This window comes from Betta splendens, chromosome 6, assembly GCF_900634795.4.
Source record: "Betta splendens chromosome 6, fBetSpl5.4, whole genome shotgun sequence".
In the NCBI taxonomy this organism is placed as follows: domain Eukaryota; kingdom Metazoa; phylum Chordata; class Actinopteri; order Anabantiformes; family Osphronemidae; genus Betta; species Betta splendens.
This window is the reverse complement of record NC_040886.2, coordinates 19657659-19728842: the sequence shown is the minus strand read 5'-3', so window position 1 is coordinate 19728842 and position 71184 is coordinate 19657659. Positions and strand designations below refer to the sequence as shown.

The window sequence follows — 71184 nt, the reverse complement described above, 5'->3', positions numbered from 1 at the left end:
TGACAAATTCATATTTAAAAAACTGGAGACAGGACAAACTCCTGTTCGACCACACAGTGACAAAGTACTACATGTCAGTGGTTTTACTTTACTGAAACACATTTTTGAAATAATTGCTCATTACCTCACTGCAGGATGTCCCAATGGAGTGCTGAGGATTGCAGTCACAGGTCTGACAGCCGTGACCACTCGCCATGTTCCAGGTGTCAGGTGCACAGTGGTCGCAGTGTTGACCAATCACGTTGGGGAGGCAGCGACACTGGCCATTGGTGCGATTACAGTGACAGTCTCCAGATGTTGGACAGGTGGACGACTCACTGCCCAGAGGGTTGCACACACATTCTGGACAGTTAACAAACTTCAGTTAGTGTTTAAATCAAAAATGTCCAAGGCATTCAATTATTTAAAACCTGAAACTTATTTATCAACTGACTCAACCAATTAAAATCGTTTTCCCACCTTTGATAAAAACTATTTCATTGTTTTCATTGCACTGATCATCCGGTGGCTGACCAATAAACTACTCACTCTTGCAGTCCTGGAGCAGAGCATTGCCGTAGTAACCCAGCTTGCAGTTCTGGCAGGTAAGGCCCTCGCTGTGGTACAGGCAGCGCAGGCACTCGCCTGATCGAGCATCACAAGACTCTGGGTCCAGCACATCAATGTTGTTGTTGCACTGACACGGTTGGCACTGCCCCCCAGCCTCCCTGGGGCTTCCATAGTAACCAGATGAGCACTCGTCACAGCGAGCTCCTAGACCGGTAACAACAAGTTACTGCAGCAGACACGCCAACCCTAGCACATCAATATTTACTACGTGAAACTGCTCTTACAGTTTCAAGCTGTCGTTTGCTCAAGTCATAGTTTGCTAGTGTGGGTTTCAAATATTTCAAACAGTTGAAAAATATTTATTTTAAATATAAAATAAAAAAACAAAATCTTAATTCTAAACTGGTCTTTCTGGAACTTTAGCCTGAGAAATGCAGTTAGTTAGTTAGTTAGTTAGTTAGTACATAGATAGATGAAATAAGGTTTTTGATGGGAGACTCCATCAGCAGCTGGTTCCTGCTCTAATGACAGACCTCCTCAGCTAAATCACACAGCTGCTGTTCTTTTAATCACACACTTCTCGCCTTTGCAGGTGTTTGTTTCATTTACAGAGAACCTGAGGCTAAACTTACAACACATAAACTCTGCCTCTGACACTGCAATTAAAATTAAGTTCCTACCTTTGTATCCTGTCTTGCAGACACACGTGACCTGGTGAGAGGCGTCATTGTAACAACTTGCTGCAAACTGCCGCAGACTACCAGGACCATCAGGACACCTGCACGGTCGACAGTGATCGCCTGACCCCAGGACTGGGTCACCATAATATCCCTCCAAACACCTGAGCACGAGTTGAAGATGTGAAAAAACAAATTGGGCCTACTAACAAAGTTACTCAGACCAAGTACTCTACCTCTCACAGGAATGTCCTGTGCTGTGGTCTCTGCAGGCAATGCAGCGTCCGCTGTGGGGGTCACACTCTTCTGCATGTCCATTGCAGGAACAGGGTCGACAGGTGGGGAAGCCCCAGTGGCCCGGCAAACATTGTTCACATTGACGGCCAAATGCTCCAGACACACAGACACAGTGGCCACTCAGCTGATCACAGAATGGGTTGTTGGAACCCTGAAGGTCGCAGTCACATGCTGCACAAACAGTTTATAAAAAGGAGATGGTTGGTTTCTCCTGCATCTAATCACTAATTAGTATTCATTTCTACGTAATGCATGTATGTATGTATAATTAGGTTGGGTCCTAACCTTTGCAGCCTGTGGGTCCAAATTGAAACGTACCAGGAGCACATCTGTCACAATTTCTGCCAACCACATTGGGGCGACACTGACACTGACCACCACTGGGGTCACAAACTGTGCTGAGCGAGCCCTGAGGATCACACTGGCATTCTGAGAAATAAAGTCCAAGACCGGAACAAGATCAGCAGCAACATTTAAAAGATTCCTATCTAACAGTCCTATCTGTTCTTTAAATGAACAAGACTACTAATTTTTTTTACTAACTAATGGCAGAGTTTGCTACTGAAACCCTGCCATTACCCAGACTCTGGGACCAAGAGGAGCACACTGAGGCCCTCCTATGTTTCAGGACAGGCTCCAGATCTTCTGGGGGAAGTTACTCTGCAGATATAAATACCATTTCTACAATGTGATCTTATTAATCCCTGTGTTCTGGTTTACCTTTAGCCCCCTGATGCAACATGGCAGAGATGCTGAAGATGAAGTTCCTGCAAATGTCAGTCACTGGTGTCTTGACAACACTCTGGCTGCTCTCCAGACAACGATAACGCAGAAACGCTTCCCAGCCGCTGTTCCTGCTGGAGTCTCCTCCTTCTGAGGCTGTAAAGATCTCCAGGTTCTTACAGTGAGGCATTAAGACAATCTGAGGAGGAAACAGACGTGTCAAGATTATTACATCACTCTACTTAACAAAATCATAGAGCTACACTGTAAAGACATAAATAACGTCACTCTCCAGCCTCAGAGTAATGTTGAAAAATCTCTGCTGACATAAAGCATTTAAGGTTATCATATTTCATTTTCACTGTTTCCTCACCGAGTCAATCAGCGTGTATGGAGATTGGACATCACTGAGGGCTGAGTACAGAGGCAGACTCAACCGCACGGTGTAGTTCAGACCCAATTCAAAACAAACTGGCCTGGGAAGTACCACATACCTGGGGAGACAGAGTCCACTCAGTTGTAATTTCTTATTTACGTCTAGTCATTTACATTAATTTACAGAAATGATATTGTCAGAGAATTGATATTTTAAAGTAATTACAGTTAAACTTAGGGTTTCAGTGGCTAAAGCTTGGATGTTAGCAGCTAGCTGTTGCCATGACAGCCATTCCATTACATGAAGTCTTGGTATTCCAGTAAGAGGGAACACTGCACAGCTTGGTAGACAGAGCTGTAGATTCTGTTGTTAACATCACGGGTTTTTCTATTAATGGAGTTGGCAGTGACATTCATTGTGTTGGGCAGGAAGAGAGCATCATCAAACCACACACAAACACACACACACAAAAACACGATGTTGACATGATCAGTGTGTAAATTAAAACTAGCCAAATATGAACTTTTGACAGAGTTACCTTGAGCCTGGGTGAAGTGAAATCATTTGGTTGTCATCGTCAGGTACCGTGTTAACACAACGGCTGTCTGCTCTGATTGGTCCAGATCTCATCACAGTCATCAGAACCTCCTCCCATTGGTCAGGGAGCTGCAAGATGACCAAACAGACTAAATTATTCTCTTCTTCTGTTGAGGATATTATACGTCGGTTGAACCAACCATCATAGTTATAATTACCATTAGACCCCTGTATTGAATAATTTTCAACATTCCTTTTGTTTAGAAACTTTATTCTTCTGCTGTGACCAATAGACAAAAGTTTAATGTTTTGATGTAATGAGGACCATGGAAGCCCCTCTAGTACTGCATCAGATGAACATGACTCTCCAATCAATCACATTACGTCAAAGAGATCGATTGAATATTTTTTTTACATGTCAGTTTATAATTCATGGTTTCTCTTCTGGCTAATAATTATTAGTTATGCAAATGGTTTAAAATTCGGCTCATTTAGTTTCCAATACATATATACCATTTGGCTGCATCATGGCCACTTTTTGTCACTTAAATGAATGAAATATATATTTTCCTAATTATTTTCTTTCGTAACAATGTTACATCTATGTAGACTACAGTACCTGAGGCTCATAGCGGATGAGGATATCATACTCCATAGAATAAGGGAGATTATCCACAGAGAACTCCAGGAAGGCCCCCTCTGGCACATTGACCAGGCCAATACCAGTCCAGGTGGGAGTACGGTCTTGAGGGTGGGGACGTGGGACTACTGTCACTCCCTGAAAGAAATGGTCGTGAACCATGTGTAGAAAGGAGAAACCAAATCATCCAGTTATAGTCTGTCAAACCATTTTCAGGTTCTCTTTACTCACTGGTCCAAACTTAGCATCTTCTGCCTCATACGTGTAGTGATCCAGAGCAATGAAGTAGAAACCAGATTCGACCTGGTCACAACGACGACCAAACATGTGATCTCTGCAGACACACTGACCACTCAGCTGATCACATCTGCACAACCACAGAAAATGAAAGACGTTCAGAGAAAAAGCAACAAACACATGAAAGACTGCAAACAGTAAAATATAAACTATAATATAAAACAAAACTGTCCCCTGTTAAAGAAAAAAATGTAAATGTGGTCCACTAAATATCTGATCCATCTGTGAATGACTTCATCAGTGATCATTAGATTTAGTCTCAGTAAACCTGGCTGCAGAAGGACACATATGTTAGATTGAACATGTCGACTCCACCAAATCACATCAACTATAATGTTTGTAGAAGCTCAGGTCAAGGAGGAGAAGCAGCATCTATAACTCAGGCCTATAAATTACTCCTAGACAGAAACAGTGAGTCTTTCTCTCAGTCACTGGAAAACTAACCCTGCTTCTGGAGGGTCAGCATAGACCCACAGGTCTAGTTCTGCAGCGACAGCAGAGTAAGACTGAAAAGCTCTATTCAGCTTAATGGACACATCTCTTTAAATCAGCATGTAGCATGAAATCAGGATTTCATTTTCTTCTCTAGGAGTTACTTTTATTTTTAAAAAGAAACTTAAAGCCTATAACCTTGCTGAGGTCTCAGCTGGATGTGAACCTACCGGTTGTGGATGGCGCCTCCGTGGTCACAATCACAGGGCCGACAGCCATCCATGTCGTTACTGAGCCCCCAGTGTTCAGGCTGCAACACACCAAAAAATGGTTTGGCTTTTTGGATTCACAGTTACTGTATTTACCTGGTTTTATTTAAAACAGCGCCAAGCGGGATGCAATCCGTTATTACTGCACAAACACTGCATTACCGACTGCACACAGGAAGCCGTAGTAGCCTCTGCTGTTTATGACTTGGCCGCTCTTGCTACTTCTCTGTTTGTACCTCCATCAACTGCTGTTAACACCAGTACAACATCGTATGGTCCAGTCTGACCAGAGACTAATACCCTCTTCACAAGTGCTTGATCTACTGCTGTACACATTTGTGTCTAAAACGTTAAACATACCATGCACTGGTCACAGTCTCGACCTGTCGCCAAACGTTTACAAAAGCAACTTCCTGTTTCACTGTCACAGGGATTTCCTCCAGGAAGGGTACCAACGGGGCTGCAGCTACATGCTGCAACAACCCAGGAAAAAGAAACAAACAAAAAAAAAAACAAAACACAGGAACAGAGTTATAAATTTCACACACACACACAAAAAGTGGAACTCTCACTTAAAACACTTTCCCCCTTTGTAGAAGTTTTGCATCTTCTGCTTAGACATGCAATGTTTTGCTGCAGGTGTTGTGGATGTTGTGTAGCATTTTGTACCTTTGCATCCTTCCGGCTCATCACTTAGTCCATAATGTGCTGGCTTGCAGCGCTCACAGCGTTCCCCCTCTACATTGATTTTGCAGCGACACTGTCCAGCAATTAGACCGAGTTGGATGTTGGTTGTCCCATCACAGATTCCTCCATTCAGGGAACCCAGTGGATCACAGTTACAGGCTGCATTGGAAATTCAATTTAATTTTATTTATATAGCGCCAAATCACAACGTTATCGCAAGGCACTTTACAAGGTTAGATTTGCCTTGACCGGTTGGGGTGATGGGATAGACAAAGAAAGAGATAAGACTTTATTAATCCCACAATCTGAAAATTCTTTTGTTTTCAGCAGCAGGGAAACATAGAAGACATCAGACAAACTAGAATGAAATAGGACAGACAGCAGTATTGACTGTACAAAAAAAATATATAAATCATGTAATTTAAATAAACACAAGTAAACTTTACACAAAAAAGCAGGCAGGATGGTTGGACCAGAGGATGGACACAGGTAAGATGGTTGGACCAGGGACCAGTGTGTCAGCTTCTCAAACCTGAACAGGGGGCTGGTTTCACAGGAGGAGCTTGGTAGCAAACAGCTCTGTCTCCCATTCTACATTTAAAGACTATGGAAACCACAAGTAGTCGAGCGCTCTGAGAACAAAGCATTCTCAAATTGACTGAGTTGAGTTTTAAATTAAAGATTGTAGCAATCAGTGTGAGGTGAACCAAAGGAACAACCATAAAACCCTCATCAGGCCATTTTCCAACAAATCTACATATTTTCTGTCGAAACAACCAAGAGCAAGACCACTACTGCTGCAGTGAGAGTCTAGTACAAAGTAATTAATATGACCTAGGTGAAGATTAATGAGTTAAAAAGATGATTTAAATAGTTTAGAAACTGTATGTTTCTAGTTAATTACTGTGCTGCTTAACTTTTCCTCCCAATGAATACACCAACATATTAACATACTATTACTTTACTTAAGTCTCTTCATGGTTTCTGCCTTCCTACTGACAGAACTCTAGGTTCACATCAAACTAACTGTACCATTTTCAGAAAAAACATCTCTCTTTAGTGTCTGATTTAGAGTAGATGCATTTTTTTAATCACTATATAAGGCAGATGATGGAGGCAGATGGCTGCCCATCCAAGCGTGGTTCTCCTGGAGTTTGGTTTTGTTTCCTCAGTTTCTTAGTCCTGGAATTTGCTGGGTTTTCTATAAGATTCAGATTTGTATTTTATAAAACCAGTACCAATTAAAATGAAATGAACCGGACAGATCTAATTAGTTTGGACAAAGAGATCTCAGTTGAAGACTCACGTTGGCAGATGTTGGGGTCCCTGATGTCTTTCTCTGGATGCTGATAAAAAAATGGTTTACACTGCTCACAGTTGTTTCCGCCAGTGTTGTGTAGGCAGCTCTCACAAACTCCTCCACTGACATTTCCGGAGGCCACAAACAAGGCCATGTCAAAGTGACACGAGTCCGAGTGATGGTTACAGTTACACTCTGCAGACACCACAGAAGAATTCGAGAATATGATCAAACAAAGAATTAAAGTAGTGAAGTAAAATTCTTCAGGTTTTTGCAGCTGTAGCAGCTCAAAATAACTACTGATCAAAAATTTACAAATAAGACAAGTTCATCCTGCCTGGATTTGTATTTTACTATAGACACCTCTACACAACTAGACCAGCTCAGACCAGTGTGACCATACTCTTGCAGGCATTGGTGTTTCGTCCTTCAGCAGGTCTCCAAGGAAGGTCATGGTGGAAATCCTGACACTGCTCACAGTTCAGACCCTTGGTGTTATGGTTACACATGCAATGACCATGGACCTAAGGACACAACATTGAGTTCCTTATACAGCTGCATCTCTGACTTGTGTAAGGTCTAATACAGACGTGTACGGAACTGGAGCTAAAAAAGTAACTGAAGTGAATTTCATTAGACATGTAGTGACCCAAATCAACGTTGTGAAAACTTCTGAAAAGCTGATGACAAACCAAACGAGCAAAAACCTGGTGATTTGATATACCAATCTACCCCTTCAGGACTTACCATGCCCTCCATGGTCTGGCCAGTTCCCTGGACAGGGGCACACTCTGAGGCATGTCCATAGCAGAAGCAGTTTCCACGGACCACCATGTCATAGATGGAATAGTAGTACTTCTCTTTGATCTCGACACGAGAGTCAAGAAGGTTGTCACCAAGTGTATGCAGTTTAGTGAACTTAATCCGCAGGTTGGTGATCTTCAGCAAATCTGTCCATGAAAAGAATTGATAAAGAATGAAAGACGTTAAACAGGAATGGGCCAAACAAAATGTACAGTTAAAAACATACTTTGAATTCTGGGGCTGTAAGGGTCTTCAATCCTGAACGCTGGATCCAGAACTCTGAAAATCACCTAAAGCAAGAAATAGAATTGTAAAAACAGCTTACATACTGATGACATCACAGTGATAGTCAAGTAGAGTTTCATGTTGGTGATGGATAAAGGAAGGATGTGTTCAGTGAACACACACACACACACACACACACACACACACACACACACACACACACACACACACACACACACACACACACACACACACACACACACACACACACACACACACACACACACACACACACACACACACACCTAGCTAAACAGCAGTAAGTCAGAGTGCTGCAGGAAGAACCAGTTGCCACAGTACCTCTCCCTCTGTGGACGGCTCGATGTCGGAGTAACGCGAGTCACAAATAACATCATCAACCTTCTGCATTGGACCCTGAGAGACAAGGGGAAAAGACGTTTCGCAGTCGTACGCAAAGTACCGATAAACCTGCCATGTTTTCCCAAAGTCAGCCGATCGCTCGATCACCATGGCAGCAGGACGAAAAGTCTGAGGAAGGAAAAAACCTTGTGTCAACAATCTGCTCACGCCTCAGAGCATCAACACACAGGTAAGCAGGTAACTCACCTTAAAGGTCATTATGAGATGTGTGAAGTGGAACTCAGCCTCCAGGTTGAGCTCAACAGTGACATTCTCCAGACCTGGAATTGCCCCAAAAGAAAGTTTTAGCCATAGTAAATCTGTAGATCCTTGTGAATGTGTTAAACCTACTGTACAGAGAAAGAAAATAGCAATTACTCAACAACCAGCAGGGTACATAATCCTGGTTGTTCCACCTGACTTTGATGTGTGCCATTAGGGCCACCTGAGCTCTACCTGGGCTGTCAAGAAAAAAACTTCTTCTTTGGGAGGCCACTTAGGTTCATTGCCAAAAAACTAAGTCACAACGAAACGTAATCACGTAATTCCTACATCTTTAACTACATCAACACAAAATCGTTCTTTTCATCTGAACCTTTCACACCATGTCTCACCATTTTCAGACTGCCACCATGTCTTTAGTCTATTAGGAGCGAAGGTGGTGACCACGTTTTCAATACGATGGCTGCTCGTCTGATTGGCCAGTTCGTTGTATGGAGCCACAGAGTCACACACAAAACATTTCTTCTCCTCCTGGTTTATTGAGAGAGGGGAGAGACACAGGAATAGGTGGAAAGGGTTAATGGGGTCTAAATTCTTCAGATTCTTTTCTGCTGCCAAAAACTGTCACTTCCTGTTTAAAAGTAAAAGTTTTTTTACTGTGCTCAGTCTCACAGTTCTCACAGTTCATTTCATTTAATTCTTGATAATGCAGTTCTGGATTGAGTAGTTTTTAAAAACACGTGATTCTTTCCTTAATAACTGCAAAAACATTACAGAAAACCAAAACGGAGTGTGTCATGTCCTGCTCTGATTGAGGCTACTTCATTTAATTTCTATTAAGTGACCACACATCTGCACTGTCTACTAGGTGTGGGTGGATCAATCCTAAAAATCGATAATGTCGATACCAAAGCTAGTATTGATATCGATCGAAACCCCGACAAAAATATAAATTCTTTGGTTAAATTTTTACTCCTCCGCACTGCTGCTGTTGTTTTCAAAGATGGGACCTAACTATCTTGTCTGTTTGCATCTTTAAGTGCCTGTGTGTAAGCGGCATGCCTGCGTCTGCATGCCAGAGCAAAGCAGACACACACCAGCCCCCCACCTCTTGCTTTGAGATCTCACGTGACTCAGCGTCTCAGGCCAGCAAGGAAACAAGCAGGAGGACACAGACGAAGAAGAAGGATGGAAGCAGGAAAAAGTAGCAGGGTGTGGTTATATTTTCAAGCCGAAAATGAAACAACGGCAACCTGTACAAACTACAAAAAGGCCGTTAAATACAGTGGCAACACCACCAATGTATATTATATATTTATTTTAACTGTTAAACCTTGTCAATTTAAAACAAAAACACCTGAAAGTCATGAAAATGTATTTATATTTAATAATGCATTAATTGTCAAAAAGTATCAGTATCGATCTTGGCAATACTGGTCCAGTATTTACTTGGTATCGGATCAACTCCAGTATCGTTGCAGTATCGCCCAACCCTACTGTTTACACACAGAACAAATTGATTGCTCTGAAAAGAACCAGCTTCAGAACTGAGCTTGTCCAGACTAAATGCTGAATGAAGTATGCTGAGGAACATCTGGACCGTGTTCTTATAAGGAATAGATGCTGCTACAGGTACTGGGACCAATATCTTGGTCTGCATGAAATAATTTCAGCATACGCCTGAAGGTTACGTGTTTTACATTTTTCTATTGTCATTCATTGGCATTTACCTGCAGGTGACTGACTATGCAGAAGGGTTCTGGCCATTTCTGACCACAGGTGGAGGTGGATGACAGCTGATGGGCACGGCCAATTAGAAGATCTCCTGTTGCAGGGTAACAGCTGCCCTCAGTGCAGACGTCATTGAGCTCAGGGAGACTGAGGTGGTTCGTGGGCCCATCCAAAGAGTCCTGAGCATAGCTAAACACCTGTAGGGCTGAAAACGGGGGCTTTATTGTAAAGATTGAAACTAATGTTTTTATTCAGAAATCAAAAAGGACAAGTTTGTCCCACCCACAGTTTTAATTGAAAAGTGGTTGATGCTTGAATTGAACTCATCATCACATACAGTAGGCAATAATCGACTAGTTTTAACATTTGCTCAGAGACGAGATAAAAGTTGCGATGGACGAGCTTAAAAACCGATAACTGTTTTATGCTGCATTTTAGACCAAGCTACAAACTACACTTTATAAAAATATTTCAATAATCACTTTGACTCCGAGTCGAATTTGGAGTTAAATCTAACAGGTCCAGAACGGTTTGTTCCATTTTTGTCCAGATGCCTTAAAACCTGAATTCAATCTGCAAAAAGTCGCGTTCACACAAAGCTTGCAAATTTGCGCTTTGACCCAGACTGGTAAGTTCTGATTAGATCCACCTGGTTTAGTTAAACTTGATTGAAACAAACAAACGTGATCTTAGACTCACCGAACAGAACCGCGAGCTGCAACATGCTGCTGATCCGGTTCACAGTCCTCCAACAACTGGCAATCCAAGCAGATCCGAACTGAATACTAGGAACCTCGCAGGCCGTCTGAGCTCGCAGACTAGCGGAACGTTTAAGATCCCACACCGTCAGACCTGGTCGCTCACCGGCGACCTCACCTCAACACGAACCATCCGCCCGTACTTTCGAAATAAAACGGTTTCTCATACTTGGGCGAACTTCCGTTATTTCAACGGAAATAACAAAAAACCTTTACGTACTTTTGTGTAACTTTTAAATGTCGACTAAAACGTCAAATTTCATTTATTAACGTGTTCGTCTGGCAATCATGTCTATTATTTTTTAGCCTGTCAAGAAATGTTTTTTGACTTTGTGTCCCACAAAAATACAAACTAACAAATTTCCATTTCATTTTTACTGCCAATTAGAAAGTATTAAACATTTGTAAATGTAAAAATGTAAATACAATATTATTTAAAAGTAAAACAAAAAAAAAATGCACCTTTAGGCTGGTGCCTTTATTTTGAAAGGAGAACTGTCTGACTTGCTTTTTTTTTCTTGCTTTTTTGTCTTTGTCTCTTTCATCTTCCTCAAGTTAACCCCATGTAAACAGATCTCCACAGTTCAGTGGTTAACGGAACTAAAAGATTTAAATGCTATCTTAAATGTTACTCTGTGTAAGTGGGTTGCTTCTTTTGGGTCCACAGGGTTTCCTTTTTCAACACAATGTAAAGGATATTAACACAATCCTCTTACTTAAAGCTGAGCAGGAATGAGCAGCAGATCGTTATTGATTGGCTGGTTACTACTTTTATTTGTTTGACATTAATAGTGTTTTTTGTGCAAACATTTAAAATGTTTCGCCTGTTCAGCTGACCCCCCTCCCCCCAGGGTTCACAAACAAAGACATTCCTAAGACCCCCAGCCCCCACAGCTAAACCTCACCTGCAACAACAGAGGATGTGTGTGTGTGTGTGTGTGTGTGTGTGTGTGTGTGTGTGTGTGTGTGTGTGTGTGTGTGTGTGTGTGTGTGTGTGTGTGTGTGTCCTATTGAGGGTGTTGGAGATACCGACCCCCCCACCTGAACATCTAAAAGACTCAGTGTGTGGGCTGTGGACGTGTGGGGGCCTGCGGAAAAAAGTTCTCAGCAGATCACAGTGTTATTTGTCAGAGTGAGGACAAACATTAAGAAGTGATGGGAACAAACGCTGGCCTTTTATCTGCAGCTGTTTGTCCAGATGGTTTTAATCTCGATTCAGTCTGTCCTGAAAATAAAATTTGCTTTCCAGAGACTGTGATTTGTGGGAGTAATCCAACTTCCTGATCCACTGGGAGAAAATAAAATAAATCCCATGTGTGTGACACATATGTTTCACACAACATTCCTCAGTAGAAGGCTTGGTGCATCAAACCAGAGCAACACAACGAAACAGATGATACTTCACAATAAAGACTTTGTTTCCCACTGTGGAATTTGTTTTTGTTCTTTTTTTTTTACACTCTTTTAACCTGAGTGGATCAATTAGAAAAACACTCTGCAGCCAGCCAAACAGAAGATCAGATAAACTTTATTCATCCCGCAGTGGGGAAATTCAGTTGCCAAACCAACTACAAAAAAACAGCAAGATGCATAAACATTATAAAACGTGGACAATTGAGCTGAGGAGATTCTTCCAAATAAATCAATTGGATCTCAGAAAGTTTATATTCAAAACCTGTATGTATTTTATTAATAGCAGACAATCGATGGATTAATTAAATGAGATGTGAAACTATATATATATATATATATATATATATATATATATATATATATATATATATATATATATATATAGCCTGGATCGACTACAAGAAAGCCTATGACTCAATGCCACACACATGGATCACTGAATGCTTGGAGCTGTACAACATCAACAGAACTCTAAGGGCCTTCATTGCAAACTCGATGAGGCTGTGGAAAACCACCCTTGAAGCCAATGGGAAGCCACTTGCCCAAGTATCCATCAAATGTGGCATATACCAAGGAGATGCACTGTCCCCACTGCTGTTCTGCATAGGTCTGAACCCCCTCAGCCAAATAATAAACAAGACTGGCTATGGATACCGACTCCGGAACGGGGCCACCATAAGTCACCTCCTCTACATGGATGACATCAAGCTGTACGCCAAGAGTGAGCGAGACATTGACTCACTGATCCACACCACCAGGATCTACAGCTCGGACATCGGGATGTCATTCGGGCTCGAGAAATGTGGGAGGATGGTGACAAAGAGAGGCAAGGTAATCCACACAGAAGGGGTCTCACTCCCAGAAGGAACAATAGCAGACATTGAGGACAATTACAAGTACCTTGGAATACCACAGGCAAACGGCAACCTTGAACAGGCAACAAGGAATGCGGCAACAGCCAAATACCTCCAACGAGTAAGGCAAGTCCTAAGAAGCCAGCTCAATGGCAAGAACAAATCCCGGGCAATAAACAGCTACGCTCTGCCAGTGATCAGATACCCTGCGGGAAGATTAAGGTGGCCAAAGGAAGAGATACAGACCACAGATGTTAAGACACGAAAGCTCCTCACCATGCATGGAGGGTTCCACCCCAAATCCAGCACCCTGAGACTGTACGCTAGCCGCAAGGAAGGAGGCCGAGGACTAGTGAGCGTGAGAGCCACTATCCAGGATGAAACATCCAAGATCTATAAGTACATCAAGGATAAGGCCCCGACAGATGACGTGCTGAGTGAATGTCTCAGGCAGTGGAGAACAGAGGATGAGATGCTGGAAGAGGGACCATCATGGGAGGACAAGCCCTTGCACGGGATGTACCACCGGAACATAACTGAAGTGGCTGATCTCAACAAATCCTACCAATGGCTTGAAAGGGCTGGGCTGAAGGACAGCACAGAGGCACTCATCCTGGCCGCACAGGAGCAGGCCCTGAGCACCAGAGCCATAGAGGCCCAGATCTACCACACCAGACAAGACCCAAGGTGTAGACTGTGCAAAGAGGCCCCAGAGACGGTCCAGCACATAACTGCAGGGTGTAAGATGCTGGCAGGGAAAGCATACATGGAACGCCATAACCAAGTGGCTGGCATAGTATACAGGAACATCTGCGCGGAGTATGGACTGGAAACCCCAAGGTCAAAGTGGGAAACACCTCCCAAGGTGGTAGAGAACGAGCGAGCCAAAATCCTGTGGGACTTCCAGATCCAGACTGACAGAATGGTAATGGCGAACCAACCAGACATTGTGGTGGTGGATAAAGAGCAGAGGAAAGCCGTAGTGGTGGATGTGGCAATACCAAGCGATGGCAACATCAGGAAAAAGGAACATGAGAAACTAGAGAAATACCAAGGGCTCAGAGAAGAACTGGAGAAGGCTTGGAAGGTGAAGACCACAGTGGTGCCTGTGGTGATCGGAGCACTAGGGGCTGTGACCCCCAAACTGGAGGAGTGGCTACGACAGATCCCTGAAAAAACATCCGAAATCTCAGTCCAGAAAAGTGCAATCCTAGGAACAGCAAGGATACTGCGCAGAACCCTCAAGCTCCCTGGCCTCTGGTAGAGGACCCGAGCTTGGAAAGGGGATGAGACCACCCGCGGAGGGTGAGAATAGAGTGTATATATATATATATATATATATATATATATATATATATATATATATATATATATTTAAGAAAGAAAATATAAGAACCCACAGCCTTCAATTTGAATTTATATAAAGAGATAATATAATCCAAAAATAAGAGAACAGCCAGAGAAACACATGAACCCTTCAGTTTTTCCTGTGATATTTTATATCAAGCACTTTAATTTTTGAAATTTAAAAACAAAACCCAACATACATATCAGCATATCATATTTGCATACAGCTGTGTCGCCTTTGGAGTCCCCAGTGTCTATGAAGCACAGTTGGCGTACACTTTAGCTCGTCTGGAGATTTCTTGATGAAGTGAATCAGCGATGCCCAACAAAGAAAAAACTTCAGCCGATTTATGTTGTTTTATCATGATGAGCTGAAGGATCCTCTGCTCCAGGCCTGAGAAGACAAAAACACACATGCACATTTAGCTGTAATAAAAAAATGAGCAGATCAAATATTTCTGATTACACTATTGGGCATACCCAGTATCTGCCTGAGGTTATCATCCACCTGCTTTGTCATGTTCTCCACCTCATTCACAATGTTCTTCAGTCGTTCTACAGTGTCAGTCTGAAATGTTTGGTTCCAACTTTTCTGTTTCAGAACCTGAAACTGCTTCATTACATCTTCCAGGAGCTGTTAGACACCCATCACATCACCGCCATTAATATTTTCATCATCATATGTGGTACTGTATATGCAATAAAAACCTCTATGCTTCATCTAACTCACAGCATCAGTGTCAGTAGCTGTGGCTAGAGCTGACTCTGAGTTTTTTTTAGCATATCTTGCAGTTTCTCTGTTTTGTTCTGTTTTCTTCATCAGAACTTCGGTGTGCTTCTGCAGATCTTCAGGTTGATTCATCATCAACTTTGTATCCATTTTGTCTAACATGTCTTTAATCTGGAAAATCACAGAAAATGTGACACTGAGCAAATTGAGACAGGGAACAAAGAAAACTACGTAGGCCGTTGTCATTTACCTTGTGGACTTGGTTTCTATTGGTCTCTCTATCGCGGCTTACTGGCTTTAGATCAATGAGAGCTTTAGCCAGTTCTTCCTTTGATTCTTTAATGTCTCTGCCTACCTTTGTCATCTCAGCATTTATTGTCCATTTCCTTAACAAACAGAGGTGAGAGCATTATTAAGAAAAGACACCAAACATAATCAGTTGTCGTTTATTTGACATCTCTGTAGTCATGAGGTTTGGGCAAGTTAGACAATTGCCAACACCAGTGAGTTATAGGTGGATCTGAAACTCATAATATGTAAAAAGGGAAATATTAAAATGAAAACCGTGAAACTGCCATATAACAAATGTGTTTGTACATATTAATAATAAGATGTTGCTTGTTTTGGTTCTGTGCTCTCTTAAACAACCCTGACCTGTTAACACCAAAGTTTTATCCTGAATTTGCAAATGACCAACGGAATATGTTGCTTAGCCTCCCTACTCTGTGACAACTCAGAGTGGAGCCCAGGACACAGTCATATATGCGTCTCTGCATGTTCTCTACAGCCGTCACCCCCTCTTAGTCTTAGTTATCACATAGAGACTGTGTCTGCTCCCCGACCACCTAACCTATACTGTACAAGTCACAATCAAATTAAAGAGGAGTGACTTACGAGAATTTAATAAACATCAAAATGGGTCCTCTTACAAAACAAAGTAATAATAATTTAATAAAGTGTGGTTTATTAAATATCAGATCTATTCAATTTAATCAGATCTCTCTCATCTAAATCCTTGTTTTTAAGTGACTTGACCATCATATTGATCAGTTCTGTCTCACTGAAACCTGGCTGCAGCAGGATGAATATGTTAGTTTAAATGAGAGAAGAATCAACTATCATATCCCTAGAAGTACAGGTAGAGGTGGAGGTGTAGCAGCAATTTATAACTCAGACTTAGTAATTACTGATAAACCTAAACATAGTTCTCATTTGAGAGTCTCACTCTGAGCCTTTCTCACCAAGACTCTAAGACTCAGAAGCCAGTTGTGTTTTGTATAGTTTTGTACTAAATTCTCTGAATTCTTATCTAACGTTATATTACAGAGACTAGAACATAGAATCAGAATTAAAGGAACAGCATTAGGATAGTACCATAGGGTTCTGTGCTTGGTCCAATTCTGTTTAGCCTATACTGTACGTGTCTCCTGTAGGTGAGATTAATAGGAAGCATTCTATTAATTTTTTATTATCATGCAGATGATACTCAGCTATATATGTCCTTGGAACCAAATGAAACAGATCAACTAGTCAAAATTCAAAGTTGTTTAAAAGACATCAAATTCTGGATGTTCCCAAACTTCCTTCAAATAAATTCATATAAAACTAAAATTCTTATTGTTGGGCCCTGGATGGCATAACATTAGCTTCAGATTCTACTGTGAGGAATCTCGGTGTCATCTTTGACCAGGAGCTCTCTTTTACATCATACATTAAACAAAGAGATAACCTTGTTGTGATTTGGCGCTATATGAATAAATTGGATTTAATTTAATTGAATAAACCAGGATGAGTTTAATAAATGTAATGGGAAAATTGTGCCTTTGTGTTATTTCTTATCCAACACACTCGTCATGTGCTGGTTAGGTGCAATACTGAACTGAACATTCTTACACAAACAACTAATCTCTTGTGCCCTGTCGTACATCAAGTCTAAACAGCTGATGTTCCATTTGACTGACTAATAATTTATGATATATGTTTGTCTTTTACACCCGGACTCTGGCTTCATCCTATCTGATTCCCAAGGCTGTTAGAGCAAATGCGTCTTGTCCTGGAAGCTTGGTGTTCCTTTTTTTGGATAACAGAACAGGATGATGTCATGATATCTTGCTGTGAGTAAGAATGCAAACATTCTTACTCACAGCAAGATAAGGTGGCAAAAACAATTCCATTGCTGCAGAGAGACATTCCACCAGAGCTAGAGAAAGGGGTTAAAAGGCAGAAGCAGCTTGAGGATCGTGGGCTTTTTGCATCACACCTTCGTGGTGTGTGCACTGATCTCCCCAGCTGGCTTTTGGTTTGTTGATGTGCACGATCAACATCCATGTTTTTGATTCGCTTTCCCCATTATTTTTATTTTCTTTATTATTTCAATAAATCGCACCAAAGGACAACTCTCTCATCTGCCTCTATATGGGAAATTTCCACCACAGTAAAACAGGTGATGCCTACTCCCAGCATGGGAAGAGAGTGATCATATGTTTTCCTGTGGTTGTTCTGTTGGCCTCCCGCCTCATGCAGCGATTTGTTAGTTCTATTGTGTGTTTTCTGACTGAGTAGCCACTTTTAGTTCCTGCATTTTCATCATGGGATCTGTCACTTAACCAGGGCCAGATTGTCTTGTCTTGGTTCTCCTGCTCTTAACACATCCTATATTTTAGTTCTAGACTGAGAATTTGTTGTATTTGTACCAACTTTGAATTTCTTTCTTTCATCTGTGCATACTGACTTGAGCTCGTGAGCTTTCTGCAGCAGGTCCAGGGCATTTTCACTGTGTGCCTCCAGATTTGTCAGGTCATCTTGGAAGTTTGTAGTATTTGATGGCACATTATAGATGTTACCAAACACTGTCTGAATGTGATCCGGTGACTGAGGCAGCTGAATGGTTAGAACAGCTTGGATCATATTCTGGATGTCTTCTGCAGGAACCATCTCATCTGTCAGAAAAGGAAACTTGACGGTGACACTTTGAACCAAGTGTATATCTGTTTGAGATTTATTACATACTGTACGTCTCTGACTGATTGTATCAGCAAATGTGTTAATCTGTTAAAGATGACTAGTGTGTGGGAAAGTGCTTTGAAACAGCAGCTACGATAATTCACTCTAGCTGATTATGTTATTGTTCAGCAACCCCTGGAACCAAGTGATCAGAAGATACATACTAAAGTTCCAGAGCAAGCAAAGGTCACCAGACACTTGACACCCAGATTCCAATAGATTCTTAAACACTCACCCATCAGGTAGGCTTTTGCTTGTTGGGTTAGCTTCCAGGTTCTATTCTTCTCTCTTTTGAACAAGTCTGTGTTGTTATTGATCCTGTCCTGCAGTTCTTTGGCCTGGTCTTTGCTGTTCTGAGCCAAATGTCTGGTTTTGCTGATCTGATACAAAACGAAAGTAAAGCCTTTATGTTTAGTGAGATGTCACTTCACTGCCTATGCCATCAAATGATAATAGCATAAATCATCATCTGGGAATAATAAATCTTTGCAGGATGGAGGTTGAGCTGCTTTAACATTTGTCTGTCTCTGCTGTCCTAATTCAATATGGTGTCAATGTTACAGTGTAAGTGTAAAAAAGCACCTGGTTCCTGGACTCCTCAAGTCTGTATGGGAGCAAAGTGAGATGATTCTTGGCTTTGTCAGCTGTTTCTGATGCTTTCTGACTAACATGAAGGACTCCATTACAGTTTAGACCACCCTGTCTTTTCTCCAGTTTGAGTTTACACAGAGCTCCACCAAATCCTGAACAGTGCTCCAGAACCGGTCCCCCACAGATCTGCATGAAACCACAAAAGACCAGAATTATTGACCTCTTCATGACATTAATTGTTCTTTTTATTCAACTTTATTGAAAGCGTCTATTTACTGCCATGTGATTTACATGTGTCTGCAACGATGCTGGGTGTGAACTCACCTGTTTGCTGAGGTTAACCACAGTGAGCTCATTGGTATTCTTCATAAGGGAAGTCAAAGTACCTCTGCTGCACATGCTCAGTTTGCTTTTGACTTCCTGTCTTGTGTCTATGGAGTGTTCCATAACTGTGGTTGCATTTCTTAGTCTCCCATCATCGGTCAGGAAACTAGCGTGAAGGTTCTGAATATGAATCAGGAGCTCTGCAGCAGGTCAGATACAAATTTAAATGACAGATTACAGATAGCATGATCATAGGTAAAGCTTTGATAGATGAGGTCATAGATGGAACTGCGACATAACTTAAACTGATTAGGATGGGTGTACACATATAAGTAATAAGATGTTTAAATAAACCTACCAGCTGTTATGGATCCAGCATTTTCATCATGTGTTGTGCTTAGTTTCCGGTCTTATTTTGGCATTTCCTGTCTTGTTTCCTGTCTGCCTTAGTTCTTGTTTACTTACCTAGTCATGTGTCACCACTTTCTGTTTTATTTTGGTATCACATCCGGTTTTGTTCTGTTCTGTTTAGTTCCAGCCTGTTCAGCTAGTCATGTGATTTCACCACCTGCATTCCGTTATTCATGAGTTGTTTACTTATACTCCTGCACTTTTTCTGGTTTTGCTAGATTGTTAGTTCATATCCGTACGTCTACTCTCCAGCATTCACCCAAGTAAGTATTCTGTGTACCGACCCTGGATGTTGTTTCTGACCATGTCTTGCTTCCTCCCCATCTGTACTGTTTTTGACTCTGCCTTGTGGCTTGAACCTTGCCTGGAGACCAACTGCTATTGCCTGACCCCTGTCAGTACCGTTGTCTTCATCCTGTTACTCTGTGTACCGACCTTTGCCTGCCTACATTCAATCCTGTACATTCAAGATCTGTCTGTGCTGTGCATTTGGGTCCTTCATCGTGTTGATTCCTGACACCAGCTGAGTTCTTTCAAAAACTGTGTGCAAGTGTACCCAGAAGAATTGCTGTGTTGCAGGCAAAAGATTCAAGATATAATAAATTATAAATAATTAGTAATTTAAAAAGATGGGAAATTAAATGGAATGAAAGGAGGGGACACACTCTGTTTAGGTAGACTGAGCAATATATATACATGAGTGTATACATGAGAACATGAGAAAATGTGTCCTTGCTCTTTGGACCACTATGAGTGGTGGGCTGTAAACCAAACGAATAACACTGTTCCAAATCTTCAGGAAGCTCTTAGAGGCTGAGCACATTAATGTACCTTCCTTCCTTTTGTCATTGACCTGGTCCATCGTCAGCTTCTCTTTCAAGTTGTTAAATAGTTTCCTAAAACCCAGATGAATGTTGTTGATTTCAGTGGTGAGGAGAGGAGATAGATCCATCAGCATTATGTTGGTGTCAATGGTGTCTTTCAGCCTTCTGTAAATGGAAAGCATTTTTTAAAGGTCATAGACTTAGAGTGAAAACCCAACAGGAGGCTGAAGAGGATACAACAGAAACATAATTTTATAGTGTGTCAGTCATACTTAGCTATGAAGCCTCTGGACCCTTGAGATCAATGACTGCAGAACTCACCTGACTCTCAAACATACTTTCTCCACCTTCTCCACCTTTGGCAGCGAGAGTTCTGTCAAGTTGCTGAGACCCTCTAGCTTGGAGTACATAGTCAGTATTTGTTGATGAAAGTCTCCCAATGGGAGGTCCATGCTCTGGTAGGAAATAAAGCTTTTCATTTTCTGGGCCGCTTGCTGAACATCGGTGACATGTTGCGACCAGAGGGTGGTGCACATATGGCACTGCTCACAGCCTGGAAACAACGGCATGTGGCCAGGGGCGCACTCATCGCAGAAGATACCGGTGACTCCCATTCGACAGATACACTCGCCAGTTTCAGGATCGCATGACGGATGCTCACTTCCTTCCCGGTTGCAGTCACAAGCTAAAAATCAAACTGCAAATAAATAAAACTTCATACAAAGGGTTTAATAAATTGTGTATGTGTTTTTTACTTACAGACACATTGTAGGTCTGAATTCCCAAAATAGTTTTCTCCACATTCGTCACACCGTACTCCTCTGAACTCAGCACGACATGGACATTGTCCCGTCACCTGTATGCATTACAGCTGTTTTATTATTACTTTAACAAATACGTCTTGTCCTATTAGGTTTTTGTATTTATGTATATCGCTTAAATGTGCTATAAACTTCAATAACTCAGTCTAATCAAACTGCATTATGTCTTTAATCAAAGCAAAACATCAGTGTTGTTCTGTACTGTAAACTAATGACCTATTCCTGAAACAGAACTGTTGAGGTCTTGCCTTGTTGCAGATGTTCGACAAGGAGTTAACAGGATGACAGCTGCAGGACTGACATCCCAACGCTCCGTTCAGGTTCCAGTATCCATCCTCACACTGGTCACAGAGGAAGCCCACCACAGCGCTTCTGCAGGGACATGCTCCTGATGTAGGATCACAGAAGCAGGGGCTCCTCAGTGGACACTGACTGACTTCTGTTCCCCGTCGGTCACACAAGCATTCTGGGAAACGTGCAATGTGTTTATGACATACGAATGTGGGGTAAAGGTTCAGGTGATGTAGAGCTCATCACAGTGAATGCTGTAAACTACTCTTCAGTTTTCTTTCATCTTTATCTACTTTAACATACTTTAAGCTACAGACACCAATTAAACTACAAAACAACTACAAACTACAAAACGTAATCACAATCGCGTCCCGGGGGGTGGAGAGGTGGTGAGTTGAGGGCGCAAATCATGATGTCACCTAGGGTGCCAACTTGGCCAGGGCCGGCCCTGGACAGCTCAAACTCCTAATGCTCAGTGTCCATATCAGCTCCATGCATATTACTAATGAGTTCACTACACTAGTAATTAAGCACACAATTCCTCTAAATCCTTTCAAAATAAAAGCGCTAGCTATTCAATTCAATTCAATTCAATTTTATTTATATAGCGCCAAATCACAACAAAGTTATTTCAAGGCACTTTACAAAGTAAGGTTTAAAACCTCACACAACTAAACCCAACAAATCCCACATACAGCAAGCATTTAATTTGACAGCAACAGTGGAGAGGAAAAACTCCCTCTCTAACGAGGAAGAAACCTCCAGCAGAACCAGACTGGATGTGGGCGGCCATCTGCCTCGACCGGTTGGGGTGAGAGGATAGAGAGATAGAAAAGCAGAGCAACAGCAACAAGCAACAACAAGCAACAACAGAGCACAGGCAGGATGGTAGGACCAGGGACTGGATGCAGGCAGGATGGTTGGATCCGCAGCTGCCCATCACAGACACCAAACTTTGAGTCCAATGATACCTGTGGGTGAGGACAGAGAGGGAGAAAGAGTGGGGGTGGGGGGGAGAGAGGAGAGAAGCACAACTACTGGACAGAAAGAGACAAGGTTAGTTAAACATGGGACAATGATGGGAGGTTATGGGACAGAGGAGGTAGAAGGAAACAGAGGAGCTCAGTGTATAAATTAAGTCCCCCAGCAGTCTATGTCTATTGCAGCTTAACTAAGAGATGGTTCCTGTGACTAGCAATAATTGCCAGTGACCTGAACCATCTCTAACTATAAGCTTTATCAAAAAGGAAGGTTTTAAGCCTAATCTTAAAGGTGGAGAGTGTGTCAGCTTCTCGAACCTGAAGAGGGAGCTGGTTCCAGAGGAGAGGAGCTTGGTAGCTAAAAGCTCTGCCCCCTGTTCTACATTTAAACACTCTAGGAACCGTAAGTAGCCCAGCGCTCTGAGAACGAAGTGTTCTGCTGGGAGCATAAGGAACTATAAGGTCTTTAAGATAAGAAGGAGCTTTATCATTGAGTACTTTGTATGTGAGTAGGAGAATTTTAAATTCTATCCTACATTTTACAGGCAGCCAGTGCAGAGAAGCTAATGTAGGAGAAATGTGATCTCTCTTTCTAAGTCCTGTCAGAACTCTGGCTGCAGCATTTTGAATGAGCTGTAGGCTTTTTAAGGAGCTGTTAGGACATCCTATGAGTAAGGAGTTACAGTAGTCCAGCCTAGAGGTAACAAATGCATGGATCAGTTTCTCTGCATCGCTCTGAGAGAGGATGCTTCTGATTTTAACTATATTTCTAAGGTGGAAGTAGGCGGTTCTGGAGATTTGTTTAATGTATGATGTAAAAGAGAGATCCTGGTCAAACATGACACCAAGGTTCCTCACAGTAGAATCTGAAGCTAATGTTATGCCATCCAGGGTGGCTATCTGACTTAATAGTGTCTCTCTCAGATTTTTAGGCCCAACAATAAGAATCTCGGTTTTATCTGAGTTTAGTTGAAGGAAGTTTTGGGACATCCAGGATTTGATGTCTTTTAAACAACCCTGACTTTTGACTAGTTGATCTGTTTCATTTGGTTCCAAGGACATGTATAGCTGAGTATCATCTGCGTAAAAATGAAAATTAATAGAATGCTTTCTAATAATCTCACCTAGAGGAGACATGTATAAGCTAAACAGAATTGGACCCAGCACAGAACCCTGTGGAACTCCATAGCTAATCCTTGTGCGTGTGGAGAATTTATCATTAACATGAACAAACTGGAATCTGTTCAACAAATAGGATTTAAACCATCCCAATGCTGTTCCATTAATCCCGATTCTATGTTCTAGTGTCTGTAATAGAATGTGATGATCAATTGTATCAAATGCAGCACTAAGATCTAACAGGACAAGGACAGAAACTAGACCATTGTCCGAAGCTAATAGAAGATCATTAGTGACTCTAACCAGAGCTGTTTCTGTGCTATGATGTTTTCTAAATCCTGACTGAAAATCTTCATACAGGTTATTCCCACTAAGGTGGTCAGATAATTGTTTAGCCACGATTTTTTCCAGAATCTTGGAAATAAAGGGTAAATTTGAAATGGGCCTATAGTTGGCTAGTTGTCCAGGGTCAAGGGTTGGTTTTTTCAATAGAGGTTTGACCACAGCCACCTTAAAAGCCTGTGGTACATAGCCTAGTTGTAAAGATTGGTTGATTTGATTTAATATGGATGAGCTGATTAAAGGTAGAGCTTCTTTGAGTAATCTGGTTGGGATTGGATCTAAAAGACAAGTGGACGACTTGGAAGAGTTAATTATTGAGGTAAACTCCATAGGAGTTATGGGGAAGAAGCTGTCTAGGTAAGACAGAAGATTTGGTAAATTTAAAGTTGATGGATGTAGACAGTGCTTTCTGTCATTTGGAAGAGGTCGCTGCTGAATGTTTTTTCTAATTTAAGGGGATAGTAGACTCAACACAGCTATGACTCTTAGTCAGCCTGGCTACAGTGCTGAAAAGAAACCTGGGGTTGTTTTTGTTTTCCTCAATTAGGGAGGAATAATATGTTTTTCTAGCAGCACAAAGTGCTTTTTTATATTTCATTAGACTGTCCTTCCATGCGATGCAGTTTACATTTATTTTGTTGGAACGCCACTGTCTTTCTAGTTGTCTAGTCCTTTGCTTTAGGCTGCGGATCTCTGAGTTATACCACAGAGCTAACCTCCTCTGATTCACTGTCTTCTTCTTCAGAGGAGCCACTGCGTCTAACATTGTACGTAGAGAAGCTGCAGCATCATCTACAAGACAGTCAACCTGTTCATAAGGATTAAGGTGACTGTTCTCTGTGTATCTGCAAGACATTGAGGCAAAAGATGATGGAATCATCTGCTTGAATCTGGCAACAGCATTGTCAGATAAACATCTGCTATAGTAACATTTCTTTCCAGCTGTTATAGGGTCAGTTGTGCTAAATTCAAAAGTTAATAGGAAATGGTCAGATAACAGAGGGTTTTGGGGAAGAACTATTAAATTATCAATTTCAACTCCATATGTCAGGACAAGATCTAGGGTGTGGTTAAAACGATGAGTGGGTTCATTTACCTGCTGTGTAAAACCAATAGTGTCTATTAAGGAGTTAAAAGCAGTGCTGAGACAGTTGCTGTCAACATCTACATGAATGTTAAAGTCTCCCACTACAATGACTTTATCTGTGCTAAGAACTAAGTCAGATAAGAATTCAGAGAATTCAGTTAAGAACTCTGAATATGGAGCAGGAGGACGGTAAACAATACAGAACACAACTGGTTTCTGAGTTTTAGAGTCTGGGTGAGAAAGGCTCAGAGTGAGGCTCTCAAATGAGTTATAACTATGTTTAGGTTTAGGAGTAATTAATAAATCTGATTTATGTCATGATCTGGCTTTGTGTTTCTAGTTGTTTCCTGTTTTATTTTGGTAGTCTCCTCGTTTCTGTTCCTGTTTTAGCTTTCTTGTCTTGTCACAGCTGTCCCTGCTCATTACCCACACCTGCACTCTGTTAGTCATCAAGTCACTGTGTATTTAACCACCACCTGTGTCCTTAGTTCCCTGCCAGATTGTCGTATTCGAGTCCCCTGAGTGTTCGTGTTTCTTGTGTATCCCTGCGTTGAGCGTCCCTAGTTTCCTGAGTTCCCTGAATGTTCGTGTTCTCGTATCTTGTTCCTGTTTGCCCTGCGCCGTGTATCCTGCCCGTGAAAGAACCTGGACTGATTATCTACTGATCGTGAGTTTTTGCCTGTTCCCTGTCTGTACTTTCGCCGAGCTTTTTGTGTATGACCTGGACCGTCTGACCCTGCCCTGAGAATTAAACCTTTTGTTGATTATACTCTCGCCTCCGTGCTGTGCATGTGGGTTCGCCGCCTGCCCGAGTTCCTGACAGAACAATCTGGCCAAACTTGGACCCAGCCAGCACTTAGCCTCCGGTCAGGTCAGTGACTGTTTTTCCTTGTTTTTTTTTACGGCGAATATAACTCTCCCACGGAAGTATGGAGTTTACCTGCGCCGAGCTACCCAGCGACCTACATAAGTATTTCGAGATCCTTGCGGAGGATTACCGACGGGCTAGTAACTCGGAGGATCAGCGCAGCGCCGTAGAGGTGGCAATAGTGACGCTGGAGGACGATGGCACCGCGTTAGATCACCCCAGCGTTCATCGCCTCTACGAGCGACTATGCGCGAAGTTTGATGAATTAAGCGACACGCTCTGTACCACGCCAGCGCCAGTCGCACCGCCTATGGTTTCGGTTTCCTCCTCCCCGCCCCGTCGGATCGTCGTGCCTACACCAACCTGCCCAGCTCCATGGTTATTTCCCTGGGAGGATTTCCTGCTCTCACGCGGCCCTCAGTCTCCAGTTCCGCCGCGCGCTGCTCAGCCTCCAGTTCAGCCGCGCGCCGCTCAGCCTCCAAGTCAGCCGCGCGCTGCTCAGCCTCCAAGTCAGCCGCGCGCTGCTCAGTCTCCAGTTCAGCCGCGCGCTGCTCAGTTTCCAGTTCAGCCGCGCGCTGCTCAGTCTCCAAGTCAGCCGCGCGCTGCTCAGTCTCCAAGTCAGCCGCGCGCTGCTCAGTCTCCAAGTCAGCCGCGCGCTGCTCAGTCTCCAAGTCAGCCGCGCGCTGCTCAGTCTCCAAGTCAGCCGCGCGCTGCTCAGTCTCCAAGTCAGCCGCGCGCTGCTCAGCCTCCAAGTCAGCCGCGCGCTGCTCAGTTTCCAGTTCAGCCGCGCGCTGCTCAGTCTCCAAGTCAGCCGCGCGCTGCTCAGCCTCCAAGTCAGCCGCGCGCTGCTCAGTCTCCAGTTCAGCCGCGCGCTGCTCAGTCTCCAGATCAGCCGCGCGCTGCCCAGACCCCAGTTCAGCCGTGTGTTACTCATGCCCCGGTGCAGCCCTGTCGTCTCCAGGCCCCAGCCCAGTCGAACCTAGTCCAGACCCCAGTTCAGCCGTGTGTTACTCATGCCCCGGCGCAGCCCTGTCGTCTCCAGGCCCCAGCCCAGTCGAACCTAGTCCAGACCCCAGATCAGCCATGTGTCGCCCAGACCCCAGATCAGCCGTGTGTCGCCCAGACCCCAGATCAGCCGTGTGTCGCCCAGACCCCAGATCAGTCGTGTGTTGCCCAGACCCCAGTTCCGTCCTTGTCCCCGTCAGAGGGCACCGCCCGTCTGACGATTGTTAACCCCACCCAATCAGGCCCGTCGTCTTCCCCGTCGAGCTCGGCAGCCGTAAGTTGTCATGCCAGCTCCGGAGTTGACGCCGTTCCAGTCCCTGTCGGCCATGTTGCGGCCGTTCCAGTCCCTGTCGGCCATGTTGCGGCCGTTCTAGTTCCTGTCGGCTCCTCAGAGGAGGACGCCGTTCTAGTTCCTGTCGGCTCCTCAGAGGAGGACGCCGTTCCTGTTCCCGTCGGCCATATTGAGGCCGTTCTAGTTCCAGTTCCTGTCGGCTCCTCAGAGGAGGACGCCGTTCTAGTTCCTGTCGGCCAAGCAGAGGCCGTTCCAGTTCCTGTCGGCCATGTTGCGGTCGTTCCAGTTCCTGTCGGCCATGTTGCGGTCGTTCCAGTTCCTGTCGGCCATGTTGAGGTCGTTCCAGTTCCTGTCGGCCATGTTGAGGTCGTTCCAGTTCCTGTCGGCCATGTTGAGGTCGTTCCAGTTCTTGTCGACCAAGTTGAGGTCGTTCCAGTTCCTGTTCCTGTCGGCCATGTTGAGGTCGTTCCAGTTCCTGTCCCTGTCGACCAAGTTGAGGTCGTTCCAGTTCCTGTTCCTGTCGGCCATGTTGAGGTCGTTCCAGTTCCTGTCCCTGTCGACCAAGTTGAGGTCGTTCCTGTCCCTGTCCCTGTCGACCAAGTTGAGGTCGTTCCAGTTCCTGTCCCTGTCGACCAAGTTGAGGTCGTTCCAGTTCCTGTCCCTGTCGACCAAGTTGAGGGCGTTCCCGAAGGCCAAGTTGAGGGCGTTCCCGTAGGCCAAGTTGAGGGCGTTCCCGTAGGCCAAGTTGAGGGCGTTCCCGTAGGCCAAGTTGAGGGCGTTCCCGTAGGCCAAGTTGAGGGCGTTCCCGAAGGCCAAGTTGAGGGCGTTCCCGAAGGCCAAGTTGAGGGCGTTCCCGTAGGCCAAGTAGAGGGCGTTCCCGTAGGCCAAGCAGAGGTCACCCCTGTCTTTGACCCCGTTCCTGTCGACCCTGTAGCGGTCGTTCCAGTCCCCGTTCCTGTCGACCCTGTAGCGGTCGTTCCAGTCCCCGTTCCTGTCGACCCTGTAGCGGTCGTTCCAGTCCCCGTTCCTGTCGGCCCTGTAGCGGTCGTTCCAGTCCCCGTTCCTGTCGGCCCTGTAGCGGTCGTTCCAGTCCCCGTCCCTGTCGGCCCTGTAGCGGTCGTTCCAGTCCCCGTCACCCGTGGAGCCGCAGCGCCCGCCGGCCCCCAGGAGGAGGTCGCGCCAGTCGCAGTTCCTGCGCACCTCCAGGAGGAGGTCGCGCTAGCCGCAGTTCCTGCGCACCTCCAGGAGGAGGTCGCGCTAGCCGCAGTTCCTGCGCACCTCCAGGAGGAGGTCGCGCTAGCCGCAGTTCCTGCGCACCTCCAGGAGGAGGTCGCGCTAGCCGCAGTTCCTGCGCACCTCCAGGAGGAGGCCGCGCTAGCCGCAGTTCCTGCGCACCTCCAGGAGGAGGTCGCGCTAGCCGCAGTTCCTGCGCACCTCCAGGAGGAGGTCGCGCTAGCCGCAGTTCCTGCGCACCTCCAGGAGGAGGTCGCGCCAGCTACAGCTCCTACGCACCTCCAGGAGGAGGTTGCGCCAGCCGCAGCTCCTACGCACCTCCAGGAGGAGGTTGCGCCAGCCGCAGTTCCTGCGCACCTCCAGGAGGAGGTTGCGCCAGCCGCAGTTCCTGCGCACCTCCAGGAGGAGGTTGCGCCAGCCGCAGTTCCTGCGCACCTCCAGGAGGAGGTTGCGCCAGCCGCAGTTCCTGCGCACCTCCAGGAGGAGGTTGCGCCAGCCGCAGTTCCTGCGCACCTCCAGGAGGAGGTTGCGCCAGCCGCAGTTCCTGCGCACCTCCAGGAGGAGGTTGCGCCAGCCGCAGTTCCTGCGCACCTCCAGGAGGAGGTTGCGCCAGCCGCAGTTCCTGCGCACCTCCAGGAGGAGGTTGCGCCAGCCGCAGTTCCTGCGCACCTCCAGGAGGAGGTTGCGCCCGCCGCAGTCCCGGCGGACCCCCAGGAGGGGGTCGCGCCCGTCGTAGTTCTTGCCGACCTCCAGGAGGGGGTCGCTCCCGTCGTAGTTCCTGCCGACCTCCAGGAGGGGGTCGCTCCCGCCGTAGTTCCTGCCGACCTCCAGGAGGGGGTCGCTCCCGTCGTAGTTCCTGCCGACCTCCAGGAGGGGGTCGCTCCCGTCGTAGTTCCTGCCGACCTCCAGGAGGGGGTCGCTCCCGTCGTAGTTCCTGCCGACCTCCAGGAGGGGGTCGCTCCCGTCGTAGTTCCTGCCGACCTCCAGGAGGGGGTCGCTCCCGTCGTAGTTCCTGCCGACCTCCAGGAGGGGGTCGCTCCCGTCGTAGTTCCTGCCGACCTCCAGGAGGGGGTCGCTCCCGTCGTAGCTCCTGCCGACCTCCAGGAGGGGGTCGCTCCCGTCGTAGCTCCTGCCGACCTCCAGGAGGGGGCCGCTCCCGTCCCGGCTCCGGCCGCACCAGCATCGGTTCCTGGCGGTCCGGCTCCGGCCGCATCTGCATCGGTTCCTGGCGGCCCGGCTCCGGCCGCATCTGCATCGGTTCCTGGCGGCCCGGCTCCGGCCGCATCTGCATCGGTTCCTGGCGGTCCGGCTCCGGCCGCATCTGCATCGGTCCCTGGCGGTCCGGCTCCGGCCGCATCTGCTTCGGTTCCTGCCTCTCGTCGCGGTGGTCCAAGGAGGACGCCGCTGGTTCCTGCCTCGTCTCTGCCTTTGCTGCCGGACTGGTGGCCTCGCCCTCGGCGCATCCTGCTGCTGGGATGGCGCTGCCTCCTGCGGCGCCGTCCGCCTCGACTCCTCAACCGCCTGGATCAGCGTCCGCCTGGAGGCCGCTGACATGCGGGGTGGTCCCCGGGGACATCGTCCCAGCTCAAGGGCACTAAGAGTGCCATCCTGGCTCAGCGGCTGCTGGGCTGGGTCTCGCCACGCCATCACCCTCCGTGAGGGAATCCCTGAACTTCGTGTCTTCCCTGTTCGTGGACCTTGTTGTGGACTATTGTTTTGGCCCTCCCCCGGTCCTCCCTCCACCCACCCTGCTCATGTACCTTGAGGGGTAGGGATTCGGTCCCTCCGCCTGGGACCACCCTCCGCCCGCCCTGGTTTGGGGGGGGGGCTTCCGTAGGCGCCGTGGAAGGCGCCATAGGGGGGGGGGTACTGTCATGATCTGGCTTTGTGTTTCTAGTTGTTTCCTGTTTTATTTTGGTAGTCTCCTCGTTTCTGTTCCTGTTTTAGCTTTCTTGTCTTGTCACAGCTGTCCCTGCTCATTACCCACACCTGCACTCTGTTAGTCATCAAGTCACTGTGTATTTAACCACCACCTGTGTCCTTAGTTCCCTGCCAGATTGTCGTATTCGAGTCCCCTGAGTGTTCGTGTTTCTTGTGTATCCCTGCGTTGAGCGTCCCTAGTTTCCTGAGTTCCCTGAATGTTCGTGTTCTCGTATCTTGTTCCTGTTTGCCCTGCGCCGTGTATCCTGCCCGTGAAAGAACCTGGACTGATTATCTACTGATCGTGAGTTTTTGCCTGTTCCCTGTCTGTACTTTCGCCGAGCTTTTTGTGTATGACCTGGACCGTCTGACCCTGCCCTGAGAATTAAACCTTTTGTTGATTATACTCTCGCCTCCGTGCTGTGCATGTGGGTTCGCCGCCTGCCCGAGTTCCTGACAATTTATAAACTGCTGCTACTCCTCCACCTCTACCTGTACTTCTTGGAACATGATAGTTGATGTGACTCATTGGAGTCGACTCATTTAAAATAACATATTCATCCTGCTGCAGCCAGGTTTCAGTGAGACAGAACAGATCTATGTGATGGTCACTTATCAAGTCATTTATTAAAAAGGATTTAGATGAGAGAGATCTGATATTTAATAAACCACACTTTATTAGCTTACTATTACTTTGTTCCGTAAGAGGAACTGTTTTGATGTTTATTAAATTCTGGTAAGTCACTCCTCTTTGATTTGTTTGTGACTTGTATAGTTTAGGTGGTCGAGAAGCAGACACAGTCTCTATGCGATAACTAAGACTAAGAGTGGGTCGCGGCTGTAGAGAACATGCAGAGAGGCGTAGCTATAGCACCAATTCTCCTTTTGACTGTGTATTTATGACTAGTCAATGAGACTATTTTATAATTCAGCCACAATCCACACGCTTATTCCAATTTTTTTCATAATAAAAGCACCAATAAAAATTGTTAGCTTAAATAGCACTAATTCTGATTTGACTGTTTTTTCATGACTGGTTAATGAGAATATTCTACATTTAAGCAATTACCAACACACATACTTTCAGAATAAAGGTACCTAATAAAATCTTTATTCACTTTAAATCACTTTATTAGTGATATTTCCGCTTTTGACTGGTTGTTTTTATGTCTAGTCAATGAGACTATTTTACAGTTTACCATAACCACACACACACTTACTTTAAATATTTTCAAAATCAAAGTAAGAATCAAAATATTACCCTTTATTAATAATATTTCTGCTTTTGACTGTTTATTTTTATGACTAGTTATTAAGACTAGATAGAACGTCCTCTAAATCCTTTCAAAATAAAAAGCCCCAATACAAATCTTTTGTTTTTGACAATATTTCTGCTTTTGAATGTTTTTATGACTAGTTATTAAGACTATTTTACAATTTGCACTTACCCACACATGCTTCCTCCAAATGCTTTCAAAATAAAAGCACAAATTCATTTTATTATTTTAATAGTCTTTTTTATGTCTCTGCCTGCTTAATGCCTGCTAACAATGGGACTATTTTACGGTTTAGCAATTACCCACACACAAATTCTTTCAAAATAAAAGCACCAATTAAAATGTTTAGCTTTTGTAGTATTTTCTCTGCTTCAGATTGTTTATCTAACGTTACTGAAGACTATTTTACAATTTAGCAATTTGCCACACTTTCTCCAAATCCCTTCAAAATAAAAGCACAAGTAAAAATGATTATAATTACTACAGATTTTTTGCTTCTGACTTTTTTTTCTGAGAAAATGTTATAGTTTAGTATAGTTTTATTGTGAAACCCTTTTAAAATAAAAGCATACATTTTTTGCTATTTTACTTGATTATGTAGAAAATTGAATTAAAATAAGGTCTTCTTAGCAGAGTTGTGACTGGTAGTCACAGAGAACATCCTTAATAAAACCTTCTCAATTTGAAATTCAGCTGCCTTTTCTGCAGCCACTTTGAGTTGTGTTTACTGCTTATGCAACTTTGAGCTATTCTTTCAACTCTTGAACTCAAAAATGAAGACTGTAATATTTTCCATCAACCATAACTAAATATTACACACTCCATTCAGCACATTCAGCAATTTTTCAACTTTAGCAAATATATATATATATATATATAACACTCTATTCTCACCCTCCGCGGGTGGTCTCATCCACTTTCCAAGCTCGGGTCCTCTACCAGAGGCCAGGGAGCTTGAGGGTTCTGCGCAGTATCCTTGCTGTTCCTAGGACTGCACTTTTCTGGACTGAGATTTCGGATGTTTTTCCAGGGATCTGTCGTAGCCACTCCTCCAGTTTGGGGGTCACAGCCCCTAGTGCTCCGATCACCACAGGCACCACTGTGACCTTCACCTTCCAAGCCTTCTCCAGTTCTTCTCTGAGCCCTTGGTATTTCTCTAGTTTCTCATGTTCCTTTTTCCTGATGTTGCCATCGCTTGGTATTGCCACATCCACCACTACGGCTTTCCTCTGCTCTTTATCCACCACCACAATGTCTGGTTGGTTCGCCATTACCATTCTGTCAGTCTGGATCTGGAAGTCCCACAGGATCTTGGCTCGCTCGTTCTCTACTACCTTGGGAGGTGTTTCCCACTTTGACCTTGGGGTTTCCAACTACTCCTGCTTCTTCTGCAGCTACATTCAGCTAAGTTTTATGTTGCAGTAACTTATAGCTTCGTTTTTCTTTTAACCTTTTTAAAACAAAACACCTAGAAGCCATATGCTGTAAATGTTTCAGCTACTTTGAGCTATGTTTCAAATGTTTCAACAACTTTCAGCAATTCTCCAGTAATCCAGTAAAGCTTACACTGAATAGACTGAAGTACTCAGTGTGCATTTTCTTATGGAAATGGCTATTCTAGTTATTATTATTATTATTATTATTATTATTATTATTATTATTATTATTATTATTATTATTATTATTATTAGGACACACAGAGGCCGCCACTCTTACTCTGGTAGAAAACTTTGGGAGAAGAAAAGGACATCAGCGCGAATATAGATAGAGCAGCCTCATGTTGTTCAAGGAGACGTGCCTGACCCTTCACATCCCTGACTTGGCTGCATGCAGACAGAACAGCGGACAGCGGACAGAGGAAGGAGGCGTGGATGTGTTTGTTATTGTGCAATGGTGCAAACCCGGACACTGTACAGTTAGGTTTTAAACCCTGTTAAGCCCTTTTAAGCTTTAGGACTCAATTTACCATAGTGAAATTAAAATGGTTGTAGTTCCAAATGTTATGTTTTTACCTGTTGACACGATCAGGGTTACCATTTCCTGTTTTATTTTGTAATTACTTCCGTGTTTTGTATATTCACGTTAAGTTCTAGCGTTGCTTCAGACCATATGCCCACCAGCTGTTCTCAATAGACAATTAGACCTTGTATTTAAAACCCAGTACTCACCAGAAAGAGTTATCTCTTCTTCTAGCGTTTGTAGTAAATTTCATCATTGCTTATAGGAGAAATACAGAGAGTAAATGGGTTCATGTGTGTCCTCAGTCACTGGGGTTAAAGAGTTTGCTTAAACTGGGTTCGCAGAGTCTGGTGTTGCCTAATGATGTTTATGCGAGCTGGACACATAACATGGCCAAGAACGTTTCTCAGTAGCCTCCCTACTCAGACAACTCAGAGTGGAGCCCAGGACGCAGAGTAGCAGTCTTACGCGTCTCTGGCATGTTCTCTACAGCCGCCACCCCCTCTTAGTCTTAGTTATCTCATAGAGACTGTGTCTTCTTCCCGATCACCTAAACTATACAAGTCACAAACAAATCAAAGAGGAGTGACTTACTAGAATTTAATAAACATCAAAACAGTTCCTCTTACAGAACAACAGAACAACAGTAAAATATCTTACTTTAAATGAGTACTGACAAAAACTCGGTTCCACAAGTCAACCCTTAGCAACCAACGTCTTACCACCCAGAGCAGACTTTGCATTGGCACTGGTACCACACAGAAAGTCTTCCAGAGCTGTGGTATGACCCTCAGCTTGAGGCTCTGGTCAAAGACATACAGACAGACAGACATACTCCATAACCCCCACAGTTTGCGCAGGACTTAAGGAGCCTGGGGCTTATGCCATCCGGCCCAGCTGCCTTTCTTGTTTTTATCCTCCTCAACTCACTCCTCACCCTTGCTGCTGTGAAGGACAAAGGTGGGTAGGTTGGTTGTGTTTGGGGGGGGTGAGTGGTTTCATGGAACTGTGAATTAGTGGGGTGAAGAGGGAGTGGGCCCTTGTTTAGGTGTTTGGGAGAGAGGATGCGGCAGTGTAGGGGAAGAGAGGTTAAATAATGAAAACTACAGTGTGTGTGTGTGTTTGTGAAAGACGAAGAAAGAAAGAAAGCCCCACTTTAGGGGGAGATGACACAGCTGCACAGAATCTGCATGTGCCAGAAGCTGCATGTGTCAGTGAGCTCTTTGGATGTATAGAAGTTTTTCAGACTCAAAATACAATTCACAATACATTTGTCAATTGGCAATTCAATATGCAATATCGTCGTTCAATTTGAAAATGCATTTTACATTTTGCAATTTAATATTAAAAGTGGCAATTCAATACTTTAGTAACTAAGGTGTCTGGGTTTGTCCATTCTACATTTAGAATCTCCTCAGTCAGGGCTCGCTGGGCAGCGCGCACGTTGCCCTGTGGTGGGATGTAAACGCCGACAAGGAAGAATGAGGTGAACTCACACGGGGAGTAGAACGGCTTGCAGTTCATGATGAAGGTCCCAAGGTCTGGAGGGCAAAGTTGAGAAACTTCTGAAACATTGCTGCACCAGCCGCTGTTAAAGTAAAAACATATTCCACATCCTTTCGTTTTCCCAAAAGCTACGTGCGTCTGTCTGCTCGGTGCAGTTGGAATCCTCGCAGCTGTAGCGCAGCATCCGTATGAGGTCGCAGAGTCACGTCTCCGTAAAACACAAAACAAAGGAAAAGTCACTTTTTTTTTTGTTGAGCAGCATAGTCATTTCGTTCCGGGGGTCAGGGGTCAAAACAAGGTAAGCTTGGCTACAGTACACAAGGACTGGGTTAAGGCAAAAACTGGCAACGTTGGTGACTAGGATACATACAAGATAAACGCTGGAAAGAGGAGATAACTTGCTACAATCTGGCGGAGGTCTGAGGTGAGTACTGGGTGTTAAATAGTGAAGTTCTTAACGTGGACATCCGCCATGACATACATTCCTGGCTCGAACAACGTTAGCCTCCGACCTCCGCGTCTCTGTGCGCTGCTCCTGTTCGCTGCTTCACAGACGCTGGTCAATCCGGATAGCCAGCTCGATGGGTGTGTCTAGCTTCCTGGGGAGTTCTTTTGCCGCTAAGCAGTCCTTCACATGACAGGGCAGGCCTCGGATAAACACATCTCCCAACGCAGTGACCAGCTTCCGCAGCGAATGCCCGGAACTCGATGGCGTATTTCTACGTGCTACGATCTCCTTGCCGGATATTTATTAGTCTCTGGGCTGTCTCTCGGCCAGGGGTGACCTCCTGGAAGATCTGTTTTGAAGCTCGTTCAAAACTAGAACTCGTTCTGGCACTCATCCGTAGCCCAAACCTCTGTGACTCCCTTGAGGTAGGAGACCGCATACGTTACCTTGGACCGCTCGGTGGGAAACTGTGGTGCATGCAGCTCAAAATTAATACCACACTGGGTAGGAAATGTTCCGCAATCACCTGACTCCCCGGAGAAGCGTTGAGGTGCTCCCAGGCGGACGTCCTCTGCGGCTCTCCACCAGGCTTTTCACAAGGCTTTTCACCAGCTGTGTGAGATCCTCTACGGCGCTTTCCTGCCAGGCAGTGCAGCGAGTCAAGTCGTGGAGCGCAGCGTTTGTTCTACTCTTGAGGTCTGTGATGCGTTGCTCCTGAGCCTGGAGGGCAGAGCGTACAGACTCTGCACCGGCTGGGTCCATCTTTGGCCAGATAATTCTGTCAGGTGGCTCGACGAATCTGACCCACATGCATTGCGTCAGACACCAGACGGTAGGTTGAACGGGTTTTAATTTCCACAACAGAATGCAAGTACTGATACAGTTCTTGAACAAACTTACGGTGCGTGGCAATAGCAAAAGGAGCAGGCAGAATTGGTGGTCAAGGCAAGCAGGGTCAGAACAAGGTAAGCTCTGCTACGGTACACAAGGACTGGGCTGAGGCAAAAACAGGTAACTGGCATGGTCGGTGACTAGCATACGTATGATATGTAAGATAAACATGTCGTGTATTCCGTGGCTTCAACCTCGTCAGAGATTTTTTACTTCGCGGGAGAAATTAATTAATTAATTTAATTTAATTTAATTTAATTTAATTTAATTTAATTTAATTTAATTTAATTTAATTTAATTTAATTTAATTTAATTTAGTTTTATTTATATAGCGCCAAATCACAACATAGTTATCTCAAGGCACTTTACAAAGTAAGTTTAAGACCTTAACTAAACCCAACAAATCCCACATACAGCAAGCATCTAATTTGACAGCAACAGTGGAGAGGAAAAACTCCCTCTCTAACGAGGAAGAAACCTCCAGCAGAACCAGGCTGGATGTGGGCGGCCATCTGCTTCGACCGGTTGGTGTGAGGGGACAACTACTGGAAAGAAAGAGACAAGGTTACTTCAACATAGAACAATGATGGGAGGTTATTGGAGAGAAGAGGTAGAAGGAAACAGAGGAGCTCAGTGCATAAATTATTAATTAAATATTATTTTAACTATTAATTTAACTATTATTAATTTAACTAAGAGATGGTTTCTGTGACTAACAATAATTTCCAGTGACCTGAACCATCTCTAACTATAAGCTTTATCAAAAAGGAACGTCTTAAGCCTGATTGTAAAGGTGGAGAGTGTGTCAGCTTCTCGAACCTCAACAGGGAGCTGGTTCCCCAGGAGAGGAGCTTGGTAGCTAAAAGCTCTGCCCCCCGTCCTACATTTCAAGACTCTAGGAACCACAAGTAGCCCAGCGCTCTGAGAACGAAGCGTTCTGCTGGGAGCATAAGGAACTATGAGGTCTTTAAGATAAGAAGGAGCTTTATCATTGAGTACTTTGTAGGTGAGTAGGAGAATTTTAAATTCTATCCTATGTTTTACAGGAAGCCAGTGCAGAGAAGCTAATGTAGGAGAAATGTGATCTCTCTTTCTAAGTCCTGTCAGAACTCTGGCTGCAGCATTTTGAATAAGCTGTAGGGTTTTTAAGAGCTGTTAGGACATCCTATGAGTAATCAGTTACAGTAGTCCAGCCTAGAGGTAACAAATGCATGGATCAGTTTCTCTGCATCACTCTGAGAGAGGATGCTTCTGATTTTAGCTATATTTCTAAGTTGAAAGTAGGCGGTTCTGGAGATTTGTTTAATGTATGATGTAAAAGAGAGATCCTGGTCAAAGATGACACCAAGGTTCCTCACAGAATCTGAAGCTATTTTTATGCCAGCCAGGGAGGCTATCTGACTCAATAGTGTCTCTCTCTGGTTTTTAGGCCCAACAATGAGAATTTCGGTTTTATCTGAGTTTAGTTGGAGGAAGTTTTGGGACATCCAGGATTTGATGTCTTTTAAACAACTTTGAATTTTGACTAGTTGATCTGTTTCATTTGGTTTCAAAGACATATATAGCTGATAATAGCTGCATAACAATGAAAATTAATAGAATGCTTTCTAATAATCTCACCTAGAGGAGACATGTAAAGGCTGAACAGAATTGGACCAAGCACAGACCCCTGTGGTACTCCATTGCTAATCCTTGTGCATGTGGAGAATTTCTCATTCAAGAAACTGGAATCTGTTCAACAAATAGGATTTAAACCATCCCAATGCTGTTCCTTTAATTCTGATTCTATGTTCTAGTCTCTGTAATAGAATATTATGATCAATTGTATCAAATGCAGCGCTAAGATCTAACAGGACAAGGACAGAAACTAGACCATTGTATGAAGCTAAGCGATCATTAGTGACTCTAACCAGAGCTGTTTCTGTGCTATGATGTTTTCTAAAGCCCGACTAAAAATCTTCGTACAGGTTATTCCCACTAAGGTGGTCAGATAATTGTTTAGCCACACTTTGTTCTAGAATCTTAGAAATAAAGGCTAAATTTGAAATGGGCCTATAGTTGGTTACTATAGTTACTAGTTCTCCAGGATCCAGAGTAGGATTTTTTCAATGAAGGTTTGACCACAGCCATCTTAAAAGCCTGTGGTACATAGCCTAAATGTAAAGATTGGTTGATTTGATTTAATATGGATGAGCTGATTAAAGATAGAACTTTGAGTAATCTGGTTGGGATTGGATCTAAAAGACAAGTGGATGACTTGGAAAAGTTTATTATTGAGGTTAACGCCATATGAGTTATGGGGAAGAAGCTATCTAGGTAAGGATTTGGTAAATTTAAAGTTGATGGATCTAGGCAGTGTTTTCTGTCATTTGGAGGAAGTTGCTGCTGAATGTCTTCTCTAATGGTGATAATTTTATTAGTGAAGTAGTTCATAAAGTCATTGCTGCTGAGATTTAAGGGGATAGTAGATTCAACTCAGCTATGACTCTTAGTCAGCCTGGCTACAGTGCTGGAAAGAAACCTGGCGTTGTTTTTGTTTTCCTCAATTAAGGAGGAATCATATGTTTTTCTAGCAGCACAAAGTGCTTTTTATATATTATTAGACTGTCCTTCCATGCAATGCAGTTTACATTTATTTTGTTGGAACGACACTGCCTTTCTAGTTGTCTGGTCCTGTGCTTTAGGCTGCGGATCTCTTGAGTTATACCATGGAGTTAACCCCCTCTTTTAATTCACTGCCTTCTTCTTCAGAGGAGCCACTGTGTCTAACATTGTACGTAGAGAAGCTGCAGCATCATCTACAAGACAGTCAACCTGTTCATAAGGATTAAGGTGACTGTTCTCCTCTGTGTATCTACAAGACAATAAGGCAAATGATGATCATCTGCTTGAATCTGGCAAAAAAGTTGTCAGATAAACATCTGCTATAGTAACATTTATTTCCAGTTATAGTAAGGTCAATTATGCTAAATTTAAAAGTTAATAAGAAACGGTCAGATAACAGGGTTTTGGGGAAGAACTATTAAATGATCAATTTCAACCCCATATGTCAGGACAAGATCAAGGATATGGTTAAAACGATGAGTGGTTTCATTAACCTGCTGAGTAAAACCAATAGTGTCTATTAAGGAGTTAAAAGCAGTGCTGAGACGGTTACTGTCAATGTCTACATGAATATTAAAGTCTCCCACTACAATGACTTTATCTGTGCTAAGTCAGATAAGAATTCAGAGAATTCAGTTAAGAACTTAAGCAGGAGGGCGGTAAACAATACAAAACAATTGGCTTCTGAGTTTTAGAGTTTGGGTGAGAAAGGCTCAAAGTGAGGCTCTCAAATGAGTTATAGCTACATGAATGTTAAGGTTTAGGAGTAATTAATAAATCTGAGTTATAAATTGCTCCTACTCCTCCACCTCTACCTGTACTTCTAGGAACATGATAGTTTATGTGACTCATTGCAGTCGACTCATTTAAAGTAAGATATTTACTAAATAAAGTAAATAAAGTGTGGTTTATTAAATATCAGATCTCTCTCATCTAAATCCTTGTTAATAAATGACTTGATAAGTGACCATAACATAGATTTGTTCTGTCTCACTGAAACCTGGCTGCAGCAGGATGAATATCTTACTTTAAATGAGTCGACTCCAAAGAGTCACATCAACTACCATGTTCCAAGAAGTACAGGTAGAGGTGGAGGAGAAGCAACAATTTATAAATCAGATTTATTAATTACTCCTAAACCTAAACATAGTTATTACTTATTTGAGAACCTCACTTTGAGCCTTTCTCAAACAGACTCTAAAACTCAGAAGCCAGCTGTGTTTTGTATTGTTTACCGTCCTCCTGCTCCATATTCGGAGTTCTTAACTGAATTCTCTGAATTCTCATCTGACTTAGTTCTTAGCACAGATAAAGTCATTGTAGGGGGAGACCTTAACATTCATGTAGATGTTGACAGTAACTGTCTCAGCACTGCTTTTAACTCCTTAATAGACACTATTGGTTTTACACAGCATGTAAATGAACCCACTCATCGTTTTAACCATACCCTTGATCTTGTCCTGACATATGGGGTTGAAACTGCTAATTTAACAGTTCTTCTCCAAAACCATTTCTTATTAACTTTTGAATTTAGCATAATTGACCTTACAATAGCTGGAAAGAAATGTTACTATAGCAGATGTTTATCTGTTTATCAACGCTGTTGCCAGATTCAAGCAGATGATTTCATCATCTTTTGCCTCAATGTCTTGTAGATACACAGAGGAGAACAGTCACCTTAATCCTTATAAACAGGTTGACTGTCTTGTAGATGATGCTGCAGCTTCTCTACGTACAATGTTAGACGCAGTGGCTCCTCTGAAGAAGAAGACAGTGAATCAGAGGAGGTTAGCTCTGTGGTATAACTCAGAGATCCGCAGCCTAAAGCAAAGGACTAGACAACTAGAAAGACAGTGGCGTTCCAACAAAATAAATGTAAACTGCATCGCATGGAAGGACAGTCTAATGAAATATAAAAAAGCACTTTGTGCTGCTAGAAAAACATATTATTCCTCCCTAATTGAGGAAAACAAAAACAACCCCAGGTTTCTTTTCAGCACTGTAGCCAGGCTGACTAAGAGTCATAGCTGTGTTGAGTCTACTATACCCTTAAATCTCAGCAGCAATGACTTTATGACTTTACTTTACTAATAAAATTATCGCCATTAGAAAAAACATTCAGCAGCGACCTCTTCCAAATGACAGAAAGCACTGTCTACATCCATCAACTTTAAATTTACCAAATCTTCTGTCTTACCTAGACAGCTTCTTCCCCATAACTCCTATGGAGTTTACCTCAATAATCAACTCTTCCAAGTCGTCCACTTGTCTTTTAGATCCAATCTCAACCAGATTACTCGAAGAAGTTCTACCTTTAATCAGCTTGTCCATATTAAATCAAATCAACCAATCTTTACATTTAGGCTATGTACCACAGGCTTTTAAGGTGGCTGTGGTCAAACTTCTATTGAAAAAAACCAACCCTGGACCCTGGACAACTAGCCAACTATAGGCCCATTTCAAATTTACCCTTTATTTCCAAGATTCTTGAAAAAATCGTGGCTAAACAATTATCTGACCACCTTAGTGGGAATAACCTGTACGAAGATTTTCAGTCAGGATTTAGAAAACATCATAGCACAGAAACAGCTCTGGTTAGAGTCACTAATGATCTTCTATTAGCTTCGGACATTGGTATAGTTTCTGTCCTTGATACAATAGTTCATAACATTCTATTACAGACACTAGAACATAGAACAGCATTGGGATGGTTTAAATCCTATTTGTTGAACAGATTCCAGTTTGTTCATATTAATGAGAAATTCTCCACATGCACAAGGATTAGCTATGGAGTACCACAGGGTTCTGTGCTTGGTCCAATTTTGTTTAGCCTATACATCTTTCCTCTAGGTGAGAATATTAGAAAGCATTCTAAGATGATACTCAGATGACAAAGATGATACTCAGCTATATATGTCCTTGGAATCAAATGAAACAGATCAACTAGTCCAAATTCATCGTTGTTTAAAAGACATCAAATCCTGGATGTCCCAAAACTGTCACGCCTGAGTATCACATCCTGTTTTATTGCATAGCAGTTTCGGTTTCCTGTCACTTCTCGTTAGTTCCAGCCTTACTTCCGTCTCTCATTAGTCACACCTGCTCCGTATCAGTAATCACTCACCGTATACCTAAGCACCACCAGTCCCAGAACACCTTGCCAGATCGTTGTATGCCAGACATCACTTTCCAGCACTTAGTCATCCTGCCCGCGCGTTTCTTGATCCTGTTCTGTTTCCTGACTCCTGACTCTCGCCTGCCCCTGATCTGTACTGTTGCCTGAAAAGCTCTGGAATACCGAACCTGACCACCCGACTACGAGACAGCCTGCTCCTAAACGGTACTGTAACCTGTGTCCTCCCGTTACCGAAACTCTGCCTGTCCTTGGATCTTAACCAGCCTGCTCCACTGGTACCGAAACCTGCGATCTCCTGTGTATGACCCGGACCGTCTGTGATATCGAATACTGAAATAAACTGTTAAACTCTACCATCTGTCTGTGGTCTCTGTGCTGTGCATGTGGGTCCGAGCTCTGCCAAAACCTGACAAAAACTTCCTTCAACTAAATTCAGATAAAACCGAAATTCTTATTGTTGGGACTAAAAATCTGAGAGAGACACTATTGAGTCAGATAGCCACCCTGAATGGCGTAACATTTGCTTCAGATTCTACTGTGAGGAACCTTGGTGTCATCTTTGACCAGGATCTCTCTTTTACATCATACATTAAACAAATCTCCAGAATCTTAGAAATATAGCTAAAATCAGAAGCATCCTTTCTCAGAGCGATGCAGAGAAACCGATTTATGCATTTGTTACCTCTAGGTTGGACTACTGTAACTGCTTACTCAAAGCATGACCTAACAGCTCCTTAAAAAGCCTACAGCTTATTTAAAATGCTGCAGCCAGAGTTCTGACAGGACATAGAAAGAGAGATCACATTTCTCCTACATTAGCTTCTTTGCACTGGCTGCCTGTAAAATGTAGGACAAAATTCTCCAACTCACCTACAAAGTACTCAATAATGAAGCTTCTTATTATCTTAAAAACCTCCTAGTTCCTTATGCTCCCAGCAGAACACTTCGTTCTGCGCTACTTGTGGTTCCTAGTGTCTTGAAATGTAGGACGGGAGGCAGAGCTTTTAGCTACCAAGCTCTTCTCCTGCGAAACCAGCTCCCTGTTGAGGTTCGAGAAGCTGACACACTCTCCACCTTTAAGATTAGGCTTAAAACCTTCCTTTTTGATAAAGCTTATAGTTATAGATGGTTCAGGTCACTGGCAATGATTGTCAGTCACAGGAACCATCTCTTAGTTAAGCTGCAGTAGACATAGACTGCTGGGGGACTTAATTTATACACTGAGCTCCTCTGTTCCCTTCTACCTCTTCTCTTCAATAACCTCCCATCGTTGTTCTATGTTCAACCTACCTTGTCTTTTTCTCTCCAGTAGTTGTGCTTCTCCCCCGCTCTCTCTCTCTCTCCCTCTCTCTCCCTCTCTCTCTCTCTCTCTCTCTCTCTCTCTCTCTCTCTCTCTCTCTCTCTCTCTCTCTCTCCTCTACTCTGTCCTCACCTACAGGTATCATTGGACACTGGGAGTTTGGTGTCTGTGATGGGCAGCTGCGGATCCAACCACCCTGCCTGTATCCAGTCCCTGGTCCAACCGTCCTGCCTGTGCTCTGTTGTTGCTTGTGGTTGCTTGTTGTTGTTGCTGTGCTTTTCTCTCTCTCTATCCCCTCACCCCAACCGGTCGAGGCAGATGGCCGCCCACATCCAGCCTGGTTCTGCTGGAGGTTTCTTCCTCGTTAGAGAGGGAGTTTTTCCTCTCCACTGTTGCTGTCAAATTAAATGCTTGCTGTATGTGGGATTTGTTGGGTTTAGTTAAGGTCTTAAACTTACTTTGTAAAGTGCCTTGAGATAACTTTGTTGTGATTTGGCGCTATAGAAAATTTGAATTGAATTGAAATCATTTAAAGGGCATATGCACCTTAACAGAAGAATTAGAGACAAAAGAAAATATTTGAAAATGTAAAACTATCAAAACAAAACCTCTAAAAGGAAATAGCAGATGACAGTAATGGGAAGAAAAGAGATAAAACCTCTGGGGAAGAATTGTTTGCACTCGACCACCACACACACACACACACACACACACACACACACACACACACACACACACACAGTTAAGCTCCTATTGCTCCTATTGTTTCTGCTCTCTGTCCTAATGCAGAACTGAGCACGATGAGGATAAATCTGGATCTGGACTCCTTTCCCTACGTCAGCATAAGTACCGAAGGAGAAGAAGTGCCTGACCAACAACCAGAAGCCGGGGTGGAAGCTCTGATACCACAGCAGCTGGAGAACACAGACCACAGCATGGATGCCTCACCGACTCCCACGTTTGTAGACGCCACGTTCTGGGCAAACTCACTAGCTACTACAAGCCCTACATCAGCATGAAAGGACTGCTATCTGAAGCTTCAGAGGTCGTGAAACTGTCATACAAGCGTGTGTCTGACAGACACCTGCTTATGACAATCTTCAGCAAAGGAAAACAAGGAAAGAGAAACCGCAGAGTGAGCTCCATCTGCTGTCCTTGGAGACGTACTCTGCCACAGACTCTGGTTGAAACAACAGGAGAGTCTTCAGACATCATTGGCCCATTAGATCTGCATCCAAGGATCCAAGGAAATGTCTGTCTTGGAGGAAGAACTGTTCCTTGCTACATCAGGCTCCACCCACTCTGGGGAAGGAGGAAGGTGACAGTTCCTTTTCACGTGACGTGAGAACGGTACCGCAAACACACTGTCACGATCTGGGTTTTTGTTTTATTCTGAAGGACTCTGGTTTCACTCGACATGTTTCGGTTTCCTGTTTTATTTTGTAGTACTTTCGGTTTCTGTTTCCACCTGGTTATTTCTCGCTTCATGTTCTGGTTGTCATTACTCGCACCTGCCCGTCATTTAGTAATCAGTCCTCAGTATTTAAGCACCAGTATTCACCCAAGCCTTCCAGCATTCTTTCGTTCAGCTTCCCCCGTTGCTGACCTGTTTCCATGTTCCTGATTACCGCTTCTCGCCTGATCCTGACCGGTACTGTAAACTCGTTGCCTATGTTGCTGAACTCTGCCTGTATACTAGAACTGCCTTAGCCTGCCGATGGTTTTTGACCCACGACCGTTATTGATACCGATCACGACTGCTCCTCCTGTACTTCTATTTCGTGTTTTTCCGTGCATGATCTGGGCTGTCTGTTACTACGAGAACTGCATTAAACCCTTGGACTGTACCATCTGTCTGTCGTTTGGTCGCTGTGCATGTGGGTCCAATCTCTGCCGTTCCTGACAGAACGATCTGGCCAGACTTGGACCCAGCCAGTGCCCAGCCTTCATCCAGGTCAGGTACCGTTGTTGTTTTTCTTTTTTTTCTCCCTGTTCGGCTCCGTGTATGAATCGTTCACCGGAGTAATGGATTTTGTTTGCCCGAGTTTACCGGAGGATATCCACGGAGATCTCCAGAGCCTAGCCAGGAAATATGCGGAAGCGCCCAGTCTCAAGGTCCGGCTCTCCGTAGTGAAGTTGGCCATCGAAATACTGGAGGACGAGTTCTGGTGGCGTGAGTACCCCGGAGTGCAGGCGTTCTTTGATGGACTCCGGCTAATGCGGAGGGACTTGACACGCGCTCTGTGCACATCGTCTGGTCACGTCTCCGTCGCCGCTCCTGTTCCGGCTTCGTCGGTTCACGTTCCTGTTCCTGTCGCCGCTCCGGCAGTGCACGTTCCTGTTCCTGTCCCAGCTCTGGCGGTTCACGTTCCTGTTCCTGTCGCCGCTCCGGCGGTGCACGTTCCTGTTCCTGTCGCCGCTCCAGCGGTGCACGTTCCTGTTCCTGTCGCCGCTCCGGCGGTTCACGTTGCCGTTTCTGTCGCCGCTCCGTTGCGTTTCTCTTTGCCCACCTCATAAACACCGCCGATTCGGCAGCAGACCAGGGCACGAGGGAACAATTGTTTGAGGAGGCAGCCGCTCTCTTACTGAGGGAACCTGCCCTGCGTGGGGTCCTGCAACTCCCAGGCCTGCAGCCAGCAGCCACACCAGCTCCTGCGTCTCAGTCAGGTCAGTCATGTCACGCTCAGGTTTCAGTCCAGCCTTGTCACGCTCAGGTTCCAGTCCAGCCTTGTCACGCTCAGGTTCCAGTCCAGCCTTGTCACGCTCAGGTTTCAGTCCAGCCTTGTCACGCTCAGGCTCCGGCCTTGTCCCAGCCAGGGGACACCACCCGTCAGACAAGTGCTATTCATACCCGGTCAGGCCCGACGTCTACTCCGTCGAGCTCGGCAGCTGCAAGCAGTAATGCCGGCTCCGGAGAGGACGCCGCCCCAACCCCTGTCGGCTCCAGTGAGGAGTCCGCAGGCAGCGCTGCCGGCTCCAGTGAGGAGTCCGCGAGCAGCGTTTCCGGCTTCGGTAAGGACGCCGTTCCAGTCCCCGTCGACCCTGTAGAGATCGTTCCAGTCCCCGTCGATCCTGTAGAGGTCGTTCCAGTCCCTGTCGACCCTGTAGAGGTCGTTCCAGTCCCCGTCGACCCCCTGGAGGTCGCGCCTGCCGCAGTTCCGGCTGCGGTTCTCCACGACCTCCAGGAGGAGGTCGCGCCTTTCACAGTTCCGGCTGCGGTTCTCCACGACCTCCAGGAGAAGGTCGCGCCTGTCGCAGTTCCTGATCCCCAGAGCATCTCCGTGGGGAGGGGTCTGGACTCAGCTCTGCCCTCCCGGACCCCGCCAGCCGTTGTGGCAGACTCCCCTGCTACCTCCCTCTAGAAGAGGGGGTTTCTGGGTCCCATGGGGCCATTGGGGACGAACTCAGATGGACTCTCTGTTTCTGTTTGTGGACTCATAAGGGACTCCTGATTTGTGCACAATATAGGTTTGTCTGGCCAAACTATAGAAGAAAAGATCCTGTTTTGATAGTCTTTATTTTGTGTTATTCTAATTATTACCTTTATCATATGGTTGACATACATGATGTTTCCATGTAACTTTACACACTACTTTTGAAGAAGACAGTTTCACAATGACACTGAGTCTAAATATCCTAAAGTTGATTTTGGTGTTTGGTGTGATTTGCTCACAATCACTTTATTCACTGCTACAATTAGTTTTTATCCTTCATCTACAGATGATAGAGGTTAAACGACAACACAAGCAGCAATATGCATCATCATTCTGGTTAAATCCCCGATTCCCCTATTCACCCTAGACCCAAATGTAGAATTAAAGATCCAAAAGCATAAAAACTATCTTAAGATCATATGAAACCAGAAACGTTTGGCTAACATACACTAATTCTCTTTATTACAATCAATGACGTTACATGTGATGGCATGAAGGTCAATGTCTGAACAATTGGCTCCTACATTCCAGATGGCATGTCAGAATCGAATGGCCCTAGGCATGTTGTTAGCAGAGAAAGGAGGCATTTGTGTTATGTTCGGAGAGGCATGTTGTACTTACATCCCAAATAACACTGATTCTAATGGTACTGTGCTGTGAAAGCGCTCCACGGCCTTCAGAGTTTCAGCTAACTCTGGTATAAATTCTTCCCCCTGGAATTGGCTAGACGAAATGTCTAGAAAATGGAAATCTAAACTAAACTAAAGTAATTCATTTTACGAAGAGGAGAAAAGTCAATCAAGTCAATGAAGTCACATTTAAACTAAACTATATGGGCAAACGACAGAACAAGTCAATAGTTTTAAATATCTTGTGCTGTGGTTTGATAAAGGTTTATTATTACCATGTCAAGAAAAGAATAAAGGACAAGTCAGGAGTTTTGAGTGGATCATAGACAAATTAATCACTGGATTAGTTATAGAAAGTAAGAAAATAGGAACAACAATGCCATATTCTGAAATACCTCCATGGTTATGGGAAGAGAAAGTGGATTTGAGCCTGATGAAGAGGAGGAAAGAAGAATATAGTGGGGATGATGGAGGTATGAGATAAACAGGGTTAAAGTATAGTGATTATATTAAAGTTTATACAAATGCATCAAGAACAATAGGTTCCAAAGTAGGGTTTGCTTTTGTTGTTCCAGAACAAAATTATGTGACATATAAAAGAATTACAGACAACATGAATGTTTATACAACAGAAATAGTGGCAATATTATTTGCGTTATATTAGATAGAGGACATCAAACCATCAAAAGTGTTAATAGCATCACACTCAAGTAGCTCCTTAGTATCAAAAATATAGCATCAACTTCAAGGCAAGAAATAGTAATAGAGGTGTTAAATGCATTGACTAGAATCAGGAAAGTAGGGACAGTGGTTAACTTTATTTGGGTACCTGCTCATAAGGGGGTGGAGGGTAACGAGGCTGCTGATAAATTTGCAAAGGAAGCAACGGGTAAAGAAAGCATTGAAGTGAATATTAGGTATAGCAAGGCAGAGATTAAGAATTTAGTTAAGTTAAAATTATAAATGAAATGGTAGGATGATTGGGATGAAGGGGTAAAGGGTAGGTTTTATTACAAGATTCAAAGGGAGGTAGGAAGGATAGTTGGGTGTAGTCGAAATAGGACCAGGGATGACATTTGGGGCAATCAATAGCACATTAAAGGTGATGGGGAAACATGAGACAGGGCAGTGTGACTGTGATGAGGGTGAGACATTGAAGCACGTGCTATTATGTTGTCCTTTATATAGTCGACAAAGGAAGAAAGCAATCAATTTTCTGAACTCGTAGAAGGTTAAGATAGAGGCGCGACACCGGTAGTAAACAACAGCTCGACAAACTTTCCGCCAATTTAAATAAATAAATAACTACCTCATTCTACGGAAAACAATCAACCATCTTACCATTCTGGATAACACCGAAGAAAGGACACGGCTCCAAACAAAAGATCCCATCCGTCTGACTCAGCTCGGCGGACAAAAACATCACGGGCATCCTGGAGTCCATAATCATAATTCTTCTACTGGAGTATTATAACTGAACTTAAAGTTATTTATGTCTAAGCAAGTAGAAAATTACAGCTATTATGAATACAATGCCCTTTAGTCAAACATTCAGTCAACATCCACGTGGATATTTTATTTGTTTCTATTATACTGTTTTGTATGTATTGCTGTTTTGTAATGTTTAGCTCTAAATTTACTGGCATTTTTTGACTGAAGTGGACTACTGGAACAAGAAAGTAATGGCTGAGATGCGAGAACAAGGCTCTGTTGGAATGCTACTACTCAAGTAACCCTAGTCAGAGGGGTTACATGCAAAGAATGTGCGGCGAATGGGAACGGAGAAACCCACATTCAAGACTGACGGCGAAGCAACTAGTAGCTCAGTGTTCCAACATCCACAAACGGCAACTGCTATCACAACTTGAGATTGATGAGATACAACACCAATGCTACGGCAAGGGGGACCCAGGACACCAGGTCAGAGGGGAGGTTTCACCATCTCCCCAACCGGAAACTGGGTATGAAGCCCCAATGAGCACAGATACGCTGAGCGAGGCAGCGACTGACCTGAAAAATAAGATCATGGCGAGATTGAACAGGCAACCCCGAAGCCAACTACAACGGCCAAGTGAAGTACCATCAGAAAGTCCCATGGAAGATGTGAATGCAGCATTGAGAGCGATCCCTACCACAACAATCACAGAAACCAATGAGGTGATATACGCTTCAGCATCAGTGATCCTAGAGGTGCTTGGCTATAAGAGCAACAATGGGAGCCATCAGAAACAATACCCACCATGGAAACGAAGGTTGGAGGCAAAAATCAAGGCAGGTCGGAGGAAAGTGAGCCAAATGACAGAGGCCCAGAGAGGTGCAATGAAAAGACCGATGCCTAAGAGGTACAGCCAGATGACCATATCTGAAGCACTCGAAACTGCCAAGCAAAGGCTACAAGCCTTGGCCAGCCACCTAAAGAGATACACCAGAGACAACGAAGCCAGACGAATCAACCGGCTGTTCGCAACACAACCTGCGAAAGTGTATACCAGAGGAGCCAAACACCAACTCCTGGTTGACAGAACAGTTGCCCAAGACTGCAGAGTGCGACACACCAACCTGTGCACAGCCTGGATCGACTACAAGAAAGCCTATGACTCAATGCCACACACATGGATCACTGAATGCTTGGAGCTGTACAACATCAACCGAACTCTAAGGGCCTTCATTGCAAACTCAATGAGGTTGTGGAGAACCACCCTTGAAGCCAATGGAAAGCCACTCGCCCAAGTATCCATCAAATGTGGCATATACCAAGGAGATGCACTGTCCCCACTGCTGTTCTGCATAGGTCTGAACCCCCTCAGCCAAATAATAAACAAGACTGGCTATGGATACCGACTCCAGAACGGGGCCACCATAAGTCACCTCCTCTACATGGATGACATCAAGCTGTACGGTAAGAATGAGCGAGACATCGACTCGCTGATCCACACCACCAGGATCTACAGCTCAGACATCGGGATGTCATTCGGGCTCGAGAAATGTGGGAGGATGGTGACACCCCAAATCCAGCACCCTGAGACTGTACGCTAGTCGCAAGGAAGGAGGCCGAGGACTAGTGAGCGTGAGAGCCACTATCTGGGATGAAACATCCAAGATCCATAAGTACATCAAGGATAAGGCCCCGACAGATGACGTGCTGAGTGAATGTCTCAGGCAGTGGAGAACAGAGGATGAGATGTTGGAAGAGGGACCATCATGGGAGGACAAGCCCTTACATGGGATGTACCACCGGAACATAACTGAAGTGGCTGATCTCAACAAATCCTACCAATGGCTTGAAAGGGCCGGGCTGAAGGACAGCACAGAGGCACTCATCCTGGCTGCACAGGAACAGGCCCTGAGTACCAGAGCCATAGAAGCCCAGATCTACCACACCAGACAAGACCCAAGGTGTAGACTGTGCAAAGAGGCCCCTGAGACGGTCCAGCACATAACTGCAGGGTGTAAGATGCTGGCAGGGAAAGCATACATGGAACGCCATAACCAAGTGGCTGGCATAGTATACAGGAACATCTGCGCGGAGTATGGACTGGAAACCCCAAGATCAAAGTGGGAAACACCTCCCAAGGTGGTAGAGAACGAGCAAGCCAAGATCCTGTGGGACTTTCAGATCCAGACTGACAGAATGGTAATGGCGAACCAACCAGACATTGTGGTGGTGGACAAAGAACAGAGGAAAGCCATAGTGGTGGATGTGGCAATACCAAGCGATGGCAACATCAGGAAAAAAGAAACATGAGAAACTAGAGAAATACCAAGGGCTCAGAGAAGAACTGGAGAAGGCTTGGAAGGTGAAGGCCACAGTGGTGCCTGTGGTTATCGGAGCACTTGGGGCAGTGACCCCCAAACTGGAGGAGTGGCTACAACAGATCCCTGGAAAAACATCCGACATCTCAGTCCAGAAAAGTGCAGTCCTAGGAACAGCAAGGATACTGCGCAGAACCCTCAAGCTCCCTGGAGGACCCGAGCTTGGAAAGTGGATGAGACCACCCGCGGAGGGTGAGAATAGATTTTTTTTTTTTTTTGAGAGAGAGAGAGAGAGAGAGAGAGAGAGAGAAAGAGAGAGAGAGAGAGAGAACAGAAATGAGCGTCCTAAATGTAAAGTAGTATATATAATAACTGATTATTATACTGAGTATTATAACTGAACTTAAAGTTATTTATGTCTAAGCAAGTAGAAAATTACAGCTGTTATGAATACAATGCCTTTTAGTCAAACATTCAGTCAACATCCACATGGATATTTTATTTGTTTCAATTATACTGTTTTGTATGTATTACTGTTTTGTAATGTTTAGCTCTAAATTTACTGGCATTTTTTGACAACTGACAAAGACCAAAAGCTTCCTTAGTCTGAAGGAAAGTCCATATTATCCTCCAGTTTGGCTTCACTTCACACTTGCAAAGAACTGGCTCGTTACGTGAACAAAAGACACAAAAGTGAATAGGTGTGATAAACCCTCCCCCAAGAAGGACACCAGACTGAAAGAGTTGACATGACTCAACTTCCACACAACTTCACCTGAGCCATGAAAACCAGATATATTTGTAAACTGCTTAAAAAGAAAATTCTTCATGGATCCATAACTTTAAAGGTTCCACTCAAATCAAGGCTCTGTTAACATAATGCTGTATGAAGGAATTTAGTTACTGTCCATACAGTAGGTCTCCCTCAGAGGACCAACAGCCTAGTGGTTAAGGCACAGAAGCTCCCAGCTAGAGACTCCTGGTGTAAACTTGCCTCTGGTGTCTTTTGTTTACCACACAAATTCATGTGACACAAAATACAGAGATCTGCATACATATGTGTTATGAGTTATGCCAGCTGATATTCTTTCAGTTCTGTGTCATTTCAGTCACCTTTTACTGCCAAATGTCACCGCAATCGGCTGATTGTGAGTGCTCAATAATTTTCAAGTTAACTTACAGAAAGCAGAAACATTACCAAAAGTGCAGGAACCTTCAGTCTGAGTAAAGTTAGGCACTATCCTCTATTTACAATAGGCTTCACTTCACACCTGTAAAGAACTGGCTCATCAGTTGAACAAAGGAGTGTGAGAAGGTGTGAAGACCATGTCCCCCATGAAGGACATATAATGAAGAAGCTCCTTGAGAAACATTTCTGCTCTAAAAGAATGTAGTGACCCAACTTTCAGACAACTTGGTTTAGAAAATGGTCAAATGAACTGGACGTTTATAAAATCTGTAAATAAAACTTGTTAAAAAGAAAGTGTTAAGTCTATGGCTTTAGGATATAAAAGTTTCTCATTTAAAACCACCAACTAACAAAAACAGTTTATTTAAAAACTGTGGGTGAGAAGTTGTTTGCTTTAACCACTAGGCTCTTATAAGTGATGGATGGATGAAGTAGTTCACAAATGTATCTGGTTACATCACATCAGGTAACAGCACTGCAGGACTCTGGTGCTTTGGGGAGAAGGGGGTGGTGTAAAACCAGTCTAACTAGTGCTGTGGATTGGTCGTTCTGTCTGAAAAGAGGCAATCTATTGTTATGTTCATCTAAGCTTGATTAGAACATTGAAATGTTCTTTTTTTAATTTAAAACAGCTCCAGGCAGACTGACACACACTACATTCAAGTGAATAAGAATAATATATAGAATGACAATTTAATAATAATAAATAATAATAGTTTGGAAGCTGTGGCAGCGTGAGCTGCCGATGCTTATCTATGATTAAAAAAAAGTTAGTACAACATTCAATTCTGAAATGAAGTCAACTTTTCAAGTTTTCTCAACTCTTTAGTTGACTGTTTAGACAGACTATTGTCTGTCTGTCTGTTTGTCTGTCTGCCCTAGCAAAAAGTGTAGAACTGACATTATCAGATCTATGTCCTGTTCTCAGAAATGTGCCTATACTTGCTGTTTGACCCTAACTCTACAGGTCAAGTACTAAAGCTCCACCTTTTGGTTTTACCCTGGAATTGCGTCTTTGGTGCTAAAATGGGGGTGGCCTCATTAACATTTTTAACACCTTCCCCAGACAGACCAAGGAGGAGGGCTGCTGACAGTCGGCTGATGAGGGTGTGATAAGTGTGTGATCAGCGTCAGAAAGGTGACTGACAGTCGACTGAAATCAGCGAAAATGAACCGCTCCATCTTTAACTTTACATCCAGTATTCAAACTTGTTCCCTCGCAGATGTTTCATGTAAATGTTTTTTTGTCATTCTAATGTCACTCACCCACTCACTTTGCAAAGCGCTCATCATGCTTAATCACTCACTTTCCTTTCATTTTAATTTTCATTAACATGCTACTTGAATTAGAATTAGAGCAAAATATAAAATCTCTAGAGATTAAATATGCTGCCTCTCCAACCAATGATAAAATCCTAGGAGACCTAAGGAATCTAAAGCTGAAATTTAATAATATAATTGATTGCAAAACTCAGTTTCAGATAGATCAATTACGCTGGGAGAACTTTGACCATGCTAACAAATGTGGTAGATTTTTAGCTAACCAATTAAAAAATAATAATAAGAGAAACAAATCATCCATTCATTAACTAATAAGAAAGTGAATATTACTCGTGATCCCCATAAAATAAATGATACCTTTAAAAACATTTACCAAGAGTTATATACGTCCCAAATAGATCCATCGACCTCAGCCATAGAGGAGTTTCTGAATAAACTAGAACTGCCAAAGCTAAAGGAAGAATAATCCACAACTCTAGACTTATTGTTATCTTTGGCAGAACTACATAAAGCTCTGCAGGAAATGCCCAATAAAAAAGCTCCAGAACCAGATGGATTCCCAACTGAATTTTATAAAGAGTTCTGGTCCATGCTGGTGTCACAGTTCACGTCATGTCCTGTTTTATTTTGTTAACTTCCTGTTCTGAGTCAGTTGTTCACTCACCGGTTCTCATTATCCACACCTGTCCGTAATTAGTAATCACTCACCAGTATATAGCCTCCACCTCTCACAGACTCAAGCCGCCAGATTGTCGAGTTTCCTTAGTCACAGCACTTCTGCCCTTCGTGTATTGTTTCTCATGTCTTGATCCTGTTTTTCCCTGACTACCGTATCCTGCCTTAACCCTGCTTGCACCGTTACCTGGATAAGTACCCTGCTCAAACAACTGACCGTGAGTTTTGCCTAGCCCTTGTCTGTACCGTCACCGTGATCTTTTGTGCACCAAACCTTGCCTGTATACTGGACCTGAGATTGCCTGCTCCCTTCTGTACCTCGTTACCAAGCTTTCCGTGTATGACCTGGACCGTCTGACTCTGCTTACCGAAATAAAGCCTGTATTAATCCTCACCCTGCCTTTGTGCTGTGCATGTGGGTCCGACGCCTGCCCAAGTCTGACAGCTGGCACCCGGCTTTTACAAAATGGTAGCTGAAATTAAACAACAGCATTCATTACCCACAAATATGAATTCTGCCTTCATAAGCCTGCTCCAAAAACCAGGAGAAGACCCTGCACTCCCATCAAGTTATAGACCAATTTCACTAATAAATGTAGATCTAAAAATAATGTGTAAAGCACTTGCTAGAAGATTAGAAAAAATCACTCCATATATAATTCACTCTGATCAAACAGGCTTCATTAAAGGTAGACAGTCAACAAACAATATGAATAGATTAATCAACTTAATTGATTATGTCACCACCCATAAACTAGAGTCAGCCATCGTCTCCTTATATGCAGAAAAAGCTTTCGATAGAGTAAACTGGAAATTTCTTTTAACCACTCTGCACAAATTCGGCATTGGGAAATCATTCATAGACTAGATCCAAACGCCGCAGTCAGACCAAACAACAAGATCTTACCAAGGTTTAATCTGCATAGAATGACAAGACAGGGCTGCCCACTTCCCCCATCACTATTTGCAATATTTATTGAACCTCTAGCCGCAGCAATAAGACAGCTTGAAGGAATTACTGGAATATCGACCAAATCAGTAAATCATAAAATAAGTTTATATGCTGATGATGTGTTACTGTTTCTCCTGGAGCCACAGACGACTCTTCCTACAATTATCAGCCTCATAGATGAATTCTCAGGACTTTCAGAATACTCTATTAACTGGACCAAATCTAGTGCTACCACTTAACCTTAAAGTGACTAACATCTCTTCTACCACACTCCATTCAGACAACATTAAATCCTTGGGCATTGAATTGTCGTTTAGGCTATCAGAGCTTATTGATCTAAACAACAATCTATTATTAAAACAAATAGAAGCCAACCTCAAAAGATGGCAGTCCTTACCCATTTCACTTATGGGAAGAATTGCCACCATAAAAATGATGATCCTGCCAAAAATTAATTACATATTCTCAATGATTCCAACTTAGCCAGCCCAGGCGTGGTTTAAGACATTAGACTACTACATCTCACAGTTTTTGTGTAAAACCAAGCCACCACGAATTAGTTTAAAAACTCTTCAAAAATCCAGATGCTGCGGCGCCCTAGAACTACCTAACTTCCACCACTATTTTCTTGCCAATAGACTGAACCATGTCCACAAATGGATAAAACCCATGCCAGCAGACTCCTCCTGGATAGACATTGAAAAAACATTTTGTGGAAATATTAAAGTTGCAGATCTGCCCTTTATCAGCACCAAAATCAAACATCATAGTTGTTACCAGAGCATCAGCATAAAAGCATCTCTGACAGCCTGGTGGGATTTTCTTAAAATTAATCGGTCTTTGCTTACTCTTTGCCAAAGCACACCTCTCTGGAACAATCCAGGCATCATACAAAACAAAAAGGCAATACACTTTTCAACTTGGCATACCAAAGGATTAACACATCTGAAACATGTTTCTGAAACACCTCTTTTTTTTATCACTATGAAATCACTAGTACCAATTTCTTAGAATACCAACAACTCAGTCAATACTTAATGCAAAAAGTAAGAATACTCCCATCCACATGCAACCACTACAAGTAATAGAGCGATTTATTTATATATCAGGGAAAAGGACAGTATCCAAAATCTATATCTTAATTTCCAATGTAGATCAGACAGTGAGCCTTCCGATCTCTAAATGGGAAGCTGATCTAAACATCACCCCTAATTATACGTTCTGGAATAACATATGTTCTAATTTATTCAGAATGACAAGAAATACAAATTTAGAACTAATACAATATAAAATTCTTTATAGAACTCTCTATGCAGGACAAAGGATGTTCCAAATGGGTCTCACTGTTGTGAGTCTCCTCCCAACCTCAGAGGGCGGCACTGAGCAGCTGTTTCCCTCCGGGAACATCATTAACTGGGCGACTATTTAAGTGGAGGATGGAGACTCCTCCAGTTGTCAGTGTGTCATGGTGGACTCTCTGTTAGTATCTGGCTTCCTGTATGACGGTTGGTTTTGTTTAGTTTGGATTGTGAACAGCCCTGCTACTCCTTATTCGTTTACGTTAGTAGAGCGGTGTAGAGCCTGACTCTGTAGTTTGCGAAAGCCTGGTTACTCTTAGTTATATTTTTGCCTACTCAGTGCAGCGACCTATTGCGTCCTGAATTTGTTTTGTCGTTACTTCAGTTTAGTGTTATTCCTCTGTTTAGTTTGTTTGGTCCTGCTTCGCAGTGCTCCTCAGTTTAGTTGGTGAACCTTTTTCCTACTCTGTAGTGACCTTCAGTTTTGTGTAGTAATAATAAATATTGTTTTGTATTCTGCCATCCTCGCCTGTGACTGCTTGTGGGTTCCGTCCTGTCTGGTCTTGGGGGTGTTTGTAACACTCACAAACTCAAATATTTGCCCTCACTGTACAGATGCACAGCAGATAGATTCCTACATGCATTCTGGTCATGTTCACCTGTGCTGCAATTTTGGCAAAGAGTATGTGAACACCTGTCAATCCAGTTAAGCTGTCCAATCCCAGCAGCCCCTGCACTTTGTCTTCTAGGAGATATAAGTGGGTGTAGTATATTTATGTATCATTGTCATATCATATCATTTACATTTACTTTTAGTAGTAAAATTGATCATTGCTTATGAGAGAAATACATAGAGTAGATGGGTTCGTGTGTCCTCAGTAACTGGGGTTAGAGAGTTTGCTTAAACTGGGTTCACAGAGTCTGTGTTCGCAGAATCTGTTGTCTAACAATGGTTATCTTAGTTATTCAAAATGTCACGCCGACCTGGGAAAGGAACTGAGAGGTTGAAGCTGGGCCAGATGGATCTGGGAGCCGGACAGATACAGTAACACGGCCCAGCGCCAGGACTTTCCAAGTAGCCTTATTTGGACATGTGGAAAGACTTCAGGTGGTGGTTATAAGCAGGCTTTCACAGGCTGGGGTTTTCAGAGCGCTTCGCAGAGGGTCCGCGGACCTTCTCCGACCTCTCGGTTCTCTCTGCAGAGGAACAAGCAGGTGAATTCGGTCTCTGCCTCTCTTGCTATTACTCTTTTGTAATCATTATCTGATTGATTTAATTTGTCATTTATAATAAATTTGTATGCTATTGATTTAAACCTCAAAGTTGAGTTCTTGTGAAATCTCTTTCGTAGTTGAAGAGAATAGAAATACACGACATGGGCTTGATCTAGAGACAAACTCATTACACACACTTCTTTCTGCCCTCTGCCCGGGGTACGTTGATCGTCTGCCTGGGTGGTCTCTTTTCTGCTGACCTCCAATTGCTGGCCTTGTGCTGCAGGCCCGGTGTGGTGCCAGGGGATGAGGTCGGGCCCATGGGGCAGGAACCGCTCCGCTCGTGTAGGGGTGGTGGACTGGGGGTAGGCCCCACTCTGGGCATGTGGGCATCTCCTGGCGGGCTCCCTACGGACCGTGGGTCCTTGTGCTCCACTCTTTCAGGCCGACCCTCCCACCGGGGAGAGTTTTTGCCCCTGGTTCTCATGGGGCGGACAGCGTTGACCCACGGTGGCCCACTCTGACCTCGGGTGCTGTCTCTGTGGCTGCTGCAGCTCTGCCTGGGGGGCTCTGTGTGGGCGGCTTGGGTCGCAACACCTGCCTTCCTGCAACTGAAGGTGTGTGGGCTCCCTGGCTGCTAGGATTCTTTCCTCTGCTTGTTGGATGGGTGTAGTGGCCGAGCTCCTCACATCACCCTGCCTTCCACAAGTGGCATTGTTCATGCACCAAAGTCTGCCTCACCCTTTGGGTGAATAATGTTAAGCTACAGCCTTACTAACCTTGTAGTGGGACACTCAACACCTGAACAGGCTTTCCAAATCCAGCTGTAAGTATTGCTGATACTTATCACTACCAATATCAATAATGTGTGAATATGGAAATTGTGGTGTTGTATGTCATGACTTTTATTAAGTAGTATGGAATATGTATAACAATGCATATGTGTATGTATATGATATGTATATGTTTGTATGAGTATGTGCACATACCTTAACACTATTTTTGGTATTAGTATTAATCTCCAAAGTAAACCACAGTACAACAGTTGTTTAGTTATGAATGTGTTAGCCTAAGGTACATCCCTGCTTATTTATTTTGCTCCGATTGTTTACTTAACAGATTTGCTTGGTTTCAGCAGCTGGTTGCACCCCTACACCCCACCCCCCACCCCTCTCCCGCACACACACCCTAAAGCAGAACTTAACCTGTCCACCAACACAGCAACATCACACATATTTGGGATTAGCTAAATAAACCATTAAATAAACAATAAATCAAGAAGAGTATATATATTATATATATACCTCTCTTGTTAAAGCAAAGCTGTCCATCACAATATGGCATTCAGCGTAAGATATTAAGATATGCTGTTGTTAAACTGCTGGACAGAACAAAAACAAAAGTGTTATTGAGGCTAGGGCTGGTGAATGTCAGGATTAGAGCACTTTTTCGTTTTCTTGAGGAGACGAGATTAAAGTGGAGAATATAAGGGGTTTTTTTGTGTGTGTTTTCCCAATAAATAGACAATATGTAGTAACCTTTGCATAGTTTGTGGCGGTAGTGTGCAACTTAAAGACTGCAGGCTGCCATTAAATAGGAAGAAGAAGAAGAAGAATAGTCTTAGTTGGGTCATTACTTGCATCACATGCTGGCCGTTGTGGTTCCTGTCTAGCTGTCTTCAGGTATGTTTGTCTATGTATTTATATGTCTTAGTGTTTGATTATTTATTGAATAGGTTACTCCTGCATTGCAGAGATTTTTAGTTCTTGATGTTGTTAATTTGTATACCTGGTAGGCAGTGTTTCTGTTCTGGTCATACATTCTGATCCCTCCTATAGTTTGTTTTTGGCCTAGCAGCCTGTTCTCTCCCGCTCATGGTGAATGCAGTTTGAGTTTAGTTGGCCCCGATCAGTAACAATCATGGAATCAGTCAAGAAAATAAAGCATCTGTTTTATATATTTTACTTATGTTTACCTCTGCAGTCCTGTTCCAGAGCATTGCCATAGTAACCAGGTTTGCAGTGTTGGCAGTGTCTTCCCATTGTGTTGTAAAGGCAGTGCAGACATTGGCCTGTTAGGGAATCACAGGCATCATGGGCATCTGTGTCTATGTTGTTGTTGCAGGGACACGGTTTGCAGAAGGCATCAGGTGACATCAGGCTGCCATAGAATCCAGGCCTGCACCTGTCGCAGTGTGGACCTGTGGAATTTGCTCAGTTTAGCAGATTTTCATCACCTGTGCTCAACTCTTACACACCTGAACTCTGACTCCACCCATCAGCTTCTCAAAAGACTCAAAACATTCATCTCAAAGCTATTGATTTTATCTATGTGAAATGTCTGGTTTATATGGTATATTATAGGTTTGTTTAGTTTTATATTTAGGCAGAACTAATGAAACGCTTTCAATTCCACTGACCTGGATAAAACTCCACAGATGTTACAAATTAATGCTGTTTCATGTGTGGTCTGTTGGGTCACTAAAATATAGGATTGGATCAAACCTGAATGCTAAACTTTTGTAAGACTCGAAGGTGAACACCTACCTGTATGCCCCTCCCTACAGATGCAAGTCAGACTGAGGGATTGTGGGTCATGATGGCAGGAAGTGGCGAAGAATCGTCCAGTGTTCTTAACATCTGGACATAGGCAGGGTTGACAGGGTATCCCAGAAACAGGGTCATTATAATACCCATCCACACACCTGAACCCAAAATACAAAAGCAACATCACCACATGCGTCCATGTATATTTTTCACATAAAATATTGTGTAAAGACTTTGCCTCAACAGATAAAGATACAAGAAATGAAACAATTAATGAACCATGTTCTATTGTACGTACCGTTTGTCCATAACTAATGGGACCCTTGAACCAAAAACTCCTAAATATAACAGTACCACATCCAGTCTTTTTTCTATTTGATCAGTCATTATCAAATCCAGTCTTTTTTCTATTTGATCAGTCATTATCACATCCAGTCTTTTTTCTATTTCAGTGCAACCAAAAACTTAAACCAGTGAATAACCTGTCGCAGTGAGGCCCCCTGGTGTGATTCCTGCAGTTCACGCACTTTCCAGTGTCTTCGTCACACATCTCAGACAGTCCATTACACTCACAGGGTTGACAAATAGGAAACCCCCAGAATCCATTCTGACAGTGATCACACTGGCGACCAGCCGCATTCGGATGACACACACACTGACCTCCGACCTGATCACATAGCTCAGATAACGAACCTCGAGGGTCACACTCACAGGCTGCAAATAAGATCAAAGCATTATTCTATTTGCCGTAAAACCTGCAAAATTAAAAGAGAGGTGTGTTACATTTGCAGCCGTCAGGTCCAAAGCCAAATGTCAGTGGTGCGCAGGTATCACAACAGCGACCAATCACATTGAGTTTACATTCACAGAAGCCTCCCAGTTTACTGCAAGACTGGCTGAGTGAGCCGACGAGATTACACCTGCAACCTGACAACACATCAATACCTGTCACAGGACAACAAACATTACCCTGAGAGATCAAAAATTGAAAGTCTCCTTACTAAGGGCTCCGTTGTGGATCCGCGCGGACAGCATCTTGATGAGTCCTTCACAGATGTCTACTGGTGAATGTTGTGGGTTTTGCTCCATGGCCAGTCCAACACAGTGAAAATGGTGGAAAGAGTCAACATCTCTCTGGGAGCAGAAATCCTGGACTGAGCCAGTGCTGGGAATTAGGCCCATCTGGACACACACATAATATTAGATTTCTGAACAAAAACATTAGTAAACACAGTAATTTAAACAACATGTCTCACAATATAATGCTCCTTCTTCCAAATGTCGAAACACCCAGTGTGTGGCTATACTACAGTAACACCAGGATTAACTCACAGAGTCGATAAGGATGTGTAATCCACCAGCTCCGGACTCTTTGGTAAAGATGACGTCCACAAAGTAGCGGCCTCCAGCGTTCAGACACACGGCAGAATCCAGAATAGTTACTCTGAAGACACAGTAAATGGGTAATGTTTATTTTCTGGTGGCTTGTGTTTAGGAGCATTAGCCCTGACTAATGAGATTGAAATATATGACATGAAAATGTTTTATTATTTTATACTCTGTCTTTAATTACAATTGATCAACGTCTGTTACTCTGCAATTGCATGGGTTAAGCAATAAAAGCAATGAATTGATTAATAATAGACTCTCGACCACAGGGCAACAGCCTATGATGAATAAATGTGCAAGAAAAATGGTCTGAAAGGTAACAGTGGACTTGTGTGACCGTGCTGGAGACGGCAACCAAGTCAAGGATATTGTTACTAAATTTTGCCTTAATTCCTTACATTGCTTTAGTTCTAATGTGACCTGGTGCCATTTTACCTGGAATCTTTAGGAAGTGTCACATTCTTAATTCCCATGGGATCAGTGCTGCACCTGCCATCACCAGGTGACAGCATAATGATGCTGACAGAAGCTGACCAATCAGATGAATGCTGCCAGAAAAAAATCAGCTGACATACAGTACAGTCAACACTCACTGTATATCAACAGCAATCACTGCTACAACAAGATATCTCTGGAACTGCTATTGTTCACCAATAACAACAATTTATTTACTAACCACTAAGAAATACTTTTCAAAGAAAACTGTCAACATTATAAACATAGATTATACTTTGGTGATGTGTTTTTACTTGTTTTTTCTCACCTCTGTCTCATAGTGAATCACCAGCTGGAACTCCAGGGATAACGGAAGGTTGTCCACAGTAAACCTGAGCCCAGCGCCCTCTAATACTCTCACCAATCCCAGGCCAGTCCACATAATTAAGTGACTAGAGGTTCTCTGACGAGGAACAAACTGCACGGCATGACCTGACCCAAGGCTAATGCTAGTCTTCTGCAAAACCAAAAAACTAAAGAAACTCAACAAGCAACAGATCCAGACCGGAACACCCCAAAATATAAACCTCACCAGTCTTTGTCTTCGCAGACGACGGAGTGATTGAATCCTCCGAACCAGAATAACTTGTCCATTCCTGAACTTAAAGTCAAAACCCTGATCCCTGAAGTACTGTTCACACTGTGGTAAAACCACTGTGTTCACCTACAAATAGACACAACAAGGTAAGAATACACAGCAACAGTGGTAGCAAAGAGACTTTCACATGTACTTGTTGTATAACACACCAAAGGTGAAAGAGTAGAACCACTTTGCTGGGTGAGTGTTGCTGCAAGTTCTGCCTCATACAGGAAGTAGTCCAGTAATGGCAGGAAGTACCCGGGAGCAGGTTCAGCACAGTGCGGGCCAACCATGTTTGGTAAGCAGTGACACTGACCATCCTCTTGAGAACACCTGAGGATACAGAACAGTGGGACTGTCAGGCATTACATGAGAAGTGATGTTGGGCTAAAATAGCACTGGAAACCAGACTTATCTTAAACTTATCTGGTGCCCTCCCATGTCATGTGTTATCTATTTCTCCTTAAGCAATGTATTTTCTGTATGTTTGTTTATGTTGCTGGTGTGTCTTCCAGGTTTGTCTAATTGAGTTTTGTGTACTTGTATATTGTGCCTACGTTCTGCTCCTATCTTAGCAGTGTTCTTTATTTCATATAGGTAGTTTTTTTATTGTATGTGCATACAGTGCATAAAAAGTAACCTGATTTAATAATGTATGTCGGTATATGTGTATACATATGTATGAACATGTATGTATTTATACATTTTTGGTGGCCCGGTAGCCTAGTGGTTAGAGCACTGGGCTGGGAAGCAGAAGGTTCTAGGTACAAGAGCACCAAGTGTGTCCTTCAGTAAGACACTTCTTACTAGCTCCCAGAGCGCCTTGCATGGCAGCCCACTGCTCCCCCAGGGGAGGGGTAAACACATTTTGTTGTTACGTTGTAAACAGATGTGATAATGACCAATAAAGCCTTTCTTTCTTTCTATTTATTATATGTCTGTCTTGATATTATTTTGAATTTTCAAAGCAATTTTCCTCTGGGGTTAACAAATATGAATCTTGAATCTTCATCCATCTACTTGTCAAGACTCCATCCTGGAATAATTGCTGAGTGGGAATATGATTTGTTGCATAATGGTTTCCAATGGCTCTGGAACGCAACCTGTTCCACAGTTAGGTAAGGCCCCTTAAATAAAATCTGGTTTACCTTCAAAAACATCGGTTGTTGGCTGTAGATATTTTAGTAGGAGTAAAATCACAAAAAACATACGTGCTGCTGTACGCTCCTCCCATATCACAGCCACAGGGTGAACATCTGTACACGGAGTTCCCCAGACCCCAGAAACCTGCCTAAACACAGTACATATATTAATAGGATTTTGTGAGATCTGGTCCTTGTACCAGACAGAAAAGTCTCTGCTTGTTCCAAATTTTTATTTGTTATTTAAACCTGAGGCTAACCTTCACATTTTTAACAGCTGTAAATATCAACCATATCACTTGCCTGACACTGATCGCACAGCAGTCCAGTTGTAAAACGGTCACATTCACAGCTTCCTGTCAGCTCATCACATGATCCAATGCTTCCCAAAACATGACACTGACATGCTGAAAGAAGCAGGGCAAGCAACATCACTCTCAGTTTGTACATGAAGCTGTGATCAGTAAAATAAAGTTAGTTACCTTGACAACCAGCCGGGTTGTCCTGACTCAACCTGAAGAAACCTTGTTTGCAGTGATCACAGCGCCGACCCGCTGCATTTTGTTTACAGACACATTGACCAGTCAGGACATCACAATGGCCCCAACCCTTAGAACCAGCCGGGTCACAGTCACAGGCTGAAAGACAGGAAACAACTAGATCAAAGAGTCCGAGAGTCACACTAGCCTGACCAGAATGTAAAAGTGTTAATATAGTGTAACAAAATGTTGCTGGAGATTCTCAGTCATCCAGGTGGAATAGTCTGAAGGCTACGTCATGTCAACTGGATTTCAGACACTAAAGAAACCATGTGGATTGGTGGTGACACATTTCTATTGAAAAGAAGATATCCGTCTGATATGACTAAGCCTTAAGACAATAGTGTAACAATACTTTAACACAATAGACCAGCAGATGTGGACTAAAATCTTGGCATAAATTGTCATTTAAACGGAACAGGTTCCAGTGACCAATGGACATCAACAGGCAGATCAGCCAGTACGTATGCAGGCGTGGGGGTCATCTAGCTCCCGCTCTGGGTCCTGATACAGTAATGCTCCACACTGGTCACACTGTGGCCCAGTCCGGTTGTGCTGGCAGTTGTCGCAAACACCACCGCTCACACCCCCTGTAGCTTCAAACTGAGCCGCATCAAAGTGGCATGAGTCGGAATGACCATGACAGTTACACTCTGAGAACAAGAAGTGGAAGAAAAAAAAGGTGCTGTCACAAAATAGCAAAAATTTGCAAAATATATAAATAAAAGACACATTTCTTTGTGATTTGTGATGCTAAACAGACAAAAGTGCTGTTTGAGTAATTAACAGTCTAACAACAAAAGAACTTACTCCTGCAACTATTGGCTGCATCTTGTCCTCCAGGCCTCCAGGGGGAGTCATGGTAGAACCTCTGACAGACCTCACAGTTGTCTCCAGCAGTGTTGTGCTGGCACACACAGCGACCATGGACCTGCAGATGAAACAGCTTTATTATCGCCACATCACATTTAGATCAAAGGAAATATTCAGTAGTTTTGTGAAGTGTTTACATAAAATCAGCTTGTAAAATGCCATCAGAACAAAGTTTTCAAGGGACGCCAGTGACTGCTGGACGGCTCTATGATGCTTCATACCATTCCAGTCTGGTTGGAGGCCTCACTCTGGCCCCTGCTTACAGGCAGGCACCGCATGGCGTGTCCATTACAGAAGCAGCTTCCTTGGACCATCATGTTATAGAGAGCATAGTAATATTTGCCCTGAGGGTTCCTGCGACGCCAACTCAGCAAAGTGTCACCAAGTGTAAAGAGGTGAGTAAAGTTCACACGAAGATTAGTCAACGTGATCAGATCTGTAAACAATGGCAACATCTGTTTAACTTTCAGATCAGATTTAAGATGTTAAGAACAGAGACCAGGCTTCAGAGTTTGATGGTGTCCCTGATAGAAAGATGACTACAGAGGAGAATTTGTCCAGGTTCTGATGGTAGTGTGGCTATTAGAGTTGTCACTGAATCAGTGATAGTCCAGCAAGTGGCACAGTCAAAGGTCAGGTTCTTTGATAAACACTAGAATTTCATTGGTCATTTTGGTTGTAAGAGACAAAAAGTGTCTGCAGCATGTTCATGTCAAATCAGCTAAATAAATTTTCTGATCTGGGTTGTATTTGAAAGAATCAGAATCAGAAGTGTGTTTATTGCTTAACCCCTAACCCTTGGTGTCAAGTTTAAATGCAGCAAAAGGTTGCAATAAACATGGTATAACTTATACCCACAATCATAAAATATTTACATAATACACATATTAAATTGAATTGAAGAGGTACAAACCTCAATAGACAAAGGACCTCACCTTGGATGTTTGGTGTGTAGGGGTTCTGGATATCAAAGACGGGATCCAGTGCTTTCAGCACCACCTGGTGGACAAACACAAGAAAGTCTTTGCATCAGTGTGTTGATTCTGTTTTAATAAAGTTTGTTGAATCTGTGACCTGTCCATTGGTGGACGGTTCTGGTCCCGAGTATCTCCTATCACAGACAACGTCATTGATACTGGAGGCCGGTTTATCAGACACCCACGGGAAATGAAGCGAACACTCATCTGAAAAGTAACGAAAAACTTTCCACGTTCGTCCAAAATCCTTCGATCGCTCCACCAACATGGCCGCTGGTCGGAAACTCTGCAGAGAGAGAGGAAGTGATGTCACATTCATCAAATTCAAAATGATCTCGATGTTTAAATCAGTAAAGTGAAGAAGAAGAGGGATGGGAAACAAAGAGAAAGAGACACCAGTGGCAGCCTGAAGCATCAGTCGCCACTGTTGGAGAAAATATATTTTCATCTATTATTCATCTCATTTATTATATCCATCTAATCATTTATATGTATCATTTACCTTTATACATTTTCCATTTATGGTTTTCATTTGCTGTGCCTTATAACCCCATTGACAGGTGCATAGACTTCTAACCACAGGTTTTCAAGTATTGTCATATACGAAGAACAATTTTGTCACATTTGCCATTTGCTCTGTGCTCCTACGCAGGCGTAGGGGTTCAAAACCACAAGAGGGGTTGGAGGAGTACTGCTATGCCTAATGTGTGTGTTTCTGCATGTTCAGCAATGATGTGATGATGTGATGATGGAGGCGTGTACAAGCAAATACAATAAATACAATACAATAAAATGTTGTGCTTTGGGGAAGTTTGTTGGAGTTGGTTGGTCTCTGAGTGAAGCGCTTACAACGCTAAGATCTCAGGCGAGCTCCCCTTGGCCAAGTAAAATCTCTGGTTGGCTCTCACTGTGCTATATTGTTCTTGTCTCTGTGTGTATCAGTGCTGTTATTATATTATATTATATTATATTATATTATATTATATTATATTATATTATATTATATTATATTATATTATATTATATTATATTATATTATATTATATTATATTATATTATTATATTTTCAGACCCATCAGCCACAGAGGGTTTTCATTTACCTTGAAGGTGAGGACAAGGTGACTGAACTGGAACACAGCCTCTAGATCCAGCTGAATGCTGACCTGGTCAATGCCTGCAGAAGATGCACAGGGACACACAATTATTAAAATGACCCAGACAATTACATGCTGCTTCAAGTCTTCTCTAACTGACAGTTTACATTTTCTCAACTAACCATTTTCAGACTGCCACCACTGTAGTTGTCTGTCAGGGTCAAAGGTTGTGATGACATTCTCGATGCGGTGGCTGTTCAGATTCTTGTGGCGATTAAATGGCATCTGTGAACTGCATGTGAAACATTTTTGTTCCTCCTGATGGAAAAATTCAAACTGATCAATAATCAAAATCCCTGTTTTCACAAAATGACAAAAAGCTGATTAACAATTTTAGTCTGAAACAAGGAAACAGGAACAGAAGTTTAATGAAGGATGCTACGCCTAATGAGCAAAAGCAGAACAACTGAGCCTGCGTCAGCCTTTGTGTTACAATGGTAATACGGGAGATTATTTACAGCAAACTGAGCTGGACATTGTCAAACTATAAGACCAGAGAAACACTGTCTCTGCATTTATAAAGTAAATATGTGATGTAGCTATTGTGGGACAATCCGTAAAGAAGACAAATGTGAAGGAGTTAAACGCTCAAGGGGAAAAAACGGATCAGAACTTGTTTCGCTATGAGAGTCAGTCCTTAAGCCAGAAATATTTCACTCTGACATGTAAATGAGCTCAACACCAGCTGCACACCATCATCATGCGCTTTTGTTGCTTATAACTCAGTTGTGTGCTGTAATGTCTGACCTCAAGATATCCAGTGCAATAGTTCTGAGGCCCCTGCAGGCCACAGGTGGATGAGGCTGAGAGCTGAGCAGCTCTGCCCACCATCAGGTCCCCAAGTTGTGGGTTACAGGAGCTACTTGGACACTGGTCCTTGGGGTCCTGGAAGTCTTTGAAGTCCTGGTGACCCTGGAGCTGAGCTGCATGAAGCAGAGCTGAAGAGACAGAATGTTTTCATAGATCGTCCGGTAGATATAATCTGTGTGTGTATGTTTTACATCAGAGCAAGATGATATATGATGTAGTTGTAAGTATGACAGTCTGCCTATGGCAGGTTAGCAATTGGGTTTTTCCTGGTTAAACAAAGGTTAATAAATAAAATAATAACATCTTTGTTCTGGATAAATCTGGCGTGTTGGTCTGCAAACAACCTGCTTGATGCCAACCACTCCTAACCTACGACCTTCTCTGACATCTTTAACTTGGTATCTCTGCTGAACACACCTCCATCTCTCAGGGAGGACATTTACACTCTACAGTATGTCAACTCAACTCAAAAACATCTGTAAACTCACGGATGAAGAAGATGAAAATCATGGCAAACTGACAGAATTCTGCAGGTCTCTAATAAATTCTGGTCTTTGGCCCTGAAATGAAAATCATATTTTAAAATCACACCATCAAATTATCTATTATTTATTATTTAATAAGAATTAAACAGTCAAGTCCATTTCTTTGACATGCATGTTCAAGTATAATCACGTTTTTGTATTTGAATATAATCTGTTGGGACAGAAAAAAATGAATAAGAATAAAGTGCAGTTAACATGAGTACTGTTCACAATCTGAGCCCAATGAATTAACTGGATCAAACCAGGCCTTCTTAGTCTCTGAGGCTTAAATCTGAAACAGCATTGCTTCTTGTGACTGAAACTATGAGCCCTGAAGGGAAAGATGAACTTCTCCAGGAATGTCTGCCCCCTGCAGTAAATGTTGGGGTTTCCTTCTTTAATGCAACTCAGGCAGAGAATATGACTTCACAAGCAGAAAATATGCTTGTGTGAGAAGTAGCAATTTAGTTTCATGGAAAAATATCTGTAAACCAGGTTAAGATACATTTTCTGATATCCAGAAGGGAAACATCACGCAACAGATTCAGTAAATTTGCACTTGTCACTTGAGAAGTTTGACGACACAGTTGTGGCGTCATCTGAATGTCCCAGGTGTTTGACAAAATGATGCTTTGACATAAAAATATTACAGGCAGGTAAATAAGTGTGAACCACCAACAGATTATGGTAAGGGAAGAGTACACCGACACTGTCATCTGTTTCTGCTGCATGAACAGACTGTGACCAGTATCTTCTGAGGTGGGTTAGTTTTAAAAAGCACTGCTGCTGAGAATAGTACCTGAACAAAAAACTCTCAGGACCCCCAGAACCCCCAGCTCCAGGTGGAGAACCAAGCAAAGCAAGTCTAAGCTCGACAGATCATTAGCTGGTTCATTTGTGTTTAGGACGTGATATAAAACACACAGGTCAAATGGTGCATTGTCTACGTTGGATGTGTTTGATTTTAGTATATGTATCAACAATTCAACCTTTTTATATTTGTCTATGAGTTATGATCAGCGCCTGTTGCCCTGTTTGTGTGCCAAATGATGCAGCTGCAGATAAATTGGTTGCTTGTCCATAGTTAAGTTTGATAAAACATCAAAAGCTATAGCTGACCAGACCACCAGATTTTATCTCGCTGTGAATTTCAAGGTGAGAAAAATAAACTTACCTGTTTCTGTTGCCACTTGGAAAGACTGAACATATGTGGGCAAGTAACAGCACACCAGAGACCAACATAGCCTGAGGCTGCACCTGTCAGAGAGTCAGAGGGAGCGAGAACCTGTCTGTATATATATCAAAGACAGACGGACAGACAGATGGATGGACGGACAAATGGATACCAAACATATAAGAACACCACTGACACCTAAATAATACTAAAATACTCAATAAAATAAGTTAAAAATAGACAGTGATGGCAGGAAATAGCACATTGAGAAGGGTGAGTTGAGGGCTATTCTTCATATCCTTTCAAAGTTTTTACAGCTAAGGATAAAACTGTTCCTCAGTTTACACATGTTATAATAATTGCTGTGTACGCCCCACCCTCCGCTAACGCTGACACAGCTTCTGAGACCATGCTCTCAGTGACCAGCAGGCTTCAAACACAACACACACAGGCCCTCTTCCTGATCTCTGGGGGATTTCGACCACACAGTCAGCCAGTGGCCGGTGCCCGGTGGTGCCCGGTGCAGTGAAGAGGTGAACGGCTGAGAGCGAGGAGGCTCTCAGGGACTGTTTTAACAGCACTGTGTGGATGGAGCTCTGCGACCCACATAGGGGGGACATAAACACCATCACAGACTGTGTAACGGACTACATAAATTTCTGCTGTGAAAACACTGTTCCCTCCAGGCGGGTTCAGTATTTCACCCACAACAAGTCATGGGTCACCCCTGATATTAAAGCTCTGCTAGAGGAGAAGAGAGCGTTTAAGTCAGGGGACAGGGAGGAGCTGAGGAGGGTGCAGAACGAGCTGAGGAGGAAAATCCGTGAGGGGAAGGCCAGCTACAGGAGGAAAATGGAGGAGCAGCTTCAGCAGAACAACGTTAGTGAGGTGTGGAGGAACCTGAAAACCATTTCTGGCTTCAAAGCACCACGCTCACAGGCTGAGGGGGGCCTGAGCTGGGTCAACGATCTGAACTCACACTTCAATAGGTTTAACCAAGCACCCACTCATACCCCCCAGCAGCTGCCTCTAAAC

At 43.6% G+C, this 71184-nt stretch overlaps 2 protein-coding genes across 5 annotated transcripts in view; both read right to left on the bottom strand.

Moving 5' to 3' along the window:
• Window positions 1–11109, bottom strand: part of lamb1a (laminin, beta 1a) — a 21282-nt gene extending 10173 nt beyond the window's left edge. The window contains exons 1-22 of one of the 2 annotated variants that reach the window (XR_008694965.1): window positions 10886–11109; window positions 10186–10391; window positions 8848–8986; window positions 8441–8514; window positions 8174–8362; window positions 7815–7878; window positions 7532–7734; window positions 7188–7308; window positions 6791–6979; window positions 5467–5643; window positions 5158–5270; window positions 4759–4838; window positions 4031–4166; window positions 3779–3937; window positions 3161–3288; window positions 2620–2740; window positions 2244–2445; window positions 1809–1952; window positions 1463–1694; window positions 1230–1390; window positions 529–753; window positions 125–342 (exon numbers count right to left, since the gene is read on the bottom strand). Coding sequence is in view for 1 of the 2 variants with exons in the window: in XM_029153984.3 (XP_029009817.1) it covers window positions 125–342; window positions 529–753; window positions 1230–1390; window positions 1463–1694; window positions 1809–1952; window positions 2244–2445; window positions 2620–2740; window positions 3161–3288; window positions 3779–3937; window positions 4031–4166; window positions 4759–4838; window positions 5158–5270; window positions 5467–5643; window positions 6791–6979; window positions 7188–7308; window positions 7532–7734; window positions 7815–7878; window positions 8174–8362; window positions 8441–8514; window positions 8848–8986; window positions 10186–10391; window positions 10886–10910 (3306 nt within the window). In the remaining variant the exon portion in view is untranslated. The remainder of the gene's footprint in view (window positions 1–124; window positions 343–528; window positions 754–1229; window positions 1391–1462; window positions 1695–1808; window positions 1953–2243; window positions 2446–2619; window positions 2741–3160; window positions 3289–3778; window positions 3938–4030; window positions 4167–4758; window positions 4839–5157; window positions 5271–5466; window positions 5644–6790; window positions 6980–7187; window positions 7309–7531; window positions 7735–7814; window positions 7879–8173; window positions 8363–8440; window positions 8515–8847; window positions 8987–10185; window positions 10392–10885) is intronic. The other variant, XM_029153984.3, reaches the window with a different exon arrangement.
• A 3578-nt stretch (window positions 11110–14687) lies between these two features.
• lamb4 (laminin, beta 4) lies at window positions 14688–70166 on the bottom strand. 3 transcript variants are annotated; one of them, XM_055509529.1, is made up of 35 exons: window positions 70150–70166; window positions 68940–69011; window positions 68389–68579; window positions 67764–67899; window positions 67588–67661; window positions 66585–66773; window positions 66446–66509; window positions 65732–65946; window positions 65448–65568; window positions 65102–65290; window positions 64581–64736; window positions 64398–64505; window positions 64168–64243; window positions 63124–63289; window positions 62909–63040; window positions 62645–62833; window positions 62317–62429; window positions 61825–61936; window positions 61494–61674; window positions 61276–61419; window positions 60975–61206; window positions 60493–60650; window positions 59922–60146; window positions 21511–21728; window positions 21201–21297; window positions 20763–21126; window positions 20449–20606; window positions 19207–19406; window positions 18874–19068; window positions 18527–18671; window positions 18020–18227; window positions 15539–15674; window positions 15289–15459; window positions 15039–15192; window positions 14688–14952 (listed from the first exon to the last, which is right to left on the bottom strand). In XM_055509529.1, the coding sequence occupies exons 2-35, from the start codon at window positions 68959–68961 to the stop codon at window positions 14813–14815; spliced, it is 5379 nt and encodes a 1792-aa protein (XP_055365504.1). In that variant the 5' UTR covers window positions 68962–69011; window positions 70150–70166; the 3' UTR covers window positions 14688–14812. The 3 variants fall into 3 exon arrangements, with proteins under 3 accessions (XP_055365504.1, XP_055365503.1, XP_055365505.1); XM_055509528.1 differs by having other exon boundaries at window positions 62645–63040; XM_055509530.1 differs by lacking the exons at window positions 66585–66773; window positions 67588–67661; window positions 67764–67899; ... (1 more) ...; window positions 68940–69011; window positions 70150–70166 and having other exon boundaries at window positions 62645–63040; window positions 65732–65864; window positions 66446–66464.
• Window positions 70167–71184: the final 1018 nt, after the last annotated feature.

Bases quoted from the DNA above. Each gene is read 5' to 3' on its own strand.
- lamb4 (XM_055509528.1), bottom strand. From the start codon at position 68,961: ATGATTTTCATCTTCTTCATCC. The intron at 61,937-62,316 runs GTAAAATGGCAC...CTGTGTCTTCAG, and splicing joins ACACTTCCTAAAGATTCCAG to AGTAACTATTCTGGATTCTG. The intron at 19,069-19,206 runs GTGAGTTCACAC...GGTTTCATGCAG, and splicing joins TGGTTAACCTCAGCAAACAG to ATCTGTGGGGGACCGGTTCT.